Source organism: Anthonomus grandis, chromosome 5, assembly GCF_022605725.1.
Source record: "Anthonomus grandis grandis chromosome 5, icAntGran1.3, whole genome shotgun sequence".
Taxonomy (NCBI): Eukaryota; Metazoa; Arthropoda; class Insecta; order Coleoptera; family Curculionidae; genus Anthonomus; species Anthonomus grandis.
Genome location: NC_065550.1, coordinates 18,722,094 through 18,789,704, shown reverse-complemented (window position 1 = coordinate 18,789,704; position 67,611 = coordinate 18,722,094). Strand labels below are relative to the sequence as shown.

The 67,611-nt window shown below is 31.5% G+C and overlaps 4 protein-coding genes and 1 long non-coding RNA gene across 6 annotated transcripts; 1 reads left to right on the top strand and 4 right to left on the bottom strand.

Moving 5' to 3' along the window:
* Positions 1-11,234: 11,234 nt before the first annotated feature.
* On the bottom strand, positions 11,235-21,336 carry LOC126735940 (cathepsin L). 2 transcript variants are annotated; one of them, XM_050440064.1, is made up of 5 exons: positions 21,174-21,336; positions 17,440-17,539; positions 15,652-16,008; positions 15,367-15,592; positions 11,235-11,808 (listed from the first exon to the last, which is right to left on the bottom strand). In XM_050440064.1, the coding sequence occupies exons 2-5, from the start codon at positions 17,530-17,532 to the stop codon at positions 11,465-11,467; spliced, it is 1,020 nt and encodes a 339-aa protein (XP_050296021.1). In that variant the 5' UTR covers positions 17,533-17,539; positions 21,174-21,336; the 3' UTR covers positions 11,235-11,464. The 2 variants fall into 2 exon arrangements, with proteins under 2 accessions (XP_050296021.1, XP_050296020.1); XM_050440063.1 differs by lacking the exon at positions 21,174-21,336 and adding an exon at positions 17,754-17,788.
* Positions 21,337-25,631: 4,295 nt separating this feature from the next.
* On the bottom strand, positions 25,632-26,229 carry LOC126735943 (uncharacterized). Its single transcript, XR_007660557.1, has 2 exons — positions 25,975-26,229; positions 25,632-25,918 (listed from the first exon to the last, which is right to left on the bottom strand). It is a non-coding gene; the product is annotated as an uncharacterized LOC126735943 (long non-coding RNA).
* Positions 26,230-32,127: 5,898 nt separating this feature from the next.
* Positions 32,128-33,561, top strand: LOC126735942 (NADH dehydrogenase [ubiquinone] 1 beta subcomplex subunit 4). The gene is made up of 2 exons (XM_050440066.1): positions 32,128-32,437; positions 33,293-33,561. The coding sequence occupies exons 1-2, from the start codon at positions 32,294-32,296 to the stop codon at positions 33,503-33,505; spliced, it is 357 nt and encodes a 118-aa protein (XP_050296023.1). The 5' UTR covers positions 32,128-32,293; the 3' UTR covers positions 33,506-33,561.
* Positions 33,562-43,492: 9,931 nt separating this feature from the next.
* On the bottom strand, positions 43,493-44,864 carry LOC126735941 (procathepsin L-like). Its single transcript, XM_050440065.1, has 3 exons — positions 44,534-44,864; positions 43,909-44,476; positions 43,493-43,841 (listed from the first exon to the last, which is right to left on the bottom strand). Exons 1-3 carry the CDS (start codon positions 44,675-44,677, stop codon positions 43,528-43,530), a joined length of 1,026 nt encoding a protein of 341 aa, XP_050296022.1. The 5' UTR covers positions 44,678-44,864; the 3' UTR covers positions 43,493-43,527.
* A 5,347-nt stretch (positions 44,865-50,211) lies between these two features.
* On the bottom strand, positions 50,212-67,110 carry LOC126736554 (procathepsin L-like). The gene is made up of 5 exons (XM_050440954.1): positions 66,950-67,110; positions 57,573-57,924; positions 57,175-57,522; positions 53,969-54,212; positions 50,212-50,977 (listed from the first exon to the last, which is right to left on the bottom strand). The coding sequence occupies exons 2-5, from the start codon at positions 57,915-57,917 to the stop codon at positions 50,649-50,651; spliced, it is 1,266 nt and encodes a 421-aa protein (XP_050296911.1). The 5' UTR covers positions 57,918-57,924; positions 66,950-67,110; the 3' UTR covers positions 50,212-50,648.
* Between the last annotated feature and the right edge of the window lie 501 nt (positions 67,111-67,611).

The window sequence follows — 67,611 nt, the reverse complement described above, 5'->3', positions numbered from 1 at the left end:
TGCAGGGCGTCCGGAAAAAGGAGGCCAATCCGCCGGCCACATATAGGGTGAACCAAAATAATGCGACTTTCGTTATGCCATTTTTTAATTGGGCGCTCGGTATTCAATATACAGGGCGTCAAAATGAGAAATATAAAATCGTTTTTTTGAAGTAAGGCGAGTGTTTCATAAGATATTAAATTAAAATTTGGTGTGAGGGGGTTTTTTAGAACGAGAAATTAAAATCCGTTCACGGATTCGCTATATCTTGTAGAGGGCGCCACCTGCGGTATATTGCATGGGTTAAAAATACCAAAACTTTTTTGTTTTACTGTATAATAAAGTTTTGGTAAATAATTCAAATTATTCAATCTTTCCTTGTAAAAAAAGTATTCTTAGTAAATGCCGGCCTGAGAATCCGTTTATGAGATATCTTAATTTTAAAATCTAGATACTTCTTCCTAAACAAACTGGCTAACCTCGGGCACCACCAACTTTTTACGAACTGTCAAAGTGATAAATTTAAACGCTTCTGACGCTCTTAACAAGCTTCTCAATTACTCCTTAAATAAATCTACATTTTTTAATTACATATTTGTATTTGGTGTGTTTTATTACAACTTTTAAAACCATAATGGCCCATAAACCAAAAAACGTACTCTTTTCCGAATTGGCGGATATTGTTATAAGTTTTAAATATTATTGTAAATAATAAATACCTGTCAATTCTCAACTAGGAAAATGTGACTCCAATGTTTAGCCGCTAGACGCTATGCCCAGACATTCCCAAACCGATTTCATCCCAAAAGAAACTATTTTTTAAATTTGATTAACCGCCTAAGGGAGAAGTTTCAGCTAAAGACGGAAGGGTAATTGCGGCCGACCTCGTGCGGCTCAACCAGGGCAAGACGAAGACATTTTAAGAATTGTCGAAGAATCACCAAACATTAGTACTAGGGTTTAGGCTGAACGGTTGAGAAATATTGGGGAAACCGAGACACAATGTTTTACGGAGTCAACAACTTTACCCATTTTATCCTCAAAAAAGGTCAATTTTCAAGGTCTTTTACCCGATGATCCCGAGACTTGCTTTTTGTAGATGGTTATGTGAAACGAATAATTGAAATGTGGATTTTAAAAGGGCGATTCTGTTTACTGACGAAGCCACGTTCACGGGAAACGGCATGACAAATATCCATATCGAACACATATGGGCTGAAGAGAATCGCAGGGCCATAGTTGAGACACACCATCAAGTAAAGTGTGGGCAGTTGTTGTGGATAACTTTCTTTTAAGACCTGTCATTTTACCAGGTAATTTGACTGGTGATTCATTTCTGTCGTTTCTACAAGAAATACTGTTCGATTTGCTTGATGATTTAGCTCTAAATTTAAGACAAAATCTTTGATTTCAACTCGACGGTGCTTCGGCTCATTTTGCTATAAATGTTAGGAACTATTTACATCAAGTATTTCCTAATCGCTGGATTGATCGGGGTCGAGCACCTCGTTCGCCCGACCTTACACTATTGGATTTTTCAGTCTGGGGATGTATGAAAGACTTTGTGTATATGGTTTCGATTTTAAACGAGGATCATTTAAGGGAAAGAATCATTGCAACTTGCGTTTCAGGTTGAAACCAAATATATTATACAAAGCCTTAGATTTTCTTTAATAAAGAGGGCTCTTATGTGTATACAAATGAATGGAGGTTACGTAGAACAAATAATTTAGGATCATTATTGTAAGATTTTTATTATAATAAGTAATTTAGCATTAATTTAGAAAAATAATTTACGTTTATTTTGTTAACTTGTTAAAATGTATTTAGATTTTAAAATTAAGATATCTCATAAACGGATTCTCAGGCCGACATTTACCAAGAATACTTTTTTTACAAGAAAAGATTAGATAATTAAATTTTTTTACTAGAACTTTATTATACAGGGGTACAAAAAAGTTTTGGTATTTTTAACACATGCAACCTACCACAAGTCGCGCCCTCTGCAAGGTATAGCAAATTCGTGAACGGATTTCAATTTCTCGTACCAAAAAACCTCCTCACACCAAATTTTAATTTAATATCTTATGAAACACTCGACTTACTTCAAAAAAACGATTTTATATTTCTCATTTTGACGCCCTGTATATCGAATACCGAGCGCCCAATTAAAAAATGACCTAACGAAAGTCGCACTATTTTGGTCCACCCTATACGTGGCCGGCGAATTGGCCTCCTTTTTCCGGCCACCCTGTATAAATGCCAGGTCAAAATGCTAAAAAATTTTTGGGAATACTGAATATGGAATTAAAAATTTCCCATGATCCCATGTAATGGAAAATAAGATTCATCTGATTTTATTCCATAAAAAATTTTCATTTTCATTTGCTTTTTCTATCATGGTTTCACAAAATTCCATTTTTCGCCGCTGATCTTCGAGAAATATTTTTTTTGTGTTTTGGCATATTTAAAACATGTTTTTTTCTAGATACTGGTAATAGTTTTTTGGTCCATACACAATTCCTTTCCAACACTTCTCCTTGATCATGTTGAATTCACTTTTAGGTTAGTACAAAGCAATTCTTCCAATCGCTATTGGATCCTTTCAATAGAATGTTCTTGCACTTTAGTGTGCAATTTATCACAATCTTGAGGCCAAAAGTAAAAATATCAGAAAATTCGAAACCACATTTAAAATTGTAATGAAATTGAATCCCCATATTATAATACCGAATGGCCTAAGAAGTATAAGCAGCCATTGTAAGTTAAAAAAAAATAAAAGCGCTTTAAAATTTAACACCCAGGCAACCAAATGACGTCTCAAAACCATGACAAAAACGTCAGCAAATGACTATAATAACGTTTTTAGATGACGTCATAATGACAATTAAAATCACGTGAATAAGTCACAGACATATTTATATCTATTTTCTTTTTCTTTTTATGATTTAATTTTCACTCATTGGTAAACATTCTCTACAGGACGACCAGGAGAACTAAGAAAAAATTTAATGAAATGTAAAAAAAAACATGCTTTATTGTTATTAACAAAGAAAAATTGTTCTAAACAAAGCTACCTTAAATTACTACCACTAAACTTAACCACTACACCCCATACACACTCGAGTTCCAAAACAAACATCAGAAAACAATACATAAGAACAGCAGAAAAAAATAGATAAAAAGTAAATTAAATTCCATAATTATCCCCTCAAGTATAAGACAGCAAAGAATTCAAACCATACAAACAAATCAAATAAAATTCAAATACCGTAAACTTACACTTAGGGAAAATTAGAATGTGTCGACGTAGTATTCATCCAGTGAATAGTAACATTTTTCGGTCAAAAGTATTTTCAATTTACGTCTAAAAGTGTCAATACATGTTGCCTGCCTGATTCCACCTGGTAAACGATTGAAAATTTTGATTCCCTCGTAGAAAATAGATTTTTTAGTTAATGTGGAGGAGGGGATTGGAAGATTTAGATCGTTCACTTGACGCGTTAAGTATCTTGGATTTGGGGTTATAAATTTAAAGCGATTTGCAAAAAGTAAGCAGGCCACTTCCTGAATGTAGAGGGAGAAGATAGTGTGTATGCCCGCCCAGCCTAATAAATAATGGGCGACAGGAATCTTTTGGTTTAGCCCCACAGATGTAACGTACAGCACGCTTCTGTAAAACAAGCTGCATTTGTAGAAGGTAGGCAGCTGCATTACCCCAGAAGCAAATGGCATACGTAAGGTGGGATTCAATTAATGAAAAATATACAGATCTTCCAAACTGCATGCCAAGCTCCAGGGTAGCCGCTCTGACTGCAAAACAACCTGCAGACACCTTTTTGCAAGTACCGAGGATATGCTCTTCAAATCTGAGTTCTCTGTCAATGAATATACCCAAAAATTTTGTATTATCAAACTGCTGAACTACTGAATTAGAAAAAGGCACGTGGTCTAGAGCACACTTAAAACACAATAATTTGGTTTTTTGAGGATTTAGTGACAGCAAGTTTTATTCAAACCAGAGATTTACTGCCTGAAGATCAGTTGCTAATGTAGTTCGCAGAGTATCTGTGTCTGGGCTGTGCCAAAGAAGTGTGGTATCATCGGCAAATAGAGTAAATTTCCCTCGTACATTAAGATTGGTAAGATCATTTATGTATAGGAGAAAAAGTATAGGCCCGAAAACTGAACCCTGAGGAACTCCCAAGGTGATAGGATGGTAATCAGAGTACTTAGATCCTGCAAGCACTCGTTGTTGCCGATCTTGCAGATAGGAAGCAAACCAAGAAGATGAAACTCACCGAAATATGATGATCCATAATGATGAAGCTTCCGCAGCAGAATCCTGTGGCAGACACAATCGAAAGCCGTCGACAAATCACAAGAAACTGCCGCCGAAACTCCACCAGCATTTATCTGGGAGTAAAGCTCACTAAAAAAAATTAAACATGGCATTATTGGTACTCGTATTTTCACGGAAGCCAAATTGAAGTCTGGTGAGGATGTTTTTGGACTTTAAAAAGGACATTATTCGATTTTTAATTTTTTCGATTACCTTTGATAGCGTAGACAAGAGAGAGATGGGACGAAAGTTGGAAGGATTATCAAGAGCTCCACCCTTGTGAATTGGGATAACTTTAGCTGATTTTAGGCAAGATGGAAATATCCCCTTGCTCCAAGAAAGGTTAATTGCATCAACTAGTGCCTTCCATCAATTTAAAAAATTATGTTTTTTTATTTTAAATTAAGATACTGAAAATCAAAATGCAAGAAGCCTCTCTAAACACAAGTATTCATACATCTTACCTTCTTGATAATAAAATGGTTGTTTCAATAGCAGTTAAATAGCTAAAACTTTAAATAGAGGTTTTACTGTTAAAGACTAGTGCCGTGACATGTTAAAAAAGTAAGAAATCATAAAAACATTATTTTATAACAAAATTAAATACAAGACCTGCTCAAACTATTATTTATACAAAAGTTAATAAAAGTTAATAAAATTAATACAAAGAACAAATATTAAACATAATAAAATGTATAAACCAATATCAAAGTAAGGTGATTACGATTGGGCCCTGCTTTATAAAGAAACTAGAAAGACCAAACCGGCAACGGAAATGCTGTAAGAGTATGGTGGTAATAAATTATAAAACATCACAACATAGGAAAGTTATCTTTTGAAAGATATAAATCAATGGTATGACATTATTTATACCTAGTTACCCGTATAAGTGTACTGCAAACTTCAATTTTTTTGTTGCAGGAATCATGCACCCAAATAATTGGTCCGAAAGTAAGCGAGATACAGAAAAATGTTTGAGACCAAAGTTGTTCAGAGCAGAAGGGGACATGTATCTGCAGAGGTAATTTTGACCTTGAAGTCGTTTTCAAAAGAGAATTTTTTAAAATTTGTTTTAAAATTTTTTTAAATGAGAATCTCTATTTTTTGTATCCGATCCGAAAGGATCGTAAAATTTTACGTTTGTAATGATATTTCAAATTTTAGTATCGTAACCTTAAGATCAAATTACAAAAAAACTGTATTAATACAAATGTTTAAATAACCTTAACCATCTTGACTTTGAGGTAAATTATTAAGGTCATTCAAATAACCCCACAAATGAAAATACGGAGAGATCATATATATGGTGAGTTTGCGAGCCAGATAACGGGAAATCCTCGTCCAATCCACCCAGACTAATTTTCGTACAAAAATTGTCGAACAACTACTTCAAAATGTGGCACTACACCGTCTAGCTGGAGTACCAACCATTCTTCGCCTCGTTTAGACGTCGGCGTCTGAATTATTGAAGTGCCCGTTATCCAATATGGAAGCCAGCCTAAAAATTGTTTCCATTAAATGAATCATTACAACCTGAAAATGACATTAAGATCAAGATTAATCTATATAAATTACTTGCCTTTAATAGAACAGATCGGTAAGTTCACACTTTTTGCTGATGACACAACTGTAGCATGTGCAGCTGAAGCACTGGAGGGTGCGGAGCTGGGGATGGATGCTGTACAGACTCAAGTGCAGAAGTGGTTTAACAGGAAACGTCTACACTTAAAAGCAGAAAAGACAAATAAGGTCAGTTTCACTATGAGACAGTCGTAGATGGCGACCCTCTCCTCCAACGGCATGCGCACATTGACAATGTTGCGGGAAAACTTCGAAGTGTTGTATATGCTCTCCGCTGTCTTTCTAGCTGCTCCTTACCCACGGCTCTAAGAACAGTCTATTTTGGAACCTTTCATCTTGTTTCAACTTACGCCATTTTAGCATGGGGGCATGCTCCACGTATAGAGATTATTTCCTCTATATAGAAAGCCTGTTATAATCCTGGGTGGACTGAGTTTTAGGGATGACTGTAAACATGTTTTTACCAATCTAGGCATACTTACCCTATCATCTGTTTATATACTTGAAATCGCGGAATGTGAACAGACTAGTCCACATATATCAACGCTTGACTAGGTGTCAAGCGTAGTGGTGTGGGTTTTTTGGCTCTTAAGCTTTTTAATAAGATACCTGGCAAACTTATAGAACTACCATTTTTGCAATTTAAATCCCAGTTGAGAAATATACTAATCGAAATCTCATTTTATTAGGTATTTATAGAGTTGCCACGAGACGAGACGAGACGAGATTAAGAATTGTCTCGTCTCGTCTCGAAAGTTCGAGACAAATATTTTTCGAGACGAGACGAGACAAGCTTATGTCTCGTCGAGACAAGACCTTATCTCGTCTCGTCTCGTCTCGTTTTGTCTCGAAAAGTTCTGATACCTATGTAAAAGCCCAGGATAAAACTTAAAAATTTTTATAGACCCCAATAAACAATAAACATATTATAGGTAGTTAAGTATGAAAGTTAAAAAAAATCATATTCGATTTTTAAATTAATTGGGCAGGCAGGCATGTTGGGAAAGATTTTTTTGAGATTTAATAAAATATTTATATGAGCACCCCATTAAAGTCATGCAAAACGCATTTTCCAACAATCTATAGTAAGCAATAATATAAAGCAGTCATAGTGTTTTTATAAAAGCGGCAATAGCAGAATATTGAAAATAATAATTTATATGCATTTAAGCTACAGTTGTCAACATACCTATTAACAGCAGAAAAATATCAATAAAATATTAGAAAGGTAGGTATTAAATTATTAAATAATGTTATTTTTAATAAATTTAATATTGATTTGTTATTCGTTAAGAAAAAGTTATGTTATGGTTGTCACAGAACTAAGTATTAAAAAAAACTATTAGTTACAATATTTAATATTTGGTCATTATATGCAGCCATAAACATATTACCCTTTTTTCCCTAGATTTTCAAGTACTCATCAAGTATATTTTACCCAAGAAGGTTTTTTTTATCATTGCCATATGTTACACGCCATATGAAAAAAGCTGGCTTGGTTGTTACGAAACAACGGAATAGACTCAATGCAGAATCATTGCTTAAATTCATGGTACAGTTGTATATTAAAAGATAAACTAAATATTGACTACTGAAACTTAGCTTTTTATTGGGTATTTATTTATGCCTTTTGGTATTTATTAGCAATTTGATCTAAACATTTTACGTACATAGATAAATTTGAACTAAATGTCTATTCTAATTAAGTTTATACTTATATCTTACTTGTCATGTTATATTGTTTTTTAAATGTATTTATTTGTTGTTGCTGTTTATAAAATATATTTATTTAACGTAAACTTAATTTGTTCTCGTATTTTTAATATTGAAGTTTCAGAATTTATATTATTTCTTTATAAAGAGTGCAATGTAATAACTATAATGTACCTATTAAAATATTAAACATAAATTTGTGTACTTGTTTGGCTCTATATTTTTTTATTCTAAAATTTATAATTTATTATATTTACTTTATTCCATAATTAAGTAAGTAATTTATTATAAAGGGTATACACAGCCTTTGAAGCATGGCTTAGAAGGTTATATAGGAATACTTATTTTAAGACAAAAATTCTAATAATCGTATCGAACATATTACCTGTAGACGTCGACATTTTTCATAGACTTTTTTAACAGATGACAAAGTATCATTCGATTTTGTTTGTTCGAGACGAAAGATAGGTATTAAAAAACATAATATGTATGTGAATATATTATTAAATAGGAGCCTCTTCAAATAATAATAATAAAGCAAATTGCAAAATGTTGCAAAACCAAAACTCTAGGGACAAATCGACATGTTATGAATGCAGTTAAGTCCAGTGCAACGATATATTAGAATGGTCGCCCGTCAAAACACCAGCATTTTACTTCTCAAACAATGTAAATACAAGGTGAATGACATTGTTTGGCAGGTGGAATGCTGGTGTTTTGACGGGTGACCATTCTAATATATCGTTGCACTGGACTTTACCATTTTTCGGAGGGTTTCGATAGAGTTTTTCAGTTTTGTAACAGTGACGCAACTGTTCCGTCCGGTGAATGCAGGTAATATTCTTAAATTGTTGGTAAATTCAAAAAATATGGTGTTTGTTTAAAATAAGAAAGCCCACCGTTTTATGACACACCTTGTATAAAAACGTTAAGTTGAAAAAAAATGCGCAGCTAAAATAAAAACAGACGTGACTGGTCCAAGAGATTTAAATAAACATATCCCTAAATTCTAAGGATATTTTTTCCAATCTACACACCACCTGTTACGCAAATCGTAAGCCCATTAGTATAATAATGGAAAATTAAAAAAATAATCAAAACCTATTCCGTGATTTTAATGACAATTTTACCAATTATTGTTAGAAGCATTTTACATATATCGAGACGTCTCGTCTCGTCTCGTCTCGCCTTGTCTCGAACATTTTTATCTCGTCTCGTCTCGTCTCGAAATTCGAGACAAAATACTTTCGAGACGAGATAAAATGCCTTCGAGACGAGACGAGACGAGACGAGACATCTCGTGTCTCGTGTCTCGCGGCATCCCTAGGTATTTAAGGACATTTTGTAATTATTATTATGTTACTTGATATTTTTAATGCAGTATTTATGATCATATATGTATTTTTTGTTTTGTTGACTTGTGGAAATGCTTGTTTGTTGGCACCAATAAATGAATTTAAAGATGGTTAAGGTTATTTAAACATTTCTGCTTGATCTCATTTCAAATCCCCTGCAACAAATAGGGCTTACCATTTTAAAAAATTACACTGATCTTTAAGAAAACTACCTCCACGGACGCATGTCCCTCTCTGTCCTGAACAACTTTGGTGTCAAAAAAATTTCTGCATCTCGCTTACTTTCGGAGCAATCTGGGTACATGTAATAAAATGACTTCCCTATTTTATTTTTTTTAGTAGATATTACTAATAATTACAGAAGGATATGTTAGTCAGAAAGCATCCTAAGGTACCTGAGGGGAATAAGGCCTTGCTAAGAAAAAAAGTGAATAAAGTGAAATACTGTAATGTTAATATTTAGTTTAATACACCAAAGTGCTTATAAGGTTATATTAATTTTAACAAACTTAAAAAAATAATCTCTAAAAAAACTAGAAAACAAAAAATAAATATTAAGAAAAATAACGCAAATCGGCCTTATTATCCGATGGAGGTTTAATAAAGCCTATACATAAAAATGGCACAACTCGTTAATTGGGCGAAGTTTAGCAGCCATCGGGACACTCAAAATCATCCATGTCGACTGTTAAACCAACATCGGGCTAAGTGCTCGAGGAATTCTTTAAAAAGTTCGTTAGTCATGTAGCCTTTTCTTGATTTTTCCGCTAGAGTTCCTGGTGGCAAATTATCATGTAATTCTGGCTTTAGCCTCTTTCCTTTAAAAATAATCATAGGAGGTATTGGTATTCCAAGGGCATTGACACATCCTGTAATTGTCACACTCTCTGCATGTTCTGACGATTGAAAGTGAACACGTTTTACCCCTTTCTTAGCTAAAACGGTTGGCTGGTGGTGAATAGTCAAGCGGCATCCTTTTTCATCCATATTATAAAGTCTTTTAGGGTGATTAATTATATCAAGATCATCATACATTTTCCCTATTTTTGAAAAATGATCATCAACTATAAATTTATTAAGTTTTTGAGCCCTAGCTGGATTCATAAACTGTACTTTTCTTTATTAGAAATTACAGGATTTCGCTTCATAAAAGCCTTTAGTTAGTCTTTACCAGCAAGTTTTGAAGTTATATTAAATTGATGAGCAATTTTATTATCTTCGCAGAAGAATACTAATCGACGAAGGATCCGTGGAGTCACAGGTAGACCTATTTCAATAAGTCTTATTATTCTTTTAACGAGATCAGCTTCTTGTTCTTCTTTTAAAATAGATTTACGACCTAGTCTTTTTATTAGGATTCCATTCTGAACATGATTTCTAATGGTTCTTCTGGGATTATTAAACCTTGCCGCAGCCCCATATGTACTCAGAGTACCGCGTTGAACAAATCGAACTGCTGTATTAAATCCTCTTCGCACCAAGATGCCCTTTTAGAAGGCATGATGTCAAAAATCACTGAAAATAAAACGAGAATAGTTTAGAAGTTTAATAATATGTTAGTAATAACATTAATTTGTCATGAGGATAATAAGGCCTATAGCTTATTTTTATAGGCCTTATTACCCATCCATGACGAAATATTATGTAAATTTATTTAAATTATGTCGGCTAAATTTAATCTAATAAACTATTGAAATCACAAAATATCCGTCTAACCAAAATATCTGCAGTTATAAATTAAAAATACAATTATAAATACTAAAATACTTACGTTTTTGTTCGTTGTATCTTTATAAGATCACACGCGGCGACCCGTCGACACAAGTTGTTGGTACTTACTGACGTCCGAAAGCGAGGAACGCGGGTAGTCCGTTCGAATGTCGTTTGTAAATGGACCAATAGGAGACGAGGACCCACCGCAATCGATTTGCGATTAATTTAAAGCGATTTTTTTGAATATAGGCCTTATTACCTGTAGGTACCTTACTGGCCTTCCCTTTTGTCTTTTAACTCCTGTGCTAAATTTGAAATGAAGAATTTTTATTGAATGATTAACTTCAGCCCCCGCGCATTATAGCAAGAAGATTCTCTACCCAACTAAGCAAAGACCAATAACAATATTAATTGTGAAATCAATCAGATTGTAAGAAACAAAAAATAATAATTTCGCGAGATTTTTTTCTGCTACATATTCGCAATTAAAATATGCAATTCTCCCTCACGATTCACCTAAAGCAACGTGTACAAATAAATAACAAGTTAAGTATAAACTATAGGTTTATTCTTACATAAAAAATACACACAAAACTTAAAAAATATTAATTCGAGCGTAGGCGAGAACTATTAAAAAATCTTAACAGTAGATAAATGCATGATACAACTAAAATCACATTGGAATCTTATTGTTCATTTAGAGAGCTGCATTACAATCCAAACTAATAATCACAAAAATGCCTAAATCTAACAATTAATCTAAGAACGTACAAAAATATATTTAAACTAACGGGTAACTGGCCTGAGTGGCAACACCACACTGGTTATCCTGGTTTCTGGCCATTTTAATATATCCCTCCGCTCCCCAAGATGGTCCCCAAGAATTCTTTACGAGCCAGTAATCTTGACCGGTTTTCTCGTCCGTACCGTAACCTACTGCCAAGACACCATGGTCAAGATCCTGCGAGCTACAGCTGGGATCCACGTAAACTCCGCTTGAGTAAAGTTGGAATGCTTCGTGGCTGGCATCAATGGCGATAGAAACGGGACCCACGGTCGCTACGGCGGCTTTGAGAGCGTCCTCATTGCCCGACTCGATATCTATGAATCCTACGTCTGTGGCACCTGAATGGTTTTAACGTATAAAAGATTAGAATTTTTTGAAAGCAGTTAAAAAGCCGCTAAATCAATATCACATAATTCCCAATTTTTATTGCGTGTAGATAAATAAGGAGTATTTTACTTGCTGCTCATGGCAGAGTCAAAAAGTAAAATATACGGTACAATAGTCGTTAGGTCATTGGGAAAAATCTTCACATTGCAATATGCAACACAACATTAGTATTTGGTGGGTTCTCTTAGATTATAGAATATCCGGAAAGTAGAATATTAATGAAAGCAGTCTTACTAAAAAATTCTTTATACTTTGCCCCAAAAATAATAGGATCCTTAAATATCTCAAAATATTTTACTTTTTACTCTTTCTAATTATTAAATCTGTAATTATGTAGTGTATTTTGGTAATTAAAGGTAATATATTTTTCATTATAAAAATGCAATGTTAAAGCTATTACTGTAAACAGAAGTATGTGAATGTGAATGAATAAAGATTGCAGAGTAAAAAATATTCTGCTATACATGATAGAATAAGGCCTGCAAATATTTTAAATGATCAAGAAAGATTTACTATTACTTTTATGTAAAAACATTTGATACTTAATATCTCTACGATTTTATTTGATTTCTCCAAAAGTACTTAAAAGAACCATCAAGCAATATTTTCGAAACGTTATATACAGGGTGTTTGAACATGGGTCCGGAAATGCTTCCTTAGGGAGCTAGAGCTCTATGAAGATAACCTTTAAAAACTAGTTTTCGTTTTATAGCTTCAGAACTATTTTAGCTACCACAACCAATTTTGGGAAATAAATTATTGTTAATATGTTTATTCTTTTGAATCTACTAAACAAAAATAATTTTAACCAGGGGCGTGGAAACTAGAAGGATATTTGGTAAATTTAACCCCATTTCTCTAAAACTTGGGTATCAGATTATGATGCTCCTATGCCTTTTGCATAAAAAAGATGCTCTCAGCAAAAATCGCTAAATATCACCGTTTTTGTAAAAATTGACTAAAAGTAAATTAAGATACAGCACCAGAATTAATTATTTTATTAATAATGCTAAAGTTCATTTGCCAAAAAGCGATAGTGCATGTAAACAAGGTTCGAGAATTAATCAGGACTGAACTGCTAACTTTCTGCTGGACGTCCCACAATACTCAAAATTGGTTGCGGTAAAGTAGTTCCGAAGATATAAAACGAAAACTGTAAGGTTAACTTTAAAGAGATCTAGCTCCTTGAGGAAGCATTTTCGGACCCTTGTGCATATGAACTTTTCTTTTTTTTTACGTTTTCAATCTATCCTAGAAATTTGTAGCATGATCAAGACAACACCCTGTATATCTACGATTATATACTGCGTGACACAGAAAAAACACTTAATAACTATTTTCCTTATCAAGGTAAACAAATAAAATTTGGTATATTGATGGAATTGCTTCTTTGATCTTTTGATATATTTAGTACTTTCTTAAATGAGACACTTGGTATATCATTATGTATTTTGATAGAAAATTTTATTCTCAGAACAATGATACTGCATTTGCTACTTTTTGTTTTATACTTATAGCAAATCAATTTTTAAAATTTTTAAATAGGGGTCCATAAATGCGTTAAAAGTTTTAATTTTTAATTAATAATCAGCGAAAAAATATTTTTAACTCCATTTTATTACTCAAATCTGTTACGCGCCTATTTAAAATGTCTAAATCAGCAATTTTGGCAATTACTTTTTTTTTTCAAATAGCCCGTTATTGGGAACAACCACTTTTGAAATAAGGTTTTTTTCCCAATAATGTGGTTTTATTCTTTTTTAAATCGGTGGATAAATAAGCTTATAAGAAGAAAAAAATTAAGTCATATAAATAAACGCATTTAATTAATTGAAATAGTATACAAGGCTTTGTTTTCTTGACTAGGAGGCTGCGTTTTGACGCGTTCTTGAATTATTTTTCAATTGGCACAATACATGACATCTTGTCAAGTGCAATTATTATTTTTCAATTTGCTTCAATTTTTTGAAAGAAATCTTGTGTTTACAAATGAAATGTTTACTGACTGTATTTCTGAAAAACTGTTAAAACGCAATGAATATTATTTTACCGCAATTATTAATTTAATAAAATTAATTTTCAATGCATTTATGGCACCTTATTTCAAAATTTAACAAATTGATTTTTTCTATGAGTATAAAACAAAAATAGCGAATACGTTATCATTATTCTCAGAATATTATTTTCTATCAAAATACGTAATAATATACCAGATGTCCCATTCAAAATAAAAAAGTTAGTGTAACTTCCTGTTAAAAGTTATTAAGTGTTCCTTTTTTCCTGTGTCTTCACTTTTTTTCTTTTCCTTTGACTTCATCCACAAAGTATTGAGAGTTATGCGAGACTGAATATATTGAAGTTAGAGAAGAAAGTTAACTTAGAAATAGGGTAAATCGAAAAGTAAGAAACGCGACGTTGGCAAAAGAAATGCTCGACAAAACAAAACGATAACAAAACTTCCTTTTGCCAGTGAGGTTTACTCAGTGCTTGAAAAAATATATCTTGATCCATCATGGTTAAATGTCTATACGCATAATGCGGTCTGGGCAAAAAAAACGGATAGGGGCGAATTCTGACCGTGGTGAATGACACATAATTTATATTTATCGTTTACCGAGATAACACAAATCAATTTCTTAAAACTTTCATGTAACCCTGAGAATGTAAACAAATTCCATTCCTCGATTTATGGATTTACGGATTCCCTTCTAAAGTAATGGCAGTTTTCAACACATGGATCTCTTTTTATCCATAGTTTTATTGTAAAACTTGTAGACATAGACATTCGCTATTTTGAAAAATTTTAAATGATTGATAAGATAAGCTTTATTAATGATTGATCATAAACAAAAACAACCCTGGTTAAATACAAATTTTTAATTAAAAAATTTAGGAACAAAAAAAAAATACTTTACTAGGTTTAAGAAATACAAGTTCAAATTAAAAGCGCCACTTTTGAGGCGCCCGGCGCATGTCCCAATATTTTAGCCCATTTGAAATTTAATTTAATCTTTAGTAATGTGAAAGATTTATTTGCTTTAAAAAGAGTCCAGGGTGAACAAAGCGATAGTTTCCAAATACAATTTCTCAATAATGTGAAGGTTACCACGCCATATAGTTTAAAATGTTTTCCATTTTATAGATTCGTTCCCACGTGGCAGCGAAGATGCCATGTGAGTAGGATCAGCTGTTCTCTATCATGGTTCTTAAGTTATCAGTGAACATAGCCCTAGATATAAGTATATAAATAATATAAATGTGAATGTAATTGATAATAAATTAATCGGATAGTAGCTAATAGATTGATTGATATGATCTTCATATTAATTTGTATCACTATTCAAATAAACATCCTGTTATAGTAGTTAATACAAATTATTCTACCAACTGAAAATACAATACATACCAGTTTCTTTGAAGGGAACAATGCTTTTATTATTATTTACGTAATGCAATGGTTTTGTTTTTAGTTTGTTAGTAGAAATAATATCTAAACATTTGGTATTTACCTTTATTTTTAGGATTGTAGTGGCACTTTTCATCTTCAGCTTTATATGAGTAACTCTCCTCAGTATCAATACCGCCGTTATCCTTAATATATCTAAAAGCATTATCCATAAGTCCACCATTGCACCCATTGTTACCATATCTGGTAGAACAATCAATCAAATTTTGTTCACTAAGAGAAACCAGCTTTTTAGTTTTACGGAAATTTTGACCTTCCAAAGCTCCAGTCTGCAATTGATGTATAATGTAAATTAGGCAACAATATTTACCATTACAAATTGACTTACAGCACTGAAACTCCAGCATGAGCCACAGTGTCCCTGATCTTTCACAGGTGTTACAGCTCCATGTTCCCTCCAGTCAACAGTATCAGGCAAGGTAACATGCGCTGGAGGAATAAATGTTGCACTCTCTAAACGATCAGATCCCTTTACAATTCCATTCTTCGTCCTGTTAAATCCATTTAGAAGTGAAACGAATTCGTGGTGAAGTAAGTCGGCGTACTTGTTCAGCCCTAACTTAAAGGTGACCTCTCCTTTTTCAAAGCGTTGATTATGTTTTGCCACTTTGTGGGCGTTGTCCATAAAGATTTTCATTCGGAAGCGTTCTTCAGTTTCAGATTCGTAAGATTTATTGTGCTGAACCTATTTTAAAATGAATACAATAATAAGTACGCCAAACGTAAATAAACAGCAAAAATACAAAATTTCAGCTTCTTTGACATTGAATAATTTATGACGACCCAAATATATTACCGAGGAGTATAAAACCGAATAAATATATTAAAAATATTAGAAATTAAATTAAATAAATATAGAATAAGTTAAGAATAAGTTATCATTTTAATTCATATCTTTAAAAAAGGTATTTATGTTGAATGTCAATACCCCAACCTTATAAAAGATTTCTTCATTAAAAAGATTTATAAAGATGCTGCCCATATCAAACTACTAAATATACAAAACGCCTTTAAATTTATAAAAATTCGAGTAGCAAAAGACAAGGTGAAGTTCTACAGACAAAAATTAGAAAATGTCTTGTATAGAATAATCATAATATAATCAGCATCCTAACATGGCATTTCGGACCCAGTCTACAGAGAAAGAGTCTTGCATACCTTATTGAACCAAACTGTCATAAAAGATCGTGAGTTAAATCTTTAGAATAACATCTTTATCTACTTTAATATAACAGAAAATAAAAAAAAATTTCTCCTAGGATGAATCAAAAAATTTATTCATATTTAAAAAGGTATTTAATTTTCAAAAACTTTATAAATAAGCCATATAAAAAAACTTAATGAGTTTACATGTTTTGATTTAACAAAATATGACCTACTTCACAAATCATATAAATAAAGATATAATGTTCATATATAAAAAAAATTAAATTAAAATTATTAATAGCAAAAATCACCATTAAGAGTTCATATCCCATTTTTGAAAACACAATAATTATGATACTGATAAACTTAAATCATAAATACAGAAGAACCATTTATTTAAAAAGCATATGCATTAAGAGTTTAATTATTCATTAATACCAAAGACAATTTATGTATATATATTCGCAGTCAGTAATGTTTACCATAAAACCTTCATTTATCTAAGGTCACTGCTACTATGACTTATCAGTCACTAACAACCAATGTTTTTCAAGCCATGATGATTTTTATTAAATTTAATATTTTAACGAGATTCTTTATTTGTGCTACATTTTAATGGGAAATATTCATAAAACAAAATGAAATATTTATCATCTTAGTAATTTATTAGTCATAAATGATTTTGATTTAACCTTTTTAGAACAATGAAAATAACACAGGAACCTATAAATCGCAGCCGGTTCGAAATTGCACAAACACAAATTTAAAGCAATGAATCATATGAAATAAAATCTTTTAGGCTTGTGGAAACAAACTGAGAACATTAAAATTAATGAAATCACTGTCAATAATATGGGGGGAGGATAGTTTTGCCAGAATTAAATAGTAGACTATATTATAATTTGACATGTTGTTATTGTTATTTGATAAAAAAAATATATTTATAATAGTAATATGACATTTAACTTACCTTAAAGGCATTCCATTGCTCCCGTACCAAGTCAAAGAAGGATACTGCTTGGCATCCCAAGATTACAGCAAATAGTACTATTAGGAACTTCATTTTAACTCTGAAATATAAAATACTTTTTAATAGTTATTTAAATTAAATAACATTGTTTTAAGGTACACAGTATGTAAATTTTTAACATACTGTGAACTTTAAAAATTTAAGCTCTTAAAATAAGGGATTGGTTCGAATCAAAGGCATTTAAGTAAAAACAAGTTAGAATCTCATCAATAGTTTCCTTGTGGTCAGTTGACAGTATTAAAAAAAGCACCTACCTGCGATTGTAGTGAATCATGAATAAATCAATCTTTGCTATTCATATGAGGCATATTATGCATGACTTCCCAATATGTACTACATTAGTATAATTTTCTTTCATAGTGACTACTTCTTTTAACTATACTGTTTTTACTTAAAAACCAATTAAATTATTTTATGAATCATATGATGTATTAGTCTTGGTGAGTCTTAGAGTGTTCAAAACTATACAGAAAAGCGATATATTTAAAAACGGATTTTTTTGTTGCTGTATATTTATCATTCTGGGGTATAAACCCAAAAAGAAAATGTTCACTTGTTATATTAAAAAGTATATTCATTAGCTTATTTAAAAACAATTTTAATTAGTCAATATTTTTCAAGAGAAATTGTAATTTTTTAAAGTACCATACCCATCCCCATATTCATCATGCTAGATATATATATATATTCCTCCAAAAATGTAAAAGTTAATTTATTTTCTCTTGGTGAATGAATCATTTAGAAGTTTCAGAACAATAAATATATTATTTATGCAGTAGCCAGCCAAGCAGGGGTTTATCAATAATAAGATTATGAGTTAGTATTGGGATTTGTTTTAAAAATTTTTTTCTTTGATATGGCGGATAAACAAACAGTGATTGTTGTCTATACTAATGTCTTTAAAGCTATCAGTACTAATAATATATGTGTATTTGTTATAAAAGTACAAAGATTTGTAGATAGTGATACATTTTAGTTTTTTGTTTGGTAATCTTATGATAAAATAGTTTAATCACCAACAAACACAGATCCTGATCCATATTGTTTGTTAAATATATATAAAGTGTATGTATGTCAGTATGTTTAGTATTAGGTAAAAATTGTAAGTACCTTGTAATGTTATTGCTGTGAATGTGTACCTGTATCTAAATAAATAAATGTTAACCATATACTATAACATAATCTTGTGGTTATTAAAACCTAAAAATTACAAATTCATAGAAGAACCAATACATACTTTTAAATTATAAAATAAGAAAAAACACATTATGAAAAAATAACAAGAGGACTAAAAATAAATAAAACTACTGCCAAAAATAGAAGTTAAAGGAAGTAAATGAAACAAAACAACAAAAGATATTATTAAAAAGTTTACTGAGGCTATAATATGCTTTAGTTAATAAACATGATATTAACTTGCATTTGAACTTTTTAATATTTAATGTTTGTCTAATAGGTATAGGAATACGGTTGAAAATTTTTTTACTAGGGTATATGATCAAGTTTCTGATAAGGGAGGATGTAGGTATTGGTAGGGGAAAATTATCTACCTGACAAGTCATATGAGCAGTGTTAGAGGAAGGTTTAGGATATTTATGAATAAGACTAACTGTTTTCAAGGAAAAAAGAGAAAATACAGTTAAGATTTTTTGAGATATGAAAATGGATTTACAAGAATCTTATAACCCAGCAGAGTATAGATATCTAACTGTTTTTTTTGAATCCCAAAAATAATGTTCACTAAGCTCTTGTTGTTTAAGCCACAAAAAGATATGTCATAATGAAGATGAGGATCAACAAGAGAAAAGTACACGGAATGTGCATCCACCCCTCCCAGCTCATGTTTTGTCCAGTTATTATTGCAAAGCATCCAGAGGATAATTTTGATGCTAAGATTTAGTATATGATCTTAAAATTGAAGGTGACCATCAATGGTAATACCAAGGAACTTGCAGTTTTCTTTGTTTTGAAAGGGGAACTCTTCACTAAACATCATGCCCTGGATGTCTCCCAATAAATAGGAACATTTTCGAAAAAAACAGAAAAAACACTGACACATCAATCGATATTTTTACTTGCGTATTTTTTTCTAAAAAGAAAAATTATACATGGTCTGTCATGTAGCAGTGGCCAATATAAACTTTCTTATATTAAATGCGACACCCTGTATATTACTCAATTTTTGAATTCTTCAGAATGTTCTACACATATTTCATGTACTACCTATTTTCAACTGTTTCAGAGATAAGTATTTTCTGAATTATTGCAAAAATTAACATTAGAAACAAAGAAAATTATTTGGTTACATAAATTCAGTAAAACACACTAAAAAACTAATAAGTAATCCTGTTTACCTCTTAAACAACAAAAAAAAAAACATTAATGTCATTGAGAGAGATGTTCAACATGCTCACCATGAAAGTTCTAGCAACATCCTAATCTTAACTACAAATTTCAATTTCGTGACCAAACTAATTGCAACTGCAGCTCATCTTTTTTAGTCAGCTAAGCCAAGGGGTTTAGTTTCATAGATATTTTTGACTTTTAAATTACTTAACATTTTGGAAATGACTATTATTAACAGTTAGGTAACTGCAGTTTTACAAATTTTGTCAAAATCAAGATATTTTAATGGAATGTGTTTTCTTTTAAAATGAATTGTAGAATAAAATTTAATTTTGTTTTTTTGACCCATACAATTTTTATTAACAAATCTCAGTTTTAAGTTTTAATTTTGCCGACATTTGGGCCTATATACATTTTTATGTAGTGAATCAAATTTTATTATAAACAATGGTCTTTCTGGCAATTAAACATAAGCTAAATAAAACTAATAATAACCAAGTTGCCAAATAGTAAAATAATTTTTACAAATACTATTTCTTCAACACAGGAGTTTAAATAGGTAGATATCTGTCAAGGTTTTTTTCTCTGTGGAATTATTCCATATCTATATAGGTAATACACAGTAATTTGTGATGAAATAAAACCTTCATCAAATAATCCCACAGTAAAAATATATCTTGTGAGAGATGGTACTGCCAACCAACTCTAAATGATAGTGTAGGCATTTATAACTAGCTCATGAGTGGATGTAATTTAATAAAAGTTCATATATTTCCAAAATTTTAAGAAAAAATTTAAATGTTTTGGATCACATATTGACCTATTTAATTATTTTTATTTCACAACTAACCAAAATTTAAACTTTAAATATATCTTTAAAATAAAAATTTAATAGTCTTTTTTAAAAACAAAACAGAATTATCATTTGAAAGACATTTTTTAGGCACATGATACCACAAGTTAAATGTTTTCAACCATATAGTGTTTCTTGACCAACAATAAATTCCCTAGAGAATATTTCCATTAACTTTGAAAAATAAAACCTCTAATAGCTGTATGAGCCAATGTTTTCTATAATTACATGCAGAAAAAAATCAGATATATGTAGTTTATAATACATACTTGCCTTTCCAACAACAAATGAAAAGTATTCAAATGAAAGTTAACAGATGCTAATATATCATGCAAATACTTAATAAATATTTAACGCTATATTCTAAGAGAAAAATATTTTCTCTTTTTTAATTGAATGCTTTCTTTGACAAAGAACCAGAACAATGTGATACCATTAAAAAAAAAACCTTAGGAGAATGTACACCCAAACTTACCTTCTTCAGCTGCAAACTACGATTGAACTGATGTGACTACTAAAACGACTAATAAAGGCCCGAGCTACGTAGTTTATAAATTATTATTGCGTTATTCGCTATTTCGCTTATAATAGTTTTTCTGTTTGTCCTTGTTATCTGACCCAGACACAAACCAAAACAAAGAGATCACATGATTCTGACCATTGATGAAACATCGTCTATCTCCCTCTGCACGTTATCTTTCTTCAATTGGTTAACACATGGGCGGTTTGATGCGGACGTCATCGCGTAGCGGAATAAAAACTTGGCGCCTAGTATATACAGGATGAGGTAAGTGAAGATTACGCATTGTCCAAAATAATGGCAATTCTTCCTTTCGTCGATGAGCGGCTGGTTCCGGCGGTGCACAGTGTTTGCCCCAATGTACAAAAGTCACAAAAATAATAACGCAATTTAAAACAAGAAAAGCCATTAATGGTAAGTATAATGATTGAAGATTACAAAAAAGCCAAATATTTTAAATTCCAATGCTCATACAAAAAACTGCATAGCTTTAAACTGATAAGAGCGAGGATTTTTATTTTTAAATACATAAATGTTTGTGTGTGCAGTAGGTTCTTTATAAGTTTTCTGCAAGTGCCATTTATATTAGTAGTGTGCCCAAACATGTATTGTAATTTAACAGGTATGTATTCCTTCCTTTCCCTATTACATTACTTATTATATTACAAAATTATAAAAAAATAGTTTGACAAAATTCAATTATGTTTTTTAAAAAATGTGCAAAAATGCCCCATACGATTTTTTTGAATATGATAGCCCCACTACTCTACCTTATTATAAAACATTAAAATCTTGCCCCAATTTGCCCCCCTCTTAGTAATTAATTTTTTTAGATGTGTCCTACAATATACCAAGAAAGATCCTATTTGAAGAGTGGCTAATAAGCCCTTCAAACGAAAAGGAATATAATATTTTTTGAAAATTAAGTCATTTTTAATTCAAGAAAAGGTTTCCGAAGACATTCTAAAGCAAAATGAGGGCTATATACAGCAGAAAAGCCATATTTTTTGTTTAAAGCTTAAGGAATTTTGGGAAAGATAATCGAACACGTAGTAGAGTAGAAAAAAATCAGGTAAAGTGGCTTAATGGAAATATTACGGGAACTCTCAAAACCACAACTTCAACTTCAGAAGTAGCCAAAACTTCGAGTGACGACTCCAAGTTGATGGGCAGACCTAGAAAATCGTTCGCAGAGTTATGTCCAAAAAACAAAAGAAGACGAGTAGAACCGCTACTTAAAAGCTATTTCATGGAAGAATTATCTTTTGCTACTAATAGGTCAATCCATTTATCAGACAATAAATATTCCACTCAAAATTTAGCCAATAAAAAATGTCTTACAACCTCACAGGCTTTGGCGCTTTTTTACGACATTAATCTTTCTGTCAGAAAATACAACATTTTGCGGTCAGCTGTAAATGCGCTTCATCCAGACTGTTTCCCGAGCTACTATTCAGTGCTAATAATGAAAAAAGAATATTTACCAGACAAAATTAAAGTAACTGAAACCTCCGCTGAAGTCGACCTTCAACAACTTTTGGAAATAACCACGGATAGCATTTTCAAAACTTTAAATTTTAATAATATTCAAGACCACCACCTCAAACTTGTTTGTAAGTGGGGTTTCGATGGTAGCTCGGGACACAGTCTCTACAAACAAAAATTTTCATCGGCAACAGACACGGATGAATATATGTTTTTGACAGCAATGGCCCCGCTAAAGTTACTTGACCTTGACAACCACGGCAATGTGATTTGGGAGAATCCAAAACCGTCATCTACATTTTACTGTCGGCCGATAAAATTTATGTTTGCCAAAGAAAACTCGGAAGTTGTTCGTAAGGAAGAAGAAAAAATAAGTTAGTAAGAGAGCTTAAAGAATATAGAGTTCCCGTTCAAGAAACCATCATTCTTGTTTTCTTTGAAATGATTTTAACAATGTTTGACGGCAAATATTTTGTCCGATACAAACTCCACTGCAAAATGTATAATTTGTGGAGCCAGTCCCAAAGAAATGAACACCGATACCTATAATAACCCCCTCTTACTAACTTCGGATCCTCATTTATCTACATATAGACGATCTTTAACTAAAAACAAAAAAACTGCCTGTGACGATGAAATTAAAAAATATCTGATAAATGAAGAATTCCACGATTCTCATTCATTTTTAGATATAACGGAAGCTTTAGATACTGATACCGAAACAAAACTGATAATTCAGACTAAATTTTAAGTGGAAAATGATTTAGAATAATATCCTTTAAGTTTTTATATAGGTATATGTAATTTTTATTTTTGTTAATAAATAATTTGATTTTTTATATATTTTATTACCTAGATACATTTTTTCAAAAATATCGAAAATACAGTTTTTTTAACTACGTATTTATTATTAAATAATTTCACTTACCCGCCTATACTCCATACCTTTTTAAAATCCTATAAAAACGCCTTTTTAAAAATATAAAGGTATAAATGAAGCTGTATCTATATCTATAGATATAGGTATTTACATACTATAGGTTTTATAATAAACATAAATTCAACTTTATTTCGCTCAAACAAATACCTACACCTACATGATAGCCAGATATGGTTTGTTTATGTTCTAAACATTTTCTTAACACAACATATTCTAAACAATTTCTTAAAGGTAAGAGAGGTCCCGTATTAGAAAAACCCTGTGCAATTTCCAAAAATATGCTAGCTATGTCTCTGTAATGCATTTTGGTTGTTCTTTAATATTAATACATTAAGACATAAATATGTTTAAAACATAGGTTGTATATTACTTTTGTTCCAAAACTCCTATCTTACGCAACACTGTGCGGCGGCGTTCTGATAGGTATTGTCCATGAAATCCGACAACACTGTCACGAACAACGGCTGATAGGCACAAACTTATAAATATATTGGTTTGGTTGGTTTGTGATTTTAATGGCTTCTGCTACGAGGCAATCTGCCAGCACGATTTGGAGATTCGGGAAAACTGTCGGGTATGTACCCTGTTCCCCGAATCGATATTTTCACAATTTTTAATACTGAAATGCACGGTGACGCCTCCTCTACGATGCATCCGGCATCATCCGGCCTGGCTACCGGCGTGAATAGGTTCAGCCCTTAAACCCCTTTTATCTATGGATTCAGCTACCACTGGCAAAGGGCAAGGGCAGGAAAGGGTCTAGGAAGGGTTCCAAAGGATAGGAAAGGAAAGAACGACCACGTGTTGACTGGGTGCAGGATGACGCGGAAGTGTTATAAATATATAATATATATTTTTTAAGTTCATGCTGATAGGTTATAACCAAGGAGACTGATCTGTATGCTAAACGTTTGTACCCAAAAATTAACGAAAAGTAGTTTCAGAAAGTTGCCACATCGTTGCCACAGCGCTGTTGGTCAGAAGGGTACCTCACTTTGATTGGCTGAACTAACCTTTTGAATTGACCTTATGTAACCTTAATGTTATTGTTATATATACCTAATAATAATTAGGTAGCTGGAAATAACTGTAAATATAAAATTTGACAATGTGTTGTTTATTGAAAAGACTTTTTATTACATTAAAAAAAGTAAAGTGATGCCAGAGAAAAAATGCACAAAATATAGTTTTTAAAATTTTATTTATTTTTTTTAAATACCAGGAAAGATGAATTAAGAATTGTCTTAGAAAATGGAAAATTAATATTCTTATTCCTGAGATTCGTCGAGAAATTCAGGAATAAGACATACATGACAAAATTAATAAAAAACAAAATAAGTTACATAAAAAGATTTATTTTGTAGGTCTGACGTTATCAGGATTTCATTAACGTGTCACATTCATTCTTCGAAAGAATTTCAAAAGTCAAGACTGTTTAGATAATATATATAGATATGAAATATTGATAAGAAAATGATTCATATGAAAATATTGCAAATTTGTATAAATAATCATTTTCGTTCCACAGAGAATGTTGAGTAGAAAGTGTCTAAAATAAATTATATAAAACAAATACATTAAGTTACTTCAAATAATGACAAATACACAATTATTTTACTTAAACACTAATTAAGCCAAATCTTCAACTATTTTGTCTTTTCCACACTGTTTTGGTTCATCCTACAAAAATAATGTTTGACAATAACAACAGCAATTAAAAACACAATTTAAACATTAAACATTTTATTGCTAATTCCATTGTATTACTTTCGTTGGCATTATGGGATGTCTTTGGACGAAGAATCCCAGATTACATTATCTGAGACTTCAAGCTCTGCATTAGAATTTTTCTGAGTATTTTTCTCATCATCATTTTGTAATTACTCCGTGCTCAATAAGATTTTCTGCATAACAAGTCCAAACAATCACAAACCATTCAGCATATAATAATACTTATTATTTGAAACCAATGTGAAAATAATTCAATATATGGTTAAACATTTATTTCCACAAAATTGATTATTATAATCAATATTCAAAAAAAAAACAAAACGGTTCCTAAAAAAGTTCTCTGGGTTTTAATATCTTTATATTTTTTTGCACTATCAATAAAAAAAAACAAAAGTTATAGCGATAATTTACGATTTCCAGGTTCATGGAATGACGATTGTCAGCATTTTTAAGTAATGGTCATGCTATTCCTCGTAAAGCTGCCTTCGTGTCTGGTAAGTATTTTATACTTCTGTCAGGATTACTTTAGGACATATCCTGAGATCTTTTTTAGGAAAGTGCAATTCGCATATACATACCTTTTTTAATGTAATCAAATACCTCTCGCCACTTTCAAAACTAATTTCCATCCTTCACAAAAGAAAAAAAAATTGATGTGAAACAGTTTTTGAGTCTTAAAAAGAGTCAAACCCTTCTTATCTCTTTTTTTCTCTTTTCCCAATAAGGATGGGATCCGACCGTGCAACCACGAATGTTTCAACGCCTTATTCCCATTGGAAATGAATTTAAAGTGATTGTTTATTAAAAATTCTGTTTTTGAAAACGTCAAATTAACGCGAGTGAACATAAAAACAACGTGCAGAGTGACCAATCAGAGCGAGGTGCACTTCTGACCAACAGCTCCCAGGCGACTCTTTGCGAACCCAGTTGTCGTTCAATTTTGCGTACAGGTCACCTCCTTATATCCTTAGAGTCTCCTTGCTTATGAGAATGTTATTAGATACTTGTTGGTTTGATTAATAATGAACACGTTTTTGTAAAGTTGAAACAGAAATTAAAATTTCATTTGGTCCGGCATCTGAACCAAATTTAGCTATTCTTACACAATAGGACCAAAACAACAAAATGCATACTTTGGCCTATGCAAGCACAACACTAACACCAGTCCAAAGGAGATAAAGTCAATTTGAAAAAGAAACTTTAGCTTGTACTTGGTCAATTCAACATTTTCAGAAGATTTTGTATTGTGTTAACCATTGGGTTCGAATTCTTATCAGTAGACAACGCACGAGTAGAACGATTACTGCTTAGAATACACTCCTATACTTTAAAGATTTTGCACCAAAAGGAAAATCTACTCTACTCTAACCCTTCAGACTACCTCTCAAGACACCTTCAAAAGTTGATGACACCAACAAACAAGACAAAGTTAAGGAGTATGTAAATTTTTATGCCAACTATCCCCTACCCAAAGCTATGACCCTAAAAGAAGTCCAAGATGATTCCAAAAATTACTTACTATATAAAAAACTATACAAGTTCTTAGATAAGCTCTATCAAGGAAGAATAAGTTTTTGGACCTGAGTTAAATTCATTTGTTAAACTTAAAGATGAACTTTTTTTTAGTAACGTTGTGAACGGTCATCAAGGAATCACCAAAACAAAACAACTGTCTGGTTCCCCAACTAAGATATCATAATAACGAAATCGTTTGCAAAAACGTCTATTCCCTCTCAATATAAATAACATTTTCTTGAAGAAACCAAATAATTTCAACACCCCTAGCAGATTATCCTTTTTCCAATAATAAATATGTATTTGTGATGTTAGATGAATACTCCAGGTTTGCAATCATCGAAGTCGTAAGTTCTAAAAATTTCTCCTAGTTAAAACCAATTCTTCAAAGCATATTTTCTTTTAAGCTCTATTAAGTCTATTGATTCACCCTTCAACAGCCATGAATTAGCAACTTTTTTTAATTCATATGGCATTAAACATATTCGAGTCACGCCCTACTGGCCAGAAGCAAATGGTATGGTGGAAAGATTGGCCAAGACAATGAAAAAGTCAAAGTAGTGACTAATTTGGAAACAGACGATTTCAAATCCAACCTTTAAGTATTTCTTCATTAACTATAGCAGCATACCATGCTCCACCACTGGAGATTCACCCTTTGAGTCCATATTCCACAGAAAAATGAACAACTTTCTGCCAGCAGTTGAACAACAACTTAAAAGTGGTACAGCGATAAGATCCAATGATGAGAAGAACAAAAGGAGGCAGAAATTATACGCAGACCAGAAAAAAAGAACTAAATCTCATACATATCAACCAAGCGACTTAGTTTTATCTAAACAACCTAAAATAAATAGTTTAACATCCTATTTTGACCCAAAATCTTACAATCTTACAAAATTATAAAAATTAGTAGTAACGCAATTTCACCTGAACGACAAGGACATTCAATAACAAAAAATTCATTGTTTTTCAAAAAGTTCTCTCAGGCTGTAGTTCCACCACAAATTCAAGTCGTTCCAGTAGTCCATCACCACCAGTCAGGCCCCAACTAGATGCAAGAAACAGGAAGTTGATACAAGTAAAAATTTGTGAAGATCAGAGAGAGAGTGGCTGACTTATTAACACTAATCCCCATCAGCGTGGAGACTGACGACGTTTTGAATTCTTCAGACAACCACTCCACCATCAACGATGGTTTTCTACATGACTTGTTGGACTTGTTTGCTGATTCCAAAAATGAAATAGAATTAATAAAAGAAGAGCAGACTCCTCAACAGTTTGAGAAAGAAAATACCAGCAGCTCGAAAGACTTCAAGTTGTGAGGAAGATCAGAATTATTCAAGTGGCGAAGAAAAACTAAAACATTTTGAAAATCAAAAGAAATAGAACCTGAAGGTGACACTATGAATCAAGACCCGAGAAGACAAAAGGCCAAGCGTTTTAAAGATTTGTAACCGTGCCTCTAGACTAAAGTGTTTTGTGTCTAGTGCAGTTGTAAGTTTAGAGTTAGTTTATTTCTAAACTATGTTTTCTAAAACTTGATTTGTTTAACATGTTTCACTTTCATTCTATGTTTTATTTACATTTTAAACTTTTAATTTATACTAGAGGGAGAATGTAGCATTCATAAAAACTGACAACACTGTCGCGTACAATGGCTAATTGGTTATAAGAAAGTTGGTTTGTGGTTTGTGGTTTTAATGGCTTCTGCTACGAGGCAATCTGCCAGCACGATTTGAAGATTCGGGAAAACTGTCGGGTATGTACCCTGTTCCCCGAATCGATATTTTCACAATTTTTAATACTGAAATGCACGGTGACGTCTCCCCTACGATGCATCCGGCATCATTCGGCCTGGCTACCGGCGTGAATAGGTTCAGCTACCACTGGCAAGGGGTAGGAAAGGGTTTAGGAAAGGAATCCGAAGGATAGGAAAGAAATAGAACGACCACATGTTGATTGGGTGAAGGATGACGCGGAAGTCTATAAAAAAGTTATTAGATACTTGTTGGTTAGATTAATAACGAACACTTTTTTTTAAGTTGAAACAGAAATTTAAATTTAGTTTTTGTTAAATTTACAACAGATGTATTCATTTAAACAATGAATAAATACAAACAATAATAATAACCAACCTAAATAGTACAGGTATTGGCAAATATTTTTTTAAGAATATCAATTAAAGTCCAGTGCAACGATATATTAGAATGGTCACCCGTCAAAAAACCAGCATTCCACCTGCCAAACAATGTCATTCACCTTCTATTTACATTGTTTGAGAAGTAAAATGCTGGTGTTTTGACGGGTGACCATTCTAATATATCGTTGCACTGGACTTTATAATATCGGCATGCCCCCATATTGCTGTGTGTTAGCAAGCTGCACTATTGAATTTTAAAGTGCTATTATTTTTTTCTCAACTTGTCATTGCTGTTTATACTTCTTCTGAAAGGGTTTGAATTATTAGATTTTGGTTTTATGGAGGTAATTCGGCAGTGCAATGTAGAGATTTATTTTCAATTATATTTGAAAATAGACCTTGCGAAAAAACCTATATCGAGTTTGTATGTATATCGTGTATATCATGATGTAGTTTCGAACTTTGAGACATCTTTGTCTTCAAGATTGTCATTAATGCTTACACGAAAGTGCAAGGACCTTCTATCTAACGACGGAAGGAAATGGTTTGTAGTGCCTTAGAAGTGAAATGAGCACGATCAAGTAGAAGTGTTACAGTGGAACTGGGTATAGATTATAAAACTATAACCAGTATTTGGAAAAAACTTGGATAAAAATGTTTCAAATATTGCAAAATTTAAAAGATATTTCTCGAGGACCAGTACCAAAATGAAATTTTGTGAAACCATGATGGAAAAACCAAATGAAAAATGTTTTGTAATCAAATATTCCATTTCCAGTTAAATCTTCTTTTCCATTACATGGGAAACATTATACTGTTACGGATTTCCCGTGGGTTCAATAAATAAGCACACTTAAATACTAAACACTAAAACTTTTATTCACTACGTCACTTACTATTTCTAATCACTTACTGATTATTTAACGCACTCGAATTACAACCATAAACTTCAACTTAACATCGGATCAGGTCTATATCTACCCAAAATAAGAGCCTATGATTTTCTACAATTTTAACAGAATGATCTTTAAGTAGAAATATAAACGAAAATAAATCGATTATAATAATCCGCCCAAGACAGGGCTCTAGTAAGACAACTTTGTTTCAATTCTATGGTTGTTCGATATTGATCTCGAAAAAATGAGCACAGAAGTATGCAATTCCCTATTCAGTATCCTCAAAAAATGAACGCTGGTATTTTGATAATATTAGTACTAAATGTCCAAAACTACCTTAAATTGCTGCAAAACTCAGTTCTTCCTGCCATTTAAATCCTTTTTGATTTAGACCTGGGTTCAGTCTGTTTTCAACTTGGACTGATGACTTATTGTTGGGGTTAAGGAGACCATTCACAAATACGAATTTAGTAGGCCAACAATTTTAGAGGAGTTGCGAGAGAAAATTGTTGAATGTGCCAATTCCACTTCATCAGAAATTCATTTGGAAGTATGAAATGGTTTTTATGATAGGTAAATTTAAGCCTTTTATTTAAAGAATTAATTTTTTTTTATTTATTTTTAAGTTTTAATTTTATTTTTATAGAGTGTTTAAATATTTCTAATTTTTGAGTTTATATTTTATTTTTAATAAATAACGCTTCAATTTTCATTATGCAATCTACAGCATTATAAACATTTTGAGATTATGATTCTATGTGCGTTGTATATTGATGCATGTAAAATCTGCATCAGAAAAATATTTTAGAATTACCTGAACTTTCGCGTAATTTTTAGCGAAATTTTGTTCCAAGTAAATGATGGGGATTATAAAGTCAGTCACATTAACGCCGTATACTGAAAAACAATGACTTAGCATACGAGCATCGCAGAGCATATTTTGCCATTAAGAATCTTTCCATGCGTAATGATTGATTCCCCAACCTGTATATAAAGTTAACTTCTCAAAAACCGAACCCTAATTTTAGTACTTGCACTAAATTTATTAATCAGCTATAGCATAGCGGCCCAAGGCCAGGACCGTTATTTTCGCGAATTTTAATTTTTGAAGAATATATTAAAGAAAGGCAAATAAATTAAAATTAAATTAGAAAATTGACCAAATATGAATTAAAAGTAGATAAAAAGAATTTCGATTTTGATCAAACGTCTTTGTAAAAGTAGAAGTAAAAACTGCTGAAATTTGTATCTACAAATATATGTTTCTAAATGAAACAATATATTTTTAAATAAAAGGTTAAAAATTTTCAATAAAATGAAAATTCCACCAGAGGTAGACAATATCTTAGGCATCTATCTCAATACCATTTTCAGCAATCATTCAATACCATTTAACGATAAGAAATGTTATATTTCATTAAATTATATAATATAGATAGTTCCTTATACAATTTATTGATGCATAAGTACATTTCTAAATTTCTATAGCTATAGCATCCATAAATCAAAAACTTATTATTGGTAACAAAAATAACGGGTTCTGAAAATCTCAAAAACACACAATGCAGAAAAAGTTAAAAGTTCTTGACTTTTTTCTGTCTTGATATGAAATATCTCTTGATATGCCTTGACCTAGGTCTCATGTGAAATTTTATGAGATTTTGAGCATTATTTCGTTTTTTTCTTTATGTTAATAATCTATAATTTCATAATAGGCATTTTAAAAATTTGGGTTTTATTACCCCTGAAACAATTTCTCTTTTCTGTTTCATAAAAGGTTGGAAGGGCTAAATCGTGACTGAAAATCAAACTGCAAGTTTCCTGAGAATTGAAATTTGGGTTTATTGCAGCTATGAATATTAATTATTATTGTGTAAATTGATACTTGCTAATAATCACTATGTATTTTTTATTTAACATAAGTCATATTGCGTAAGAAAATTTCAGTACAAAGTATAGTGTTTTTATTAGTAATTTACATAGAAATATTAAGACTGACCAGTTGAAACGAAACTATTAATTTGTCTGGAAAGCTTGATTTATTTTCTACAGTGTGACTACTAATTTGAATCTATTTTACTACGTACTAAAACTGGGTTAATGCTATCATCTATCAGCGTAGCGGAATAAAAAAAAATTTACAAATAAGTATATATGCAGCCTAATGGTAACATAACCTGGACAATTGTATAATAATAATTCCCTCAAATGTCATCCAAAACTCAAACAGCTGATTTTTCCTGAAGTTTTTTAAAATATAATTTTCTAAGCTTTGGGAAAAGATATAATTGTCATATAGACTTAAGTAACTTTTAAAAACGATTAGGTACTGAGATTTTAATATACAAAATTTAAAACTAAGGAAATGGCGGATAAACAACTAGACGTTAGTCCAGAGGCGCGTCAAATCGCCGAAGAGAAGACTCAGAGGAAACTCGTCTTGCGTAACGAGTTTTTAAAACTCAAAAGTGACCCTTTTAGACATGCCATCGGTGAGGGAGGAGCTGTGGTACGTAAATGTGAGCTTAAATTACCAAATTTAGGAAATGTATTCTAATAAATGTGTGTCAAGCTAAGTGTTCAATTGATATGCACTATGCAGCAACCAAATCGAGAACGCAGTATATGCCTATTTATAGTCTACGCTTGCTGTTATTTAATCAATATAATGCCCGTATCTCCTGAAATTCCCAAGAGATTTTAATAATTTTTGTCCAGATATTAACAATGAATACCTAAATCGAATTATGCTGGTCTCAAACATCTACAAACTAAGGTGAGAAATTTAATTAAAAAGTTTTATGTTGAAGAAATGAAAAAGAATCCAATTTAAAAATTCTCAAAGGATTCGGATAAAACTTTTTTCTGTATATCATAGATAAATAATGAAAATCTAAACCGATTTCTGATGGTTACAAATCTCTACAAACAAAAGTTTTTCAGTAAAAAATTATTGAATTGTTAGATGTAAAAAAATATAAACGGCTATAATTTACATGAATTCTAAATGGTCTAAAAATTTGGTTACTGTCTTAAGTTGCAATTAAATATAAAGCTGCAGCAATGTTGTTTGACTTTTTTGTCAATTAAGTGAAAAAAAAAACTTTTCAAACAAAACTTACATATTTCATTTGGTTATTGTGAACTGGCTGTTTTTTTTTAACAAGACCTAACCCTGCTTGTTAAATGTTAATTTAAAAGTGACCAAAGTCCCAATTAAAGTGAGTTTCAGACCATAGTTTCAGTTATAAATGAAGCAATCCTGAGTTTGAGCAGAAAATAATATTGATAATGTAATGATTAACCCTGACTTTGCACTTTAACTATAATGTATATATAAATATTAATTTACATTTTGTTTCAGTTTGACTCCAAATTTTTGAGGCTCCAGTCAATGCAGGTTCACTACTATGATTACTTCAAACCTAAGGGAAAGAATGTTTTATCGGGTATATTGATGATGGTTGTACCCATGTTTGCTTATGGTTATTTCATTAAATCTCAAAGAGATGATCTTGAGGCAAAGTACCGAAGAGGAGAAGTGGCTTACAAAGATCGTGATTCTAAATGGATTTAAATGTTATTATAGTTAGATACCTCTTGTAGATAAAAAATATAATTAATTTCTAAGAATTTTTAATATTTGATATTTTACCCTCAATCTTAACGGTTAAGGTTTTAATTATTAGGTAGTATGGTATTTACAATATTCTAAAATTGAGGGTGTTTTTTTATTCGAGAAATTCATATCTGACCTCAGTTGGGTTGTAACTTGATTCTATAAAAGGAGTTACTTACATTTTTTCCTCATTCAAATAGACATAACATTTTTTATTGTAGTATTTAAAAAAAATGTGATATGATTTCCCAGCCATTTTTAATTAAAAATTAAATGGTTTTAGCAGCATATAATTAAAATTCTTACAAGTATTGGTTTTATAAGATGAATCGAAGCTTTAAATGCTGTAAAAATAAGGATTTTTTTAAATTACTGCTGCATAGCCTGCAACTCAATCTTTCCTAGTTGCTTCGAACGACAATCTGAGATTATAAGGTTGGGAGGCTATAAAATTTTGTGTAGGGAAAGATGTCAGACAACTTTTAATGAAAAAAAAAAATCAAAGTATGATGGGGAAAAAGATAGACACTTTCGTGTACAAATTCATAGAAATAGTCTGGTTTTTGAGGATGAAGTGATTAAAGCGGAAAAAAAGTTTTTATCGACACTTATATATACAGGGTGTCCCATTAATAATGGTAAATATTTTAACAGCAGATTCCTCTCATAAAAAATAATGAGGTTAGGTTAAATTTTCCTAGTCCGAATATGAACTGCAACCAAGATGCAGGGTGATAGTTTTTTTTTTAGATTTTGCTTATAACTTAAGCATTTGTTCTTTGTTTTTAATGAAATTTAGTATGTGGGAGTTTCTTTATATGCGAAATATAAAACTTATTTTTTTTTAGATCATCTCATAGAGGGCGCCACCAGCCTTATTTTAGCCTTTCTTAAACTCCATAACTTTTTTACACTTTGTATAATGTAATGTTTTATTATAAATTTCTATTCTGCAAGTGTTTTTCCTTAAAAAAGGTATACCTTAAGAATGTCGCTATGATTTACCGTTCTCGAGATATTTGGACTTAAATCTTACAATGCGCTCAAGAAAAAATGAATATTTTTCTACTTTAAGTTGAAAAAAAAAGTTAAGTAGGCTGTGTCTAACAAAAAAATGAAAACAAACAAAGTCACTGTCACGATTTATGTTTTTTTAGTTACTGTGGCGCGTTTAGCTCACACGATTAGTTACTTTATTAACTTTTATTGCGTTATTTTTGTTAGTTATTAATAGTTTTGTTTAATTGTTACTTGTTGTGTTAAGATGCCTTGACATATTTTTCTAATTCGGAAATGTGAGATCCGAGATATGGTTTGTGTTTATGCCACGAACTTAAAAATATACCTGGACTGCTAATGCATATGGCCACGATACCCAAAAATGACCACTGAATGGTGGCCGCCATTTTTATAGTGGTTGTGTACTTTCGATGTTGGTCACTCTGAACATTTTTAGTGTTGCAAACAAAAAATATATTAAATAACAATAATGAAGTTGACATTTGACGTGTGAGTATAGCGGATTGCCTAGTTTTTGACGATTTGTAAACGACTCTTGGGTATATCGTCTGGAACAGGCGCTGTGTCTTTCTCCTTATTTAATACGTGATAATGTATCACCATCTTTATTTAAAGGTATTTGGTTCAGATTCTCAAAACCGAATTATTGTGAATTGTCCGTCTGTGTTGTTTATAATAGAATAATATATTGAGTTGTTGACAGAATAATATATTTTTTCTATATAAACCCTTTATAATTGCAAACCCTCATAAAATCATCTATATTTTGATTCTTATATATGGTTGTACCTATTAATGTGGAAACACTGTACATGGAAGGAAAGTAAAACTTGTAATAGTAAAAATCGAAAGAAAATAAGTGTTTTTAACTGAATTTGTTAAGTAAATACAAGCAAAAATTTATGTGAATATCATGATTTTCATGGTATTAGTATTTATAAGATTCAAGATTATCAGAATGATAAAACAAATATAAGTACCAGAAAAATCACAGATCTAACGCAACTATCTTAAATTCTTACCTATATGTAACTTTCTATTTTGTATTGTTGTAAACATAACCTCTCAAAAACTTTAATTGTTTTGTTTCCCTACAGTTGGCACAATTAAAATTTGTCAGAGTGACCAACATAGAAAGGACACAATCACGCAAAATGGCGGCCCCCTAGTAGTGGTCATTTACTTTTCATTGAATTGGCAGTCCAGGTATATTTATAAGTTCGTGGTTTATGCCCAAGCAAATTACAGCGGTCTAAGAGCTTGTCGACTTTATGCGCAATTGTATCCAAATAGGAGGCAGCGAGATTTTAAACGCTTTAAAAACGTTTACCAGAGACTTGGGGAAACTGGTTCATTCAGGTCAAAGCGAGATGTTGGGCGTCCAAATAGACGTAATGTGAACCAAGAAGAAGAGATTCCAGCGAGATTAGATTTCGCCCGCTATATCCAGGAACAACAAAATCAAGATCCCCTATTTATTAATAAAATTATGTTTACGGATGAAGCGACTTTTACCCGACGGGGAGTTTTTAATTTTAGAAACACATATTCATGGGATACTGTAAATCCAAACCTCATTACTGAAAGAAACTTTCAACACGAGTTAATATTTGGTGTAGTGTTAGATAAAGACATTTTTTTTAGGACCTTTCGAGTTACCTCCAAATCTAAACGGAGAATTATATTTAAACTTTTTAGAAACAAAACTGATTGATTATTTAGAAGAGTTGGCTTTAAATCTGCGCCGAGATATGATTTTTATACAAGATGGCGCTCCTGCGCATTTTGCTAGACCCGTGAGAGAATATCTTAATGCTAATTTCAACTGGATAGGACGTGGCAGTCAAAGACCTTTTGAAATGAGCAATTATTTTTTAAGATTCGGCGGTCTTTTAATAAAAGAATTTTAAAATGTTTTGAGACAAATGGAGGCCATGTGGAACATTTGCTAGCAAATATTGATAATTTTTATTTTTAAATAATTGTTTAGGTTTTATAATTTTATTTATCAATCATTTAAAGTGTAATATAGCAATTTAAATAGTTTAAAATATGGTTTTCATGGATGTCTTTAAAATCTTTAAATGTAAATATCTAGAAAAAGAGTAATCCTAGAGAAATTTTTAAGGTATACCTTCTGTAAGCAAAAATGCTTGCAGAATGCATATTTACAATAAAAAATAGTTCGAGAAAAAAGAGTTCAAAATACCACTAAAATGTGGCTGGGGGCGCCCTCTATGAGATAATTAAAAAAACTAATAGAGTTAGATTTGGCATATAAAAAAACCTTCAAATGCCAAATTTAGTTAAAAACAACTGCTAAAGTTATAGACAAAATTCAAAAAAAAAACTTTATGTTTATCACCCTCTATCTTGGTTGAATTTCATTTTCGGACTAGGAAAATTTAACCTAATTTCATCATTTTAATGAGAGGAATCTGTTGTTAAAATATTTACCATTATTAATAGGACACCCTGTATATATAGATATTCTCAATAAAAAAATGACGCACTTAGTTACGAGATTGACAGTTTTAAAACTAAGGAATATGATCTGAATTTGTTGGTAAAGTCTCTGGAACAGGAAAAAATGGATCTTTCACTCAAAATAGACAAATTAACATATTTAAATAAAGACCTAATTACCAACATTCACGCTATAGAAAAGCAGAGTCTTGCATATAAACATCAAATTTCTTTGCCACAAAGAGATGTACATGAGTATTCGTCTATTAATGAATTCTATAAGAGTTTTAGAAGCAGAAAAAGAAAGCCACCTTTTGGAAATTGGGCTCTTGAAAACTCAGCAGGTGGTATCAACAGTCACTGACTCTAGCAATGTCCGTACTGAGATCAATAAACATGATGATTTTCGTCCAAAGCTTCTCTTTGTGGTTGGAAAATACAATAGATTGTTTCTTAAGCTTTTATGTAACAAAATGGGACATATGTACAACATTCAATAATGATCTAAAACCTGGTTGCTTGACTCGTGATTTGGTACTGTACTGCTTCAGCTCTTGCTTCCAATTATACAAAGAACTATTTGGTTATTTTGTGGTCGAACGGAACATAGTCTCCTATATCTATTATTAACGATTTTATAATTCCCTGTAAAAACACTACTTTCCTTGTTATGACAAGCCCTTGTTTTGGACCAAGTTGCAGTGTTGTATATAATAGCAATCTGTCATTATAAAAAGCTTTCCATAAAAACAGCATTGACCTAAGTCAAATACTTGAATGCAATTATGCTAATCATTTTGCTGATTTGGCTTGTACCCAGTGCATAATTCTAAGCATCTAAAGCTAAATAGATCACCTAATTTTGTGGAAATCATGGGACCTGCGTCTGAGTGTGTGACTGGTTCTGACTCTTTTTTATAGATGAGACCGTAGAGATTGAAGCTCCCTTTCATTCAACTGCAATATCAGAATTAATGCATTGTAATGCATTTTTATTAAATATTCAATCCATTCGGAATAAGGTGGATGAGCTTCAACTTCTGCTTGCTAATTTTAATTTTCCTGACATTCTTATATTCACAGAACATTGGTTTAAAACTAATGAATGTTTTTGAATTGATAAGTATGTACCAGTGTCATCAGTTTATTATAGACAAAACTCTCTGCATGGAGGGACTGCTGTTCTCATTAGGAGACGTTTTTGAAACTTTTTCTGTATTGTTAATAGGTTTGGTGATGCCTCAATTGAACGGGTTTTTGAGTGTTCGGTGTGTTCTTGTAAATTGTTTAATATGTACGTTATTTGTATACTGGCCGCCCTCTGGGGATATCCGTGTGTTTCTTGACAGGTTAGATTGTCTTCTGTCCCAGCTCCCTATTCACTTGCGTGTTATCTTAGCTGGAGATTTTAATATTAATTATTCAGATTAATATTAAAAGCTCCATTTATTAACTATTCAGTGCACTCAGTGGGTATATCGGATCATGAGGGTGTATATATTTTAAAAACAAATCTGGTCGCCGCCTTGGTACAGTATTTAGTAGGAACAATTTTAATTTATTTTCTCAATCCATTTCGTCTGTTAACTGGAATATAATTCAAGATGCTCCACAACCATTTTTTTCCTTTTTTTATACATTGCGTGATAAAATGAATATCTGCTTTCCCTTGGTTAGGCTTAAATCCAAGAGACGAAAACCATGGATCACCGCGGGACTCAAAACATCTGCCCAAAATTTGCGATTATTATCAAGACTTCGCAAATCTATTGACAATCAATTCATCAGGTCTTATTTTCAGGATTATCGGAAAATTTATAGGCGTCTGATAAAAGTCAAACAGGAACTGTACAATGACAATGTTGTACAATGAGCGCTTAGACTCGACCAATAACAGACAGAAGGAACGTTTAATTAACGAATGCAGGCGTAACGTCTTCTTGTCGGCAGTTGGATGACCCATACTTGGGGCCCGATGATTTCGATGACTATATTTTTCTAATATTGCTGAGAAGTTACTGGAAACAGTTTCCAGTTACGGCGATCCATTGCAGTATCTTAATTGGATTGCTATCAACCAATCATTCTTATTACCACCTTAGATGCCACCGAGGTCCTTGAAACAATTCAGATGGTATCACTTCACGTCTGCTGTGAACTTTTGCCTGCGAGCGCTTTAAGTGCTTTGGTTTGGGCAATCAATCAGTCACTGCTTCAGGGCGAGTTCCCATCCTGTTTAAAGGAAGCTATGATTATACCTCTTCATAAAAGTGGTAGCTTGGATCGACCCTCTAACTTCCGTCTAATATCAATTTTGTCTACCCTCTCCAAGGTTCTTGAGCGGCTTGCAAAAAAGAGAATTGTCTCTTTTTTGACCAAATACAATATGCTGTCCCCTAATCAGTATGGATTTCAGTCATCTAAGGGCACGCAGGATGCCATTTTCAGATTCTTGGAGGGTGTGTATATATCTATGAACTCCAAGGAGGCTACAGCAACGGTGTTCTGTGATTCGATTGTGTGGATCATGGAAAACTGCTGTCAAAGCTGGATTGTTACGGATCATTTACGGATGGATTTTAGGGGAGTGGCTTTGAGGTGGTTGAAGTCATACCTGTCTAGTCGCACCCATAGGATGGTTGCATCTGGATCCATCACATCCTTCAGGGATAGCATGCTGGTTGTTAATTGACTTCCACTGGTAGATGCTCTGCAGCAGCTTTTGGAAATGCTGCTGCATAGAAGCAAAGAATGCAGCATGGCATTCTGGTCTGTACCGTGCGGTGGTGGGTGCGGCGAGGCGGCTGTTGTCCTGGGTGCCCCAGGTGAATGGGTGATCCCGTCTGGCAATGTCTGGATCCTCCTGAACTTATTTCGTTTGGCTTCTACCCTGATCTTGATGCCCCTCAGCTCCGAGATTGAGAAGATTGATTTCTCCTCTTTCGGGAGCTAAACCAGGACTTGATTGCCTGTTCCTTTTATAGTAACGGGCTGCAGTGTGTGGGTAGAATCCCAGCTGGCAGCTTCCTTAGAAGGACAATGTATAATCTCATGTCCTCAGGCAAGGAGAATGAGTGGACTTTGTTTTTATCTAGGTGGTTCTGGGTTTTCCTGTAGTCCTCGATTGACTGTGGATGAATTTTGACCCCGTCACGCGTGTTGACGACGTGGCCGTTTACTCCTCTGGCTTTGAAGGCAGCAGATAACTCCTCGTATGCTTCTCACGGATAACAATAGGAGGAATTTTGGCCTGTGGTGATAGGCTCGGTTCTGGGAATAGGATGTGGATGTGTAGGTTATATTTATATGTTAGGTGGTTGGCTGGTATTGGTCGGGGTCTCAGGTTTAGGCCACGCCTCCCAGCTCGAAAAACTTTTGGTAGTAGATCGGTATATCGGATAAAGATTTATGTTCTGTTTGAAGTTCATTTATGAATCCTTGCTTAAATTAGCGAATGTTTCCGAATCAGGAAGCGGCGCATAAGGAGGTGAGGGCTCTACGATAAAAGTACTTTTAATGCTGGATTCGAGTTCAGCTTATTGAGTTTAGAAATCAGATTTTAATTTTTTTTGTTTATTTCGTCCTCCAGCATGGTTAGAAGTGTTATTAAGTTGTTGTTTTGGACGGGTAACTCAATTTGCTTAATATCGAACCCGCTTTTTTTAAGGCTTCGACGAAGTTTTTTTAATTGTTTACAAAATTCGGGTTTTTAGGACAGCGTCAATAGCTCGCTGGATGATCGCCGCCGCAATTGCAACACTGCGCCGGTGCTGCTTTTTCTTTTTGGCATTTTGTGTACAAGTGTTTGCCCTTGCACTTGTGGCAACACGGCCCCGCGTTGCAATTGCTCATTGAATGACCGAATTTCTGGCAGTGATGGCAGACAGGACATCTATCTGCCTTATGTTATTTATGGTGTAGGTTTTTAAGCGCTCAACTCGGACTCTTATATTCAGGAGGTTGTCAATTTTATAAATATCATCTTGTTTTTTAGGGATAAGAAACCGGATAAGATCTGACTGCCTTTTGCGACCGGGGCCGGTTTTAAACCAGACCATTTATTCAGTCTCAAATCCCATCCGATTCAGTTCCTCTTTAATTGCTTCTAAGTTGAAATTTCTGTCAAAAACTCTCAGGATAAGGTTTAACTTTCTGTCCTCCTCAAGGAAGAAGGAGTGGTATTCCATCTTCCTTTCCTTGAGGAAGCTCCTATGATCTTGGGCGGTTTTAGGGAAAAATGCTAAACCTAATCTTTCTTTTTGAACTTTTAAGATGCTCATTTTATTTTCTGTTATTAATTAATATTTTTTTGCCCAATTAGGAGATTTCTGGGCTTTAAGTGTAATGTGGAGGGTTTTTTTGTTTGATGAGCAGAACCCACTACATGGTCGGGATTATTGTCGATTTATGTGCCTTGGGGTTTGTGCTCCAAGAGACTCCTTAACATCATCAGTATGTGGTGTTGATCTGAGAGTCTCGTGTAAACCTCTTTTTGTACATAAAAGAATTTTAACAGTTTTCTCACTCTTTATATTGGAAACTACTATACTCATACATAAGTCCGTAAGTCCACCATCCTGCATCAGTCATAATACTCGTGAAGTAAAGAACTTATCTCTACCAATCCCCACCTCCTCACTTACGAGAAACTCTTATATTTATTAGTCGTAAAATATTTAATCATGTTTCTTTTTCGATTAGGACTGTTACAGACCTTAAAAAGTTTACAAGGGAACTAAAGAAATTAATCTTACCAAAAGCTTACTACAGAATTGAAGAGTATTTTAACGACTCATTTTAATATTTATTAAATTAATTACATATCTGTGGATCAGATCTTTTTTTATTCTTGTTTTATGTTAGTTTTTGCCTTTTCTTTTTTTCTTTTTTTAGTTTTTTTCTTTGATGATATGAAATACGCTCCTATATACAATCATCATGGATTCTGTATCCTATTTTAAGTTTACTGTTTATTTTAACCAAATAACTACTAGTATTGTAACTTCTAGGATTAGGAAGCATAGATTAGGAAGCTTTTAGCACAAGTTTGTAAAGTTAATAAAGTATATTATTTAAATAAAGTATATTTTAACTTGACTTTGATCTTTTTCAGAGAAATGATCAACACTATTCAGAGGAAATGTCAATAATTACGAGGGGTCGTAGTGACTTACGGATTCCTCTACGTCATTCAGCTTTTTTCGAAAGAGGGTCTAATTTTAGGGCAGTAAAAGCCTACCGCTCCTTGCCACAGTGCATTAGAGAAATAAGCAGTGTCAAAATGTTTGGGGAGGAAACAATGAAATTCCTTCAAGAAAAATGTCTCTATAAGTCTATAGTTTTAATATGTGGTAGATATTACGGTACGTGAATGCATTCGTGTTAGTATTGTTAGTTTTCTTTTATTTCTATAGATAAATAAATCTTTTTAAAGTGTGTCATAGATGTCTATGTCACATGTGTCTACACAGCACTATAATGGTGCACCATCTTGACGTTGCTTTGTTATTAGAAATCATTTTGTTGGCAATATTATTATTATTATTATTATTATTATTATTATTATTATTATTTAAATTTTAATAATTTTTAATGATTTTAAACTGTTGACGTTTTTTGTAGATTGATATTAAGATATTTCTTCTAAGATATCTCTCCCAGCTAATCTAAAATACGAAGGAGCTCCATCCAATTGAATCCAACTCACATGCTATAAATTAATGGGTAAATCGTCTAAGTAATCCTGCAGATCGTTATTAGAGAACTCCACAAAGAGTTCCCAGTTCAATCTTGGAGGAAAGGGATGGAGACCACAAAGATTACCTCTTATTAATTGTGCTGAAAAGATGTATCTTTATTATCTAAGCAACCGTGCCAAATATTATTTAAATATCTTAAGTAATTTTGAAAATCAAATTTACAAATTTTCATTAAAACTTTGACTTGAGTATCTCTGTAACGAGGTATTTTTCGAATATAGTTTACACGACAAACTGATATTATTTTGAGCTTTTCTATCAGCCATTTAAGTTTCCGCTTTCGAAATTGGACCACCCTACCTATTTTTAATTTCAAAATATTAAAAAAGGAAATAACACATTAATTAAAAATAGCTTAGGACACCACATAGAGAACCTTGACCAAAAATTAGTATCAATAAATAAATCAAGTACTTATCAAACATGTATAACTCTTGATAACTTAATAACTCTCTTGACTCTCAATAACGAAACTAATGTAAGATTTAAACTTCTTGTATTAGAATCTTTATGTATTAAATTTGATGATAATGCTTCATTTGTTTTGAAAATCGTTTAAAAAAAATATTGACAGATTGGGATTCACCACAATATATCATCGGGAGCTGTATACCCTTAAAGTTTGGGAACACCTTTCTTAAAGACTCTATTTAAAGAAAACCGCGATATTATAGGTATGAATCTTTAATTATATGTCGCTGTTATCATAATGGTAAAGTAAAATTTGATATTTCCTTACAAAAGTGGATACATCGCATAAGAAGCAATATTACATTCATTTGCCTTGTTTCTTATCAACTTAAAGTATCCATCCTCACCCCATTTGGATCCCCATGAATTCTTAATAAGCCAGTAGTCTCGACCACCTTCTGAACCATAACCTACTACAAGAATCCCATGGTTTACTTGTTCCTTGGAGCACTCGTCATCACGGAATATTCCACCAGCGTAAAACTGGAGATTAGACGCATCAATTGCTGCAGAAACTGGTCCCACAGATGCTACCATTTGCTGTAGTGTAAATTCATCACCTGGTATTGTTTGAAAGCCTAAAATATATAAACTTCTTATTAAATATATTCCAAGAATTGGTTTGTGATAACTAATAATGATTGCCTTTTATAGATAATCCAAACTGCTTTGGTCTAAAATTGCAAGTTCCTCGTGTACCAGAATAACCATATTCACTTTCTGATGTGATTTTGTTATTGGAAAGGTACTGGAATGCATTGCCCATCCACCCGCCCGAGCAGCCATCATTTGTACAATCGATAAGATTCTGTTCGCTCATTGAGACAAGGTTCCCCGTTCTCAGAAAATATTGACTTTCAAGAGATCCTACAGCGCTAAAGGCCCAACAAGAGGCGCAGTCTTTTTGGTCTTTTACAGAAGTAACTGCTCCAGTATTTCTCCAGTCTACATACGCAGGCACTTGTCTAGTAGTTCTGTTAGATCTCGAAGATAAATCTCTCTTTTGAAATGTTCTTTGAGGCGGCTTTAACGTAAGAAATTGAGTTAAGAATTCTGCTTTTGTGAGGTGAGTAAACTGGTTTATGCCCACTTGAAAGCTAATTTCACCGTTTAGAAATTTTTTACGGTAGTTATCAATGATTTCTAGATTTTGTTTGAATATATTAAAACGTTTAGCGTCTTCTTCGGGGGAAAATTGTTTGAAATTGTCTAGCTAAAACAGTAATTATAACCCTTTAAAATGTATATGTAATAATTAGTTGAAATTTACCTTAAATTTTATCCATTGGTCCATAACATTTCCAGCTACATTACCGACTTTTTCTATAAACTTATTTAATTGGGGTGAAGCAACTATCATGTGATTGAGACTTAATAGTACCATTAAAAAAAACCACTGCAGCCTTAAAAACATTGTAACACGAAAATTCACTGGCCAGAATGTTATAACTAGCAAGGCGGTTTTGTTATTTTTGTTATATGTAGGGTCAAACCAATTTTTTTCGCTATGATCCTCTGGAAAATCCTTCTAAATGGTTAATTAGACCAATAAATTTAGCGGAACAGAGTTTTAATAATACTCGCAGCTATTTTATTATTATTAAGGTTTATTTTACATTTCTATTTGCCTCGTACTGCAGTTAGGTAACAGATTGCATTGTTAAAAAGTTTTTATAAGTTGTCCCAGTTTTTTGTTGAAAAAATTGAAAACTATTTGAGAGTGGTTTATTAAATCTTTAATCCTGAGAATAAATAATTCATATTTTTAAATAATTCGGTAAGGTATCTTTACTATACTAAGTAGAAGTGTTAAGATGCTTCGATCTTACTAACATATCTTCCCTAATAACTTATTAGAGATGCATAAAAACAAAAATTCAAGACAGAAAAGACCAGTTAAAGGTAAAATTTTGCATACTTTGAGGAGAGTTTTCTGAATTTCATAATTTAAAGAAGTGATAAATACTGGAGATGGGGACATATTGGAATATAACCACCCTTGTGACCTTCTTCAGTCTAGACTAAGTTCAACAAAATATCTAAAAGCCCTTCTTACTTAAAATGAAACGTCATATAAAAAATCACTTAATATAGAGTTTTTCTAAACATTTTGCATTGCTTAGCTTTATTATTGGAATAAATAATTATAATTATTTCGGATTATTATAATATTTTATGCGGATATCTTTAACACTGTCAGAATGCATGAACTGATATTGGAGAGATATATATCCCTCAAGAATATCTATTAATTATTAAATTTTTGTTAATAAACCACAGTAGAAAAACAGAAAAGATAAAAATGTATAAAATTAAGGTTTACGTATGTACGGGTGACCCAGATCCAATACAATTTTAACTTATGTCTTCTTGGAGTAGTTTTTAGATTTTTTTAGAAATTGTGACGGCTTCTTATATTTTTTTGAACATTTTACTAACGCAGAATTGGATATCTTGCAAATAGGTATCTTTTATAAAAAAAAATCAAAATATTTAATGAGTAATATATTAATGAGTAATGTATAATTTTATGAGTTTTTCTAACAACAGTTTTGTAATATAAAGAAACAATATAACAAACACAACAAAAATAACTTTATTAAAGAAATGAAAAACTAATTTTGAAAGGTGATTTTCAAAATAACGAATATTTTCTCTAACGCGAAAATGGCACATCTGTAATTCTTTGAATTTGAATAGCATTGGTCTCCGTCGCAGATTTTAAAGGTTTAAATAAATTTCCTCTCGATGTTATAGTATCGTGTTTTAAATACCATTTTGTATATAGTTCCATAAAAAAATCTAAAATTGAGTGATCTGGGGAACGTGTAGGCTATCTAACATGTCCGTTGATACCTATCCATCTTTCAGAAAAGGTATTATCAAGAAATGCTCTTAAGAGCCGAAAATTATTACTTGGTGCACCTAATATAATGTTTAGTTAATTAAATTATAGTGGGCTAATGGAATATTTTCGAACAGTTCTGGACTAACTTTGTTAAAGATTTCTAGTTATCTACGTGCTGTAAAATCTCCTTCAAAAATCCTATAAACTATTTGTCTGTCAAACTAAAACATGATGCTCTCAATAACAACTCTTCTGAATAAATCGTTGCTGCAAATACCACTGGCAAAACCGTTCCATATAGTTGCACTAGATGGTTCACTGAGCGTCACTTTTTGGGACACCAATTTCCTTTCAATTTTTCTATATGATGACAAAGTTGTTGCTTGTATATACTCCAAAACATCTCTCTCTTTCCTTTACCTGATTTTTTTTGTTGTATATTTTATAACAGGGTCAACAAAGGATCTGTGCTCTTCTAAATGCTCTTTTAAACAAGCAAATATCTCCAAAAACGGTTGTCTTCTTTTTCGATATCTAACAAGCACAAACTGATAATGTTGTAAACTGATAATCTATATTAAAGATTTTCATAGCCATAATAGTTCACTTACCTTTTGAAATATAATTCCGAAACTTGTTCAGAATTTTTATTACTCTATATAAAAAATGCCAACGTATCACATTTTTCATAATTTTCATATGCTGCCATTATTCGCTAAATATCAATTAAATAAAAATACCAAAACAACGAACATAAACTGGTTCTAGAAAATATCTCAAGTAAAAGTCGATCAAAAAAAGTGCATATTATTATACAATGTGTCCAAAATAAAGATATCTAATTAGGGGGTCTTGGAAAACAAAAAAGATACAAAGATGGTTAAATTACAGAATAGTTGCGAATTTTCAAGCCTAACAATATGCCGTTCAGAAAGTTTTAAACTTTCGAATAGTTCTGGAGATATGCCCAAAAAACCAAAATTTTCCGATTTCATTTTTATTTTTTTTCTTATTTACGTTATTTAAAAAAATATGGAAAAATAAAAGACACTTTGAAATGCCCATTTTTTGATAAACCATTATCAACTTTATTTTTCATATAGCGCATAAAAAAATATACCGTATATTAAATAGCATATGTTTTATTACGAATACAATGATGTATGATTGATATAATTCTACAATATTTAATTGGAAGAAATGGGTTTTTATTAAATGTCGAATGTTTTGTGTAGGAGGCAATGAAATGATGCCGTTGAGCATAGTGTAGTAGGCTAGTATTACTAGTAGAATAAAAATAATAAACAATAGATAGTTACATTACATTAGATATTACATAAGGAAGAATTGAATATCTTGCACATAGGTATCTTTTATAAAAGTATTTTCAAAATATTTAAAGAGTTTTTGAAACAACAGTTTTGTAGTATAAAGTAATAATATCAATACAAATTTTGAAGTGTGATGTTCAAAGTAACAACCATTTTCGCTAACGCAACATTGGCACATCTGAAATTCTTTGAATATTATTAAAAAGAATTATTGGTCTCATTATTACTCATGTTTCGAAATACTAAATTAAAATCACGCTACTGATGATTTAAAAAAATTATTCATATGTAAATAGGTCACGTCATATGTTAATTAATTAAACAAATTAGTTAAGAACTACTTCCTAGAAACCCAAAAAAACTAAATTAGATTAGAATGTTCAAACAAATTACAATTATTCTTCAAATACAGATAATACCTTCTAACTGTCGACTTTAAAATACTTCTTAACATATCAGGTGTAATGGTCTCGAACGCTTCAAGAACGATTCTCCTCAGCTGATCCTCAGATTCAAAAACACGATTGTAAACGTAATTTTTGCAATACCCCCAGAGAAAAAAATCGGGCGGAGTTATATCCGGCGAATGAGAGAGCCATGGAACTGTCGATGTGTACCTATATATTTTCCAGGAAATCTGTCCATAGATACTCGCGCACGATTAGAGCATTGTTCGTGAGCGCACCATCCTGTTGAAACCAACAGTTACTTTACGTATCTTTACAAGCGGTAAGTTATCCAAGGATTCTTTCTAAATGATGATCCACTATGTTGCGATAATGCTCCGAGGTAAGCAAATTGTTATAAAAAAGAGTCATATGAAATCTGTTAAATTCCCATATTAAAAATGGTACTGATGTCTAGAGCCATTCGGAGTACTCGGGGATTATCCCTTGGTCAATAATGGCTATTCCGGTTAAAATCTTCAGTTAAAAATACTTTTGTCCGACCAGAAAATCCTATGGGAAAATGTTTCAATCCTCTTTCTGGTATACCAGTCACAAAATGGTCTTAGCCTCTCCTCAGAGTTTAATCTTGACAGATTCTGAATTGGACGGGTTGGAATTTCTGTTTTCTCAAAATGAAATGGGCAGCAAATTGTCAATTTTTTTAAAAGATATTTACGGATTTTCAGTTACAGCTACTACTACACCAAAACATTCGGCATTTAAAAAAAAAATTTTTTTTCCAATTTAAATATTCAAAAATCATATTGTGCTAAACCTCGTTGTATTCGTAATATAATAAGCTATTCAATACAGGGTATATTTTTTTACGCGCCATATAAAAAAATAAAGTTGATGATGGTTTCTACGGAACGGAACCTCGAATGGAAAATATCTCAACACTGTTTTGTAGAGCTTAAAAAGTGGTCATGAGAAAGTGCCTCTTGGTTTGCAATATCTCTTCAAATAATCAGAAGAAAATAAAAACGAAATCGGCAAATTTCGGTTTTTAGGCATATCTCCGGAAATACTCGGAATTTTAAAACTTTCTAAACAAGATATTGCTAGGTTTGGAAGTGCGTAACTTTTCTCCAATTTAACCATCTTCTTATCTCTTTTGTTTTCCAAGATCCCCATGATACTTATCTTGGACACACTGTATATTATTGAAACAGTAAAAAAAGCAGATGTTATAGTTTAAATATACAGGGCACACACCTGAAATTGAACACCATTTAAAAAAACATTAATTTGGTTTATAACTCAAAAATAGTGATATGTAACAACAATTATCTAAACCACTACATTCTACGGAAAAAAAATCTATTAGAATATTATTTCACCTTACGATAAGTTAAAGGATAACGGAGATACGAAGAGGGTATCTTAAAAAGCATAAAATTACGCAGCTTTTTCCCAATCTAACCGACCTTGTACCTTTTACGGATTCCGAAATCCCAATGGTCACCCATGAATTTGGAACACCCTGTATATGCATAGACTGACCACTTTTTAGTATTTCAAAGCAATTTTTTGAAATGTTTCTGATGAAGTACTGGACAACTGAATCAGAAACGAAAATTAAACTACAGTTCCGCAGATATAAGTTCTGCTAACAATATTTTTTTCCTATACTTAAGGATTATAAATTATTAAGTATTAAAATAGAAAGAGGGATAGAAAGAGCTATAAGTTCCTATAGAAATAGGGATGTAGGTTGGAGTTTTCAATCATACCGTACATACCTTTTTATACAGTGCTTTTCTTTAATGTCCCTCTCCCCTCTTTATTTTTTGAACGGATCAATTCAAAATATTGAAACTTAAGGTAATGTAATTGATCAATGCATTGTATACATACAGCACTGTATACGTAGCTAGCTTTTACTACCCCTCTTTCAAAGCTATTTTATAAGATTTAAATCGGGTTTAACCTTTAAATATGGAAAACAGAACTTTTCAGCGCAAATATTTGATTTTTGTTCTTGTTGCTAATTACTACGACGTCTTTTATTTAATTAATATTCCTAATGTACAAATTGATAATACTACATTTAAAATCTTGTGTGATGTTTTCCACATTTATTGCTGATTCCTTATGTCTATTATTTTACGTTACTTTTATGATAAAGGACAGTAAATATTATTTTACTTTTACATAGAATACAAATAAATTTGCCGCACGTAAATTTAAATTCATATTTTGTGGGATGTTTTATTAGATAATAAAGCAATTTATTATGATGATGGCCTCGCTGTTTAACAACTTTGTAATAGATCTCTCTATGAAATCAATTTACTTGTGGTTAAAAATAAAAAATAAGTTGTAAAAATCTTATATTTGTATTTTCCAATTAATAAAAGAAGTCTAATCAGTTTATGATAATAATATTAAATAAAACAACTATTATATGAAAGTACAAATACTATATGTTTATAGTGTACAAATTCTATGAGTGTTTGCATTCTAGTTACCTAAATTACAAAAGAACATATTGATATAATATTAACTAATAGAGTGTGTAGGCAGCTCTCACACCTTACACAAAATTGGCAGTATATTTACTTAATTTCAAGTGGCACATTAATATTTGCGAAGTGAAAAAATTGATATTTTTACTCGCATGTAATTAAATATTAAACACACAGCAGTTATTTTTTTACATCATCACGCCAGTTTAGGCAAATTTCTTCAAACTTGACAATCTTAAGAACTCTTTATATTATGAAATAAATACATGAATCTATAACCTGGCCTAATTTACACTAATGGATAACTGGCTAAAGAAGCAATACTGCAATGGTTATTTGCATCTTTGGCCATCTTAATGTAACCACCCAATCCCCAGTTAGTGCCGTACGAGTTCTTGACCAACCAATATTTCTGGCCATTAGGTTCTTGTCCATATCCGACAATTAGCATCGCATGGTTCACATTACCTTCATTTTGACTACAATCTTTACTGAAATAAACGCCGTCGGAGTAGAACTGGAAATCTGGAACCACTTCAATACCCACTGCTACAGGTCCTATGGTGGCTACTGCTAGCTCTAGGCCCTTCTCGTCACCCTTTGCCAAGTCTACGTAACCTGATTTAAAGAAAACACATGTTTTTATTGTGACGATGCACAATAGAAGAGAGGGGTAATGTATAAGTATTTTATAACAATTGCTGACTGCAGATATAGTGTTATATCGGAATACTCCATGTCACTACCCAAATAATGCAAAGATAATCTAAAGACGGTATTAAAATGTATGATTTTGAAACTTTATAATAATGAAATTCCATCGTCTTAAAAATATTATTTAGAAGGCCTTTTCATAGGAACGTTTTTGAACATGTAGGTCAACAAAAAAAACATTTTAAAGACGTCGGTTTGTGCTGCTGTATAGTTTTCGTAAAGACTTAAAGTCTTAATAAGATTTTCTGAATTTTCACATACGAATAAATTATTCCTTGTTAAGGCTCCGCTTTTCGGGCCCACGGAAATTGGTTTTTAGAGGATTTGAATTCATCGTTTTATTTGGAGACTATTGCACTTTTTGATTTTTTTTTTAAATATTTTAACTAAAATTTATAAATAATAAAGTAAAAATTATAAAATTAAAATTTTCTAAAGGATTTATACATACTAGGGTGTGTAAAATGAGAAGTGTAGTAAAAATCAAGAAATTTATGAATTTTTCAATTGAATATTGGCATACTTCATGGCAATTTAAACCCTTCCAAGTGCATTTTTAATCGCCCCGATGCGATTTGGCGTCCTCTACGGATTATTTAACTATTTATTAGTAGTTTTTAATGTAGCGTCTAAGTTTATTAAGTATCTTCGTTTTGGCAAATTACGAGTCTGGTATCTCTGGCGGTGCTTTTCTAGCGCTCTGTTACTATTTTTTCGACATACAAGGTAGCATTTTAACATATCATATTTTTCAATATGCGTAAAAGGCATTTTAGTAAGTTAGATTTTACAAAGATCACACACTTTGCTGACGTGTAACTGTCATCATATTTATATTTATTTTATTAAGTCTACTGCCATTTTATAATTCAAACAATGATTTATTTTGGTATAACCAGCTTATTAAGAATAGGCAAATTGGGGTTTATCACAATATTTTGATCAAGTTTTTGCAGCATCCTTTTATATATTTTTTTAAATATATGTGAGAATAAAGGCAAAAAAACATTTAATAATGCAAAACTCATTTTGTATGTTTTGACGTATTTTTTTATTTCTAAATATAATATTGATTAAGTATTCCAATTGACCTTTAATTTAATTGGCATGAATAATTTGACTATCTACTAGACACAAAAAGAATATTCTCATTTTTAAAAATGTACCTCTACTGGAACTAAAAAAAGTTATGTTTTAGTTATATTCTAAGTATTTTCTCTTTAGTTAATTTAATAAATACTTTTTTTAAATGGACGGATATTTGTTTCATCGTATAGAATATTACATATTTAGGCCTATATTTTTTTGGTTCCTTTGGTTTCCTCGTATATCCATTTCAAATCAATGACTCATTGCTACCCTAGTATAGCAACCAATTTAACATAAGTAGAGTACATCTATTAACGTAATCTGCCTTTTGACACAAGGGCGGAACTTTTTATACTCATATTGCAAGTTATGGCTTCGACAATCCAATTCACAATAGGAGAGCTAGAACACAATAGGACAGGAGACTGATTTGGATTTTGGATGTTTTTTTGAAGAACGGCAATAGAAATATAAAAACATCGGTATACAAAAAGCCTATTCATCCTGAATAGGATCTTAAATATAAATCCAAGCATCCTAGATTTATCAAAGCGCGCATCCTTTGGATACTCAGAGAGCTTCAACTGCTAATATGTATTGATCTCAACTCCGGCCTAGAAAATTTTAGCAATAAGTTAGTTATAATAGATTTTCCAAAAAAGCTAATCGAAAACACTATATGAAGGGCGAGATTTAGGAGAAATGAAACCCACAAGCGGTCACAAATTCAATCTGCACCTTGTTATCCGCTGCGGTAATTAACTCACTTTAGCACCGATGATGATCTATACAAAATCATATCGACAAATCTATATCTTATAACTACTTTTAAATCAAAAGTTATATTTTTTTAACGATTACATAACTACTGAACCTGACCTTTTAAAAGAATTCATTATAAATGGAGAACTAGTTTACTAAATTGGACAACAAGAGGATCCAACAATATTATAATATATTAGCATTAAAAGATTTTAAATACATTAAATTTGATAACCAGTTTTCTGAATATCATTTATGTTTTATGGAAGTAGTTTATCATGCGAAATTTTTATAAATAAATTACTTCAGTAGATAAAACCTTAAATGCAAAATAGTAACTAAACTCCAATAACAATCTCTACTTTGTTCTGAGTCCCTTTCTAATAAATCAGCTTACATAAATCATAACGAAAAACCCAAACTATTTCCGCCAGTAATGAGTCAAGGCTAGTAAAATGCTACATTTTTTTAACAACAATGCATGAAACAATTTGATTCTCCATTAAAAGGTCATGAGTCAGAAATTTGGTACGTTCTTTTAAAAGGAATATGAATCGATTGTGACGCACGATAAAGACCGTATCATGACAAGAGCATAGTCTGATGGTTATTTTTTTTACCAATACTAATTAGTTGACCTTTTAATTTAGTATGTTTCGTTCTTAATCTCTATTTAATTCAAAAGTGTCAAGTCATTGTACAAACGAAGAACCAATATCCTTGATAGTATTAATTGTCCCTTCTTTCTAAATGCAAACTAATATAATTATTTCAATTTATGATTAATGATCATAAATTAAAAATAAATTAATATATTTGTATATAAATATATAAATTGCCTGAAGGGTATTTCAAAATACCAGATTCTATAATAAAATATTTCCTATTTGGTTTCGTAATTAGTAATCCATTCGACGGATATAACTGTCTATAACAACAATATATAAAAGATTACAAGTATGCGTTAAGTACGAGGTTGCAGATTTAGATTTTTGATTGATGACTTTTAATACAAAGGAGTAAAATACGAAATTTAACACTTACCAGTACATTTAACAATTCCTTCACGGTTATGCCTGCAACCATTTTTGTCGCTTTCTTCATATCCAACTGGATATTGCTCCTCTATGTCAACACCATTATTCTTTCTAACATATTGGAAAGCTGGATCGATGTCTCCACCACTGCATCCTGTATTATCTTTGAAAGTACAGTCAAGAAGGTCTTGTTCGCTTATGTCTTCCAGCTTAGACGTTTTACGGAACCAGTGTCCTTCCAAAGCGCCAGCCTGAAATTCAACCAAATTTTGTAGATTAGGCTTTTGTTATAAGAGTACTAACTCGTATCTGTTTTTGTTTTTAGAGTTTAGTATAGGTACCTCTTAACGCTTTGTAGCATGCAAAAATGGTGATAAGTTATATGTACAGAATATAAATACTTTTATATAATATTTTAAACGTTAGTTTAAAATACTTACTTATTATACTACTGCTACGCTGTAGTGTAATCAGAATATTATTGTAACAATATTTAAAAAAAATTGAAATTGGAACTGGAATTGGAAAGTCAACCATTTTCAAATTGTTGCGGGAAAGAAAAGTAGCAGGTCAAGTGAAATCTCCCAAGCAAAAGCCAGGACGACCAACAAAAGTCCTTGATGAAAATACTAAATATATAATTCGAAGAAAAGTTTGAAACTCTTTTTATTTTAAAAAGGAAACACCCACCCTAGACAAAATTTTGATGGAGCTTGGCCGAGATGACTGTATTCCGTTGATAAGTAAAAAACTTTTATGGAAAACTTTAAAGAATATATATTTTGCCTGGAAAAAGCATGACCGCAAAGCACTTTTACTGGAGAGCGACGAAATTATTTGATGGAGACGAAAATACTTAAGAAGTATCAAGCAGTACCGCAAAGAGCAAAAGAAAGTTTTTTATCTTGATGAGACGTGGATTAACAACATTTTTATATAGTCCAAAAAATGTGGTAAGACAAAAATAGTACCTTCGGGAAGAGGAAAAGGCTAATAATCACACATATTGGAAGAGGAGAGGGATTTTCAAAAGAAGGTCTGCTAACCTTTTAGTCGACTCGCACAGGAGATTACCATGAACACATGAACTCAGACGTTTTCGAAGACTATTTTGGTGAAACGATAAAATTTCTACCGGCTAATTCGGTGGTGGTTATGGATAAGGCAAGCTATCATTCACGGCGAATAGAGAAGACGCCAACTTTATGTTGGAGAAAGCAAAAAATTATCGATTGGCTAACTGCAAAAGGTATTGCGTTTGAAGCAAATTCGATTAAAAAAAACTGATGGCCATAGCAAACTTACACAAAACTCGTTTCATGAAATAAGCCGTGGAAGATATAGCCGAAAAATATAACTGTACTGCGCTTACCGCCATATCATTGCGAACTAAATCCTATAGAACTGATATGGGCGCAGGTAAAAGGATTTGTAGCAAGACAAAACAAGACTTTTAAAATGAAAAATGTTAAGCTACTGTTTGATCAAGCCATTACGGAGGCGACACCAGAGAATTGGCGAAAAGCAGTCTAGCATGTAATTAAGCAAGATGACAAAATGTGGGATCTTGACAACCTGATCGATCAGACAGCGACCCTTTAATTATAATGTCAAGAGGTGATGACAGTCCGTCAGATGACGAAGATTACAGTCCATCATAATTTAATTGTTATACACCCTGTGCAAAAAGTTCCAGATCCAAAAGTGTAATTTTCAACCGTTTGGCTCTACATATTATGTTCAATAACTTTGTGAAAAAAAAAATTATTCTATTTAAACAAAAGTAACTTTTATTCATGATTCCGTTGTAAGGCTCCCTGTATACCTAAAAATATTTTTATAATATATATCTATAAACTTTCTTTGGGACATTTTTATATCTATGTATATATTATACCACGTCCAGGGTGTCCCAAATTCGTCGACCAACATAGGGCAGGCATTTTGTTATGCATGTTGCGCAACTTTTTACTAATTGAACCAACTCAACCGAAAAGAAAGAATTTTACATTGAAACCAATACCTAACTAAGCTAGTGGCATAAAATATTGGTGGGTCACCGAGTACCACTTTTGCACACCTAATAAGGTTTTATTGCTCTATACATTTCTGAAATAGAGTATAGATATAATCCTTCTCATCTATTAAACAAATATGAAGATAATCCCATTCTGAAGGCAAATCATCTGGATTTGTCTAGTTTGAGTAAAATTACAAGTAACAGTGTCTAAGAGTTAGAATCCTTAGTGCTTTTTTATAGTATTAGTAGATATAATTCTTCTGGACTCCTGATGGTTACTTGTAGTCGTATCCACTCGTTGTTATCTGTGATCAATTGCGATAATATTGCAATTTCTATCTAGAAGAAAGTGAACAAAACGACGTCTTCGCATAGAACTGCCCTTTGGCGACCGATTACTTCTTTAATCATTACAGTTTCTTATTATTTAAAAATGTGAACTCCTCTTGATAAAGTTTTATTATTTTTCTTTTGCTCCATAACAATAAGGGCAAATGCGTTTTTGAAAGCTGCTTTATAACTGACAGTATTTGAAAAATCAAGAAAATACTAAGATACTATTTTTTTCGCTCTAGTTCAGCTTTTTAATTTTTTCTGATAAAACACTTTTTTTACATTGCCAGTAACAAAATTTAACATCTTTATAGGCAAATTTAAATCATATATCGTTATTCTCTAATGGCTGAAAACTTCTGGTATACCTTTTTTCTCTTTTTAGCAGTTGAAAGTATACCACTAGGCAAATCTATTACGCGTGATTAGCTGTCAGGTTCGAAATTTTTTCCAATATGTTTTATAATTCTAGAACAAATTTACAAGGCTTCAGATTATATATTTTAAATGATTTTTTCTCATTTAAGCCTTAAAGTTTAGTCTCCAGATGAAATTTGCTTATTTTTTCGGGTAATCATCCTCAGACTATTGTTCGCAATTCACGAAGATGATTTATCGGCGGCCAGTGCTGAAAGCAATTTCTATTTATCTAAATTTCACTGTGGTGGTTTTAGTTAAGCTTCGCAAATCCGTGGTAAGTTTGTGTAGTAAATTGGGTAAATTGGTGACATAAGAGTGACCGAAGAATTTAAATTAAAGCATTTAAAAGAATAACTCCGCAAACATCGGTGTAAATAACAGTGTAAGAGTTGTTCTAAATATTTTCATAAAAATTAAGAATTATATAGAAATATACTTACAGCAGCGAAAGCCCAGCAGCTCGCACATTCTCCTTGATTTTTCACAGGTGTCACAGCTCCCACTTGCCTCCAATCGACGTTATTAGGAACATTTACGTTGGCACTTGGGATGTATGTGGTTGGAGTTGGAATTCTTACTTTAGGTACAGTACTTCTATTCAATCCGTTCAAAAGCTGATTAAACTCATTGAAGAGCAAGTCACCGAAAGGATTCATCTGCTGTACAAAGTTCCTTTTTCCTTGGCTGTATTCTTGATTATGCTTGGCAATTTTAGCTCGGTTTTCTATAAATACTGCTCGCCTGAATGATGCGATTTCTTGTGAAGAATATGATTTTTTGTATATCATCTAAAAATTACATTAGGAGTCTAATTCTAACTGTTATGAATATAAAATACCTGAAACTCTCTCCATTCTTCTTCAAGTAACTGTTCAGCAGAAGGAGGTTGTATGTTTGGAATCTGCTTATTGATATATTCGGGTGTATCGAAAATATTTAACGAAACTGAGCCGTGAGGAATTCCAGGACTTCCGTGAAGTTGTTTATATGAGCTTGTTTGTGCTTTAAACTGAACATTTCCAGGTACTACTCCGTGGTGACCTAGTTTAATATCTGCTTGGAAAGGAATCGGCGATGCTAGTAAACTTGGATGAAGATTCAATGGGATTTGGCGGGATTCTCGTTTACTCTCTTTTGCTGCTATTAGCGTTATCATACCGAATAGAAACGGTAGGAACTCCATAATTTTTCTAAAACAGTTCGGTTGAGAGTTAAACATGAATTGCTGGTAGAAACAGTGTTTTTATGATCTTTATTAATTTGTAAATGCAAAATAGCAAGAAAAAGATTTTTTAGAAGAAGAAGTCTTTTGTCGCAAATGAACAATATATCCGCAACAATAATATCTTCATTTCAAGTATCAAAGACAAGTCGTGAAGGTTAACGATCATCACAACATTGTTTTGGGTATAATTACCATGAATGAAACCGTTTGGTAGATTATTTACTTTCTCTCTAATTTTATATGAAGTATGCGTGTAGTACTAGATAAATAAGTTCGCAGGAAGGTGAAATATTAAAATATTAAATTTAGTTGTTTGAGGCTTAAAAGTACTGCGTGATAAAACGTTCAAAAGTGTTTTTCTTATTTATATACTTGAGCATTATTAATCTATTAATATTTTAAGAAAAATCTTTTAAATATGTCAAGTTCAACAAGATAAATTAATTATTAAAGCGTGAATAACATCTTCATTTAAAGCGATACAAGATTCAATAAACGTCCTTATATTTATTCATAATTACGACTGTCTTTTAAAAATTAGTAACTAATTTTGTTTAGATATAAACTTCTTTTAAAGGCAGAGGCGGATTAGCAATACAAGAGGCTCTGGACTAATTTTTTTTTTGGATTCTCTTTTGAATTTGACACGTATTTATTACTTTTAATTTAGGTATAACAAAAATATATTTTGACCTACAAAAAAAACAACAAAAATGAATAGGTCCAATAATGCATAAGAATATAATAATATTTAATGGGAAACGCAACAAAAAACAAAAAGATAATAAAAGATTTCCTCTCTTTCGGGATTTCAGAGCTGCAAATTGATCTATAATATTTTTCATGGGTATTTTATTAAGGATATCGTGTTCTATTTTGCCTTGGATAAAAATATCCTTAGCGAACAATTAACATTTGGTAAAGTAGGCGTTAATTTTTTCTACTTTATAAACTTTTAGGTTTCCCTTACATTTTGGTTTCCAAATGTAATTTTCAGCTAAAATATTTAAAGCGAATAAATTCGACTCCAAAACTTCTATCTAATCTATCTAATCTATATATCTAATCTAAATCATCTGGAATCACTTTATGAGCATAAAGTGTTTTTTTTATTAAAGCATCTTTACCTGAGTAATTTTCTAAATATAAAAACCCAAACGTATTTGAGACCTTAGCATAAGTATATGTTGACGTTTCTTAAGTTCAACTATAATATTATCAATCATAACGTAGAACGTATTTTAAAGCATATTATCTCTTCCATTGAAAATAACTTTATTCTCTTTAATTTCATCACATTGTGGTTTTTACTTTTTTCTTTTACGATCTAATTTAAATGTAGAACAGTTTGTAAGTTTATGACCACATTTCTCCACTCCTCGTAATATACAAAACGTTCTCGTTGTTGTTCCATAAACTTAATAAGTGAATCATATAAAGGGACTGCAAAGAAAATATTGTTATAAACGCCTTACTTTATTAAAATAGTGTTAAAATATCGGCCCAAAATTTTAGCAAAATCCCAATTTCCAATTCTTCGAATGGCATTTGCCTCAATTTGTATACTGTATGCTTGTGTTGTATAATTTTCTATTGCTTCTAATGATTATTTGTATACTGAAAATTAAGAATTGCAGTTACTATATCAACGGACTTATGACCAGTATAACTAACAAAACAAATGAAGAACTCTTATCTTATAAAAATAGTTGTTTAATATTTTACATATTTAAAAATCTTAAGGACTCTCAAAATCCTGGGCTTCTATGCTATAGCCTGCTAAGCGTAATGGATAATCTAGCACTGTCTAAGGACAATCTTTTGAAACAAGCAGGAAAATTAAAGTTTTAACTAAGAAGGTTTAATTATTCCATTCAAATAATTATAGGACAAAATTATACGTAAAATAATATCTGATTTAATTTCTTAATTCTAATAATTAACAACAAAGAGGATAAAATCATTTAAGTTTTTTGAGTTTGACTTTAGTTGTAATTAAATGCGATTTGTTTTTCAGAAAAATGGAATATTTAAATATTTTTCTTTCCAGTGAAATGAAAAAATTTCTCAATCTCAAAGAGGGTTAAGTTTTTTTTAAATACACCGTTATTTAAGTTCTCTGAACTTACTGACGAATTAGCTAGCTGATATATCTATTTAACTGACTTGTATGATGCATATTATAGTAAGCAATATACATTTCTATTTACTTCATAATTAATTAAGTAATTCACATCGTCACACTTCATATTAGAGTAGATAAAGATACCACTAATAAACTCAACAAGATATCGGCCGAGAAAAAATAGTAAAGTAAAAAGCGACACGACAAACGAAAAAAAAAAGAAAAAATCAGGATTTAGGAAGAACAAGGAGAGAATAGTAATAGTTTTTGTAACAAATAATTAATATGGATATAGTTCTATAATCTTGATATAACATTTCCTAAATTAAAAAGCCAATACTCAAACTTTTAAAATTAAAATCACTTGAAAGCAGACTACAACAATTTGGCTTATAAGACATTTGCGATGAATTAAGGAATTTCAATCCCCTTTTTGTAAAAGAAACTTAACATATTATATATCTAAGATTCTATTAGATAAGATAATATAAGATATTAAGATTCTATATTATATATTTATATACAACACAATTCTATTCAAGTATTTATGGAAGTTTTCCTGCACATTTTTAAAATAAACAAAAACGGATAGCTAGACTCACGGAATAAAAACTACAGCAGTATCACCGGTAGATGTTGTGCTTAAGTATCTTATGAAATAATTTAAAATGTAAATAATGATAATATTGGTAAAATTTAAAAATCATACTTAAAGAAGCAATAATTGAGAGTACAAAATTAGCAATCTCATATCATATCTCATTTGTACTAGGAAAAAAATTGCTAGTGATGAATATTTCTAAGTTAATTTATTACAACATTAATGGCTATATTGTAGGCGGATTGACTAAATATATCCGGGAATCCTTATGATTAAACAAATAAAATTTTTGGACAAACCATTTTCAATAACGTATATTGCTTGTCTAAGGTTCTGTTTCAATATTTTTTAACTCAAGGTTAGTCATACTAAACTTTATAGAATGTTATTAATTTTAAATACTTAACGCTATTCAAACCAGTTACGTTTATGATCAGTATTCATAATAAAAAAAGGGAAAATTTAATTTAATTGGCGACAGAAAAAAAGTAGAAAGAATAAACTAGTTCATGTTTTTTTATATTGATATCAAGCCAGGAAACCAATATACTGATATATTATTATTCACAAGAATTTTGCTTTTTCGATGTATACTAAATGTATTGCTTAATCCGGTTTTCCTCTCGTACAATAGATTCCAATTTATCAACAATCAAAATTGTGAAACAACTTGCCCATTTTCTATAGACAAATACACAATGGGCTTTTTACAAAAATCACAACTATTTATTTTTATCAGTTTTGCAGCATCTCGATTAATTGTTATTCAAGAGTTAGAGGAGAAACTAATGGGACACTTTATACTAGACTAGTTTTAGAAGATTTATCTATCATACCTAAATGGAAAATCGACAGATACAATTTTTAAAACATGAAAATGTTGTCAAAAGTGGAAAATTAAAGTTTTTGACTTTCTATAATTACTAGAGACCTACTCAAATCGCATAATAACTTCCATTTTTTTAAATAACTTGTGACATCCTGCAACTAGAATAGGAAACAATTTTTAGTTGAATAAGTTCGATTGATCCGAAAAATTAAAATACTTCAATTTTAGAAGACAATAATTATGAAAATATTCCAATTAAACAATCCAATTCTCATACTTATTACTTACTGAAAAAAAATCAGATCTCACTACATATTATTTATAATTGTGTATTATTCCACTTGAATTAGGGTAATAGAAATGGTTATAATTTATGCACTGAACACTATTTTATTCTTTCCTGTAATGGTAGTATTTCTCCAATGTCAATTAAATGCCAAAAGATACATCAAGTTCTGAAGTCTGGGATATGAAAGTAAGTACTATTCCCTAGATTGGATTTATAACAGAAACAAGCACTACATCCTTAGAACATTGAAAGGCCTTTCAATGTTCTAAGACTACATCAGAAGCATGTCACGGAACGCCAACACATTATTGAATTTGGCTATCAAGTTTTAGTTAGATGAAGAAACTAGGTTGTTTGGTTCTCATAAGAAAGTGTACAACGTATAACAGTACATACAATTATTATTCTGATGAAAGTTCCAAAATAGTACACGAACATCAAAATCTATATTTCATAAAAATGGGATGCCGAGTTAATACTACCGGCCTTAATATCTTGCAGGTTATGTTATACATTCTTAAAAAATACTGGCTGACCAGCAAAAGTGACTATATGACCGTTTTTTAGAGGCGCTTATAGCTTTAGATGTTAGGATCACAGTAACAGATATACAGTGTGACCCATTTGTTTTCGGGTCACCCTTATAAAAACTTTATTTTTGGTGCGATTTTGATCGGGTGTTTTTTAAATGTTAGGTCCAGAAAAAAAAATATTGCCATGCGAATTCCAAGGCCTACTAATGTCAGTTTTTAAGGGCCAAATTTTAAGAAACGATGCTAGGCATTTTACCAAATTTTACCAAAAAATATTAAGTAATAACAATTTTATAACAAAAAATAAAAAGGGAAATTATGCATTTATTTACATTTAAAAATGTGTAGATAGCCATGAAAAAAACAAATTGAACAAAGATAATACAAGCAAATAACAATTCCAAGCTAAATACAAATAAAAACAAACAATAAACTAACACAAATAAATACAAATAAAATAAAAACAATAAACAAAAAAATTAAAAATTAACCGCTACTAAATTTTTGAAATTTCTTCTAATCCACCATTTTTTTCTATGCATTTTACATTCCTTTTGCCTACATTTAAAATAACTTTACGGACTTGCTCTGGAGTAATTTCTGAACAAACCTGTATTATTCTGACTTGTAGATCTTCTAAATTTTGAGGTCTTGATTTGTACACTTTTTCTTTAAGTAAGCCCCAGAGAAAAAAATCGAGTGGCGTTAAGTTAATCAGGGGATCTCGGTGGCCACTCAACGAAAGGACTGTTTCGTCCTATCCAACAGTTTTCAAAATGTTGATTTAACCAGTCTCTTACTAAACGAGTATTATGGACAGGACAACCATCTAATTGAAACTTCAAATTAAGGTGATATCTTAAGGGTAAATCTTCTAATGCGTTGGAAAATTTATTCTCAAGAAAATTCAAAAATTCCAATAAAAGGGCCAATAATTTTGTCGCTTAGTATTCCACACCAAACGTTAATTTTTTGCGAATACTGTCTCCTTGCATTTATTATAAATTCTGGATTCTGCACGGACCAGTGGCGGCAATTTTGACTGGAGACTACGCCATTTGTGGTAAAAGTGGCTTCATCGCTAAAAAGGATTTCATCTAGAAAGTTTCTGTTGTTTAAATATTCTCCCTGAAGCCAATAGCAAAACTCTAAACTTCTTGCCTGGTCACCATCCTCTAAGGTGTGCAAAAATTTTGGCTTAAATGCTTTTATGTTATTTTTTTGCAAACATCTTCTTATACTTTCTCTGGGGATATTAAGGACCAAACTAGACTACATGACACTACTTCGAGGATTGCCGTTAAAATATTCCAAAATGTAATTTTCATTTCTTCTGAGCCCACGCCGTCCATTATGTCTATTTTTAAGTAGATTTTTCGAAACAGATCCTGTTTCATTGAAAATTTTATTAACACCTTGCAGAGTACTTAGACTTACTGGTCTATCAGGATGCCTAATATTAAATTCTCTGGCAGCTTCTCTCATCGAACGCGTGTTACCACCAACAAGACGAACAATTTCAATTTTTTCTCTTAAATTTAAATTTTCCATGATTACTAATACTATCTAAACACGTTCTATTACCACTTTTGACAGTTAGATGTCAAATGTGACAATTCAATATTTCAATAATTTTTAGAGAGAATTTAGAAGTAAAGCGCATTTCTTTTTTTTTTATCATAAAATTGTTATTATTTAATATTTTTTAGTGAAATTTGGTATAAGGCCAAATTTCAAGTTTTGAGGGATGCCGAATCCAGTGGTGTGCACAATTTTTTGCTTAAAAAATGCCTAGCATGGTTTCTTAAAATTTGGCCCTTAAAAACTGACATTAGTAGACCTTGGAATTTGCATGGCAGAATTTTTTTTTGTTATAATGATGCAGTTTTTCTGGACCTAACATTAAAAAAAAACCCGAGCAAAATCGCACCAAAAATAAACTTTTTATCAGGGTGATCCAAAAACAAATGGGTCACACTGTATGTAAACCCAAGTGATGATGAATGAAATATTACCAATCGAAGGTACTAGAGGTGATGTTTAGAAAACCAAATTAACCTACAGGGCTTTAGGGGATCTTTGGACCATTGTTTGCATTGATAAGCTGTAGCCCTGACTCTCCATATTTTTAATTTAATATCCCTTACTGCAATTTTGCATAGAAATAAGCGCATTTTTGTTATAGAGAAGCTATGCCTAATAGACTGAAGCATAGTTGCCTCCTTTACACTTACATATTACAGGTAGTTATCGTTTAATTGAATAATATTCATTTCATATTAAGATCTTTTCAATCATCGAAGAGGTGCTAGAGGTCGTATTTAAATTATGCATGGTAATTGATTCTTTCACCAGAAGAACAAAAATGGACGGACTCTGTACTGACTGAGTACTCCTACTCAGTCAGTACCTACTCAAAGGCATACCTTTTGAGGGAAGCGTAATATCTAGGACTCGCTTACGATAAAACGCTAAATTGGAAAGTGCATCTTGAGACAACTTTTAAGCGAGCAAAAAATTTCACTCTAGAATTGTCGCAAAATATACGGCAAATTATAGGATACTCCCTAACCTGAAACAGATACTCTGGCTATATATGGCCAGGTTGGTCGTATCGCGTAGCAATGTTAAAAAGAGGACAACTTTTAAAGACAGAAAAGAACAGGCAGAGCATACTTCTGGGTCTATTTTACCTCAAAAGGAAGTTAAAAATGGCAATCAACAGATAATAAATAACCTCTAAGAGTAGGGATATCAGAGGGAGGTATATCATAAGAATGTCATATCGTCTACTTACATTAAATCTAACCTACTCATTTAAGTTCCATTAAATTACATAATATGTACAATTGTACTGCTCCTGAGCAAAACCCAAATTTTAAAATAAATATTTCCAATGGTAATTTATTATCACAATTTATTACATTGCTTAACTCTTAACGAATTGGTAGACATGTAATATTTTTATTTAAACGTGCGTGTAACCTTTTTTGTTCGAAAAAAATCATCTGTCAGATTACCATTTTAACATAATAGGTAAATCTTAACAAAATTGCGCAATTTAAAGGCGGCTACGCTTCTCTTTAAAAAAATAACAAAACACTGATGAGAAACTAATAAAATTTAATAATGCGATGATTTCTGAAAAAAGCTTATTTGGTATGCATCTATAGAAAATATGCAAGTTGTTTCATAATTTTGATTGCAGATAAATTGAAATCTATTATTAAATGAAAGACAGAATATCAAGTAATTCAATACATGAATTAGCAAATAAACACACTAATAAAATTATATTATACCGTTTATCTTCTATTTTACGTTGCTTTGTGGAAGGTGAGTTATGTAATTTATAAGTATTTAAATTCGCATATAATTGACTAAATTTACACATATGTGGTTCGTGTGATTTGATGTAGTAGTTCAAGACGTATAAATACTAGATATTTTACTTGAACTGATCATCTTTATCTTGGAACTATAGGATATAGCAATTTAGGTAAATATACATAATTAAAGTTGTCTTGAGAATAGTCTAAAACTGGGTCAAGCGATTTCGGTTTTGTATTTTTATTTTAAAGAAATATATTTTGTGAATTAATGTTAGAACAAAAATTTTAAAAATATTTTCCTAATTACATAGCACAGGTTACATAGGACGCTCTGGCCTATTAAACATTTAATAAAAATGTAATACAGAACTAGGTAAAGAAAAGTCAAAAGCAAAAATAAAATAGAAAAATGTTGTGAAAAAGAAAAAAATATCTAAGTAGATTTTTCAATTATTTAATTTATGAAAGGATTTTAGGAGAGACAGATAAAAACACTGTCACAATAATAAAATATATAATTTATGACTTTCTCATTAATAAAAGAAAATATGTGGTTATTTCTTTAATTAACTGTGTATGCACTACAATTTACTTAAGAATAAATCTATATTGTCCTGACGAATTCATAAATAGTTACGAATATATTATATATTAATTATATTATTATAACCTTTGTAAATACATATATATATATACTTCTTTTTTCCAATAAGTAATTGAGCGTAAGAGATAGTAGTATTTTCTAAATTAATATTTACTGAAATAGTGACGTAATATCACTCAAAATAGCTAACTAATTATATATACTTCTGTTAAAAAATATATAAATACATATATGTATTTATTTATTTTATATATGTAAATTTTCGTACAGCTTGATTTACCTAACAAGATTGACCTGTATAACAACAATTTTTATTTTCATACTCTTTTACCTTTAGTGAAAAAAAAGAGATAAAAAGGTATAAACGAGTAAAGTTTTTTTTACTTTTTTTTTCCTGCACAAAGGATACAATATAAAGGGATTGAGTTACACGATAACCCTTTCTTTAACGTCTTCTTAAAACTCCAAGTACTTCAATAGAAAAAAAACTCTTTTAACTTCTCTTATTAATTTAGAGACAACACTGTCCTTGAAATAAAAATCACAAAAGGTTCAGTTTGAAAAAAAATTGCATATATATAATTATTCTGATAAATTAAAGAAAAATGCAACAATTATTGTTAGTTATAAAATTAAATTATGTAATAGTCATTTCATTTTACAAATATTATACATACCTTTAATTCTATGTAGCGTTTTATTCAGCAAAAAAACTATAATAATAAATTAAAAACAAAAAAATGTAACACCAACGTAAACAATAACGGCAAAATCTCCGCCAGTTGTAATTAAGCGGAACTTAATCTCCTCAGATTCTGTGTGTTACTGAAAGTAGAATCCGAAGATACGCTTCTTTTAAAATTTAATTTAGTGACGTAGTCATGCTAGAAGGTTTGATTAAGCACCTGCTTATAGTAGCTGTAGCTTTTATGATCGGCATTAGTATGGAAATAATTTTAAAAACGGGTAACATTTAATTTGCTTAAACGAAACCATTCAGAAAATGGTTTTAATATCATTATTTCAATTGAACAAAAAATGGTGTTTTTACTTTTTAATGTTCAGGTGAAGTTTTTGAATTAAACTTAATTTTCATTTTAAATTTATACTTTTAGCAGGGAGCCGATACAACATTCTTTAAATTCGTTAAAAGATGGACAGAGAAGAAACTTAACTGATGAACCTTTAAATCTAGTAAATCACACAACGTACAACATACATACGCAAGTACATACGTAAGGAAATTCAACTGTCGGGGGAGTTATATATATTATGTTTTGGGAGAAACGCTCAAAACGTCACTTTTGATTCTTAGTGGGGCATCTTTTCATCTAGAGTC

Coding starts and splice junctions, on each gene's coding strand:
- LOC126735940 (XM_050440063.1), bottom strand. CDS start 17,773: ATGATTCACTACAATCGCAG. Junction 17,540..17,753: donor ATGATTCACTACAATCGCAG/GTAGGTGCTTTT, acceptor TTTATATTTCAG/AGTTAAAATGAAGTTCCTAA. Junction 16,009..17,439: donor AGCAATGGAATGCCTTTAAG/GTAAGTTAAATG, acceptor ATTTTAAAATAG/GTTCAGCACAATAAATCTTA.
- LOC126735941 (XM_050440065.1), bottom strand. CDS start 44,677: ATGTTTTTAAGGCTGCAGTGGTTTTTTTTAATGGTACTATTAAGTCTC. Junction 44,477..44,533: donor ACCAATGGATAAAATTTAAG/GTAAATTTCAAC, acceptor TTACTGTTTTAG/CTAGACAATTTCAAACAATT. Junction 43,842..43,908: donor GTTTGGATTATCTATAAAAG/GCAATCATTATT, acceptor TATATATTTTAG/GCTTTCAAACAATACCAGGT.
- LOC126735942 (XM_050440066.1), top strand. CDS start 32,294: ATGGCGGATAAACAACTAGACGTTAGTCCAGAGGCGCGTCAAATCGCC. Junction 32,438..33,292: donor TCGGTGAGGGAGGAGCTGTG/GTACGTAAATGT, acceptor ATTTTGTTTCAG/TTTGACTCCAAATTTTTGAG.
- LOC126736554 (XM_050440954.1), bottom strand. CDS start 57,917: ATGGAGTTCCTACCGTTTCTATTCGGTATGATAACGCTAATAGCAGCA. Junction 57,523..57,572: donor AAGAATGGAGAGAGTTTCAG/GTATTTTATATT, acceptor TGTAATTTTTAG/ATGATATACAAAAAATCATA. Junction 54,213..57,174: donor GCTGCTGGGCTTTCGCTGCT/GTAAGTATATTT, acceptor GTTGAATTTCAG/GCTGGCGCTTTGGAAGGACA.